Here is a 72,089-nt window from a genome sequence, read left to right on the forward strand (position 1 = left end):
GAGGATGATCCAGACAGGCGGCTGCAATTTAGTGAGATAATGCTTAAAGAAATTGAAGAAAATCCATTAATTTTAGATAACATTATGTGGAGTAATGAAGCTTCTTTCAAATTATCTGGCCATATTAACAGACATAATTGTATTTACTGGTATAATGAGAACATGCATTTAACATTAGAGCAAGAACTAAATAAGCCTGGTGTCAATGTTTGGGGTGGTATTTCACGTTTTGGTGTTTTTGGACCATTTTTTTTATGGAACAGTCACAGGAGATAAGTATCTCGAAATTCTAATAAATCAAGTTGTTCCCCACTTACAGCAACAGCCTAATTCAAATATCCTTTATTTCCAACAAGATGGGGCCCCTCCACATTATTCAAGAGTAGTCCGAGCGTATCTTGATGAAACATTTCCTAATAAATGGATTGGCCGAAGAGGCCCACTTGATTGGCTCACCAGACTTGACCCCAATGGATTTTTTCTTTTGGGGAGTACTCAAGGACAAAGTTTATAGTCGAAAACCAAAAAGTGTCAGTGATTTGAAAAATTACATAAGAGATGCATTTCAAGAAATTAATACCCAAAGAGACTTGTACAAAAATGTTTGTCGAAGCGTAAGAGGCAGACTTCAAAGCTGTGCAAATTGTGATGAAAACAGTTTGAGCACCTGCGTTGATAAAATTTAAAGGCCTTTATATTATTGATCAGAAAAAAATTAATTGTCAATTTTCTGCTTGTGTTAGTAAATATAATTTTATATATAAATCAAAATAAATGTTATTTTTTGTCCACCTATTTTTGGACCACCCTGTATATGCACAAGCCTAGTTGGTCTGTAGTAACAAAGTGTAATTACTTTGAAGTAGGACACTTGTAGAGCCATTGAAATGGTAGACATGTATGTATCTTTAATGGCCTTGTTCCATTGCTCAACTTGTACAGAAATGTTGAGGTCCGATTCGCATTTTTTCATGTATATATTTTTAAAACTAGAAATATCTCTATTGAAATGACTGTAGAGGTTATTTAGACTCCATATATGTTTGGTCTTTACACTACACAGTAATAAAGAAAGATTTTTTAGATTTAATGGTTCGCTAGTCAGTAATTTCTGTATGTGTTCTTTTAGGGTTAAAAAGGATATTAATTCAGATGAGGGTAAGTTAAATTTAGTCTTAATTTCGCTAAAAGTGAGGAAATTAGTCCCGTTATAGATATTTCCAACCTTTTTAATGCCTGATTTGGCCCAAAATTTTGAAAGTGGAAGATTATATATCAATGTCTATAGATGAAGAGGAAAATTAATAATTTGTTCTGATTTATCAAAAAATTTTCTTGGAGGTTTAAGGAGAGTATTCCAAGCTTGTATTATAGCCTTGAAAATGGGATGAGATGATTCCTTATGTGGTTTGTGAAATAAGAAACTGAAAAAAGTATCCTGCGCAAAATTAAGGTTATTAATATCACTATCGATCTGGAACCATGCTGGGTAGTATAGTTTTGTATCAAACCACTGCTGGCTTTGTTTCACATGTCCAGCTTTTTTATAGATAAATTGACGCTATCCGTGTGGCATCATAATGCTGTTCACTTTTCACTGTCAAATAGGTAGAAGTTGGAAAATGTTGATCTTTTTCAATCCTTTCAAACAAAAACCACACTTATGGTAAAAATGTACATCGTGACAAAAAAATGACAAAAATCGTTTAAAAATCATTGACCAAAATGTATCCATATAAGGGGATAGATATGATTTCTCATTGCAGTTCTTGAAGAGAAACACATATGATGAGCCCAGTTTCCTACATGAACCAGACACCTAAATAAACTCTAGAAGAAAAGCAATAATATCTGACGGCATCACAAAATGTGTCAACTGGAGGAAACTAAATTTTAAAACGCACTCCTCTTATTATATGGCAATCATCATATTATACGGCACTGTGTACTTACAATGCTCATTTTTCCCTTCCGCCTTTCATTTTATTTTTCTCTTCTTCCCAGTTAATTATTTTTTTTTCTATGAGGTCTATCACATCACGTGAGTAAAAACAGACTAGCTGAATCCTTCTAAGCTCTGTGTAGAAACAGGAAGCTTCTCTTCCATGCATGAGTCATCATTAGAAAAATTCTACATCACGTGATATAGAGCTAATGGAAAAAAGAAGAATTAGCTGGGCAGAAAAGCAAAATGAGCAATTGCAAGTACACAGTCATATACAATATGATTGCAATATACTGTATTAAGAGGAAAAAAACTTTCAAAAAAGTTTCCCGAATAAATGAGATTCCATGCTGTCAACATAGCATTTTTCGGTGCCATCAGGACACTATGTAGGTCTGTTACTGTTTTATACCAAGGCCACAGTGTACAGAACCATTTGGGCAGCCCGCCATAGGGCGTCATTAATAGGCTGAGAACCAGATGCTCTGCATTTCTTGTGTGAACACGCCACATACAGAGTATGTATCTTAGTGCATTGGTGTACCACACGGCCAATCCCTGATTGAAGGCTGGCTGTTTCATTAGGTATTGCACCTGTGCATTTGCTATTTTGTTTGGGTTCGCTGCACCCTGCTTGTGCATTTGTATTGAGGCCCATTTAGACAGGTAAGCATGTCTGCCTGTTTTTGGTGTGTTTTCTGTTACTGTTTTACAAATTACATTTCTTGCATCAATGAAGTAACTCCGGATGGGTGCTTTATGTACCTGATAAAAATGCATGGAGTAATTAAATTCCTCTGTGTTACACCCTTCCCAATTTGCTGTCCAGGAAGGAGGCGCTGATACCTCTTGCCCACAACCTGCAGTTGCACAGACACAACAGTCAGCAACCACGTCCAGTCCAGTTTTCAGTTGTCCCTTGTCAGCATATATGCCTGTTCACAAATTGTTAGTTAAAGGGAACCTATCACCCCGTTTTTTTCGGTATGAGATAAAAATACTGTTAAATATGGCCTGAGCTGTGCATTACAATAGTGTAGTTTGTGGACCCCGATTCCCCACCTATGCTGCCGAAATACGTTACCAAAGTAGTCATTTTCGCCTGTCAATCAGGCTGGTCAGGTCGGATGGGCGTGGCTTCTTCCCCCAGATATTGCGTAGTTTTCCGTTGGTGGCGTAGTGGTGTGCGCATGTCCAACGTCCCCAATCCTGCACGGGGGGGTGAAAATAGCAGCGATGTCCGTTATTCCATTGATGGTCGGTGGGCGCGGCCATCTTCCTTTGGCCGCGCGTGCGCAGAAGCGGCGCTCTGCTGGCCGCGGCTTCAGGAAAATGGCCGCTGCGATCTCCATCTGCGCACGCGCGGCATCCCGCGGCCATTTTCCTGAAGCCGCGGCCAGCAGAGCGCCGCTTCTGCGCACACGCGGCCAAAGGAAGATGGCCGCGCCCACCGACCACCAATGGAATAACGGACATCGCTGCTATTTTCACCCCCCCGTGCAGGATTGGGGACCTTGGACATGCGCACACCACTACGCCACCAACGGAAAACTACGCAATATCTGGGGGAAGAAGCCACGCCCATCCGACCTGACCAGCCTGATTGACAGGCGAAAATGACTACTTTGGTAACGTATTTCGGCAGCATAGGTGGGGAATCGGGGTCCACAAACTACACTATTGTAATGCACAGCTCAGGCCCTATTTAACAGTATTTTTATCTCATACCGAAAAAAACGGGGTGATAGGTTCCCTTTAAATAGGGCATATATATTTGTTAGCACTTTACATTGTCCGGTGCTGGACAAACACCATTGCAGGCTTTCAGAGGCTCCTAAAGGAGACTTGTGTCTCTTTATTAAACTGTCGCTTCCCTTAAATTTTCTAAATTTTGGGCGAAAAGAAAATGGTGATGGGGTATTGGACAGTTTCTGTACATTTTAAGCAGCTCTAAGTCTGGGTTAGCCACTAGAGGGGGCATTATAGCACACAGATTAGAGATAGGAACTCAGGAACAGTAACAGTTAACTTAGGAGGGGCCAACTGTGGGTAAGACAGGAGGATTTTCTGGTTTTGGGACAGTCAGGCTAGAGAGCCCATGTTGGTCAGCTGGGCCTAGGGACCCCCAGCTAAGCAGTGGGCCACATAACGTTAAGTGTGAAGCCTAGTTGTCCAGGACAGCAGAAGTGAGAGCACCAGAAACAGCGGAAGTTAAAGCAGAGGTGATAACAGAAGTCACCGCAGAACAGAAACGCACGTCGCTCCAAAATGTGGCAGCTTTCTACTTTGGCAGATGCCCTTATGTCCAGCGCAAAACGGACAAAGGAACACCTGAACATTGCAAAGCTGAACAGGGAGGACGCTGCGGTATCGGTCGAGACGGGACAAACCGGGTACAACCTAAAGGACATAGGGAAGAGCACAGGGTAAGCGAATGATGTGAACTGTGCAGAACTCTGTGTTGATGCTGTAACTGATGTGGACGTGCTGCTATTGGAAACAAGCAAAGTTCTATGTTTTAAGTTGGATTTGGCCTCTGTCTCTCTATGTGAAGAAGTCTCCCTGCGTCTAAGGGAGGCCTCTGAGAACCAGGCAAGTGGGACTGTATATATGTGATGCGGGTGGTCAGGGCACGCTAAAGCAGACACCTATGTGGGCCATGACTACGGCCCTGGCTGCCGCTCACAATACAGCGCTTATTCATATCCATGGCTTGTCAGTTACTGCAGGGTATAACAACCGTCCGGAGGCAAGAGCAAGACATGTTCTCTGTAACGACACTGACCACGAGGATCATGGACAAAGGACACACCTATATTCCTTAGTATTCTTCAAGATACCATATCAAAATGTTTTGTTTTCGGGGTGTTTTGTGCACTTTTTTCTTAGCTGGACAATCTCATAATATAGACCACAAATTCTCTCTCATTGGCAGCAGACTTGTCTCTCATCTCCCATCTCACAATCAGTGAAATTACTCTCTAAGGCTATGTTTCTACAATGAGTATTTGGTGAGATTTTGACGCTGTAGATTTCCTGCAGAATTTCTTTCTTCAACTTGCCAGATTGGGTTATTTGTGTTTCTTTGTTGCCTTTTGAGTGTTTTTTACATGTTTTTATTGCATTTTTTTCAGTTTCTCTCTTGCTTCTTTTTGAATATGATTTTTTTAATTAAAATTACTTTGTTTTTGTAAACTTCCTGTTTGCTGTGAGCGTTGATAATGCTTTATTGATAATGTTATGAGTGCATGTGTATTACATCCATTTTTTTGCCCCATATGAATTTTTTATATGCAAATTTTCGGCATCTCATTAAAGTGTATGGGGAAATCCCGCAAATTAAACACATATAATTCGCAAGATTTCAAAAATTCAAAACATCTCAATTTTTGTAGTATTAAAAAAGTAAACAAGTCCAAGAACGGTAAAGGATCCAGCTTCCAGAATATAATTTTTTAAAATTTAATCCATTAAAAAAGTGAAAAAATATACAATTTTGCAAAAGGTTGAAGTGAACACTTTCAATAAGAACCAATGCGTTTCAAACGTTACAATGTTCTTAGTTCTGGTTCGAAATGCGTTGGTTTTTATGAAAGGTATTCAGAAAAGTCAAATCTTTCCCCTGTACTTTACACACTCTCCCCTGCTCCAGGGCTGAATCTCTGGTGCCACCCATGGTATCTGTTATTGTCTGCGGCGCTGACTTCACATCGACAGCGCTGCAGACAATTAGTGAGCTCAGCAGCTTATGATGTCAACTCAAGCAGAGTCACTGAGCTAAGTTACTGACTGCAGCGCCGTCATCGATGTAATGATAAAGTCTGTAAGGATTTACAGCACTTTTACATGGCGATATTTTGCATCAGTATTTGTTAACAGACTCCAGGAGTGGATCCAAAACACAGAAGAGGTGAAAATCATTGTTATTATTTTTCTCAGTGTTTGCTCCTGTCTGTTTTTTTAGCTGACAAATACTGATGTAAAATACTGGCCAAAATACTCACTGTGTGAATGAGGTGAGGAAGCTGCTTGTAATCCTGCTGTAATATAAGTCCTTATTCCAATGATGAGTGCACACTTGCTTGTCTTCTCTGCTCCATGATATTCAGCAAAGCAGGAGCAACACCTGGGGCAAAACTGGAAGGCAAATGGCCGGCCCTATGACACAGTGACATGTGATGGACCCCAACTCCCAAACAAAATGAATCACACAGACGCACACAAAATAAATACACAAAGCATTGTAGTTTGGTGTCAAATGTTCTCAATTTTATTTACATTCACATGACACCAAAAATGGCACAACCCCCGACTCACGAAGAGTCACCCTCCAGCACTCAGGAGAGGAAAAAACCCCTGTGGTGGAAACCTCTAGGAAACCTTGGCTGAAGAATCGCCCTTACCTTGGGCTTAGAGAGTTAGTGCCGATATATAACAGATGTACAAATGTTAAAACTTGTTACATTTTACCAGATTTACAGAGAACGACATAACAAATATAGACTATAAATGTAATAAACCAGATGTGGGAGAGATCTGGCTGCGATATCAGTCACCACATTAGTTGTTGGACCCAATTTAGTTGATCTGATTGCCCAGATGGACGAACCATTTCTTCCTTACAGATCCAGGTCCACCTCTCATAAATTTTGACTTTTGGCTGCAGGGATTATTCATAATGCATAACCCCTAATAGGAGAAATATCCCCTCCCCCTTCTCCCATCCCAATTTATCACCCATTAAAGTCATAAGTGCTTCCATGAACTCCCAAAGGAGAGCAGCTCTTTGTAGATGGTAACAGAAGGGGATCCTGTGCTGGGGACCCCCCTCGGTTACCTTCCCATGCCCTGGGAGTATCTAAAGCAGACAAACCCTTTCCCTGCTAGCACCTCCAAATTTCACCAAGGTCGGCACATTACATGGGGTGGTCAAGCTCAACATCCTCAGGCGCATCAGTAATGGAGCTGAATGTTGCAGCTCGGCCTTCTATTATGGAATCTTCTTTATCACACTTGTTTATGACCTCATAACAGTTGTCATGGTTACTGCAAGGGCTATTACTGATGCAGGACCCAAGTATTAACCCTTTCATCATTGGTAATTCACTTCATTATAGAGGCAAATAACTGCACTTGTTACCAAGCAGGCGCCTATCTTTATGGCTTCCCTTAGGCACCACAAGAAATACAGATTAAGCATGCAAGTGTTTCAGGAGTGTTTTGCACTTTTAAATCCAGAGATTGGATTTATAGCTAGCAATTTACACAGAAAAAAATAAGGGGAAATTACTTGTAAAATTGTAATTGTAATATTATAGGGAATTACATTTCAAGCATCTTCCTAATGTACAGTTCACATAATTACGTAAGGCTGGTTTCACATTTGCGTTTTTTGCCGCTGCATTTTAGCGCAAAAAAAGCATGCGTTTTTTTCCTATATTTAACATTAAAAACGCATGCTTTTTTTGTATGCGTTTTGCCGTGTTTGACAACGCATGCGTCGTTTCTATGCTTGCGTTTGGTTGCAGAAATGCAACATGTAGTAATTTCTAGAGGCGTTTTTTTGCGGCAAAAAAACGCATGCATTTTTTGCGGCAAAAAAAGTATTGCTGTCTATGTAAACGCATGCGTTTTTAAGCACATGCGTTTGGTTGCGTTTTAAACGCATGCGTTTCAATAGAAAAAAACAAGAATACACACTGATAAGCCACCCCCCACCATCAAGGTGATAAGGATCCTAACCCTAACCCTAGGGATCCTAACTAGGGTTGGGCGACTTTTCCTTTTTTGAGGTCGAGTCGGGTTTCGCGAAACCCAACTTTCTCAAAAGTCGAGTTGAGTGAAATCGGCCGATCTTCTTGAAAAGTCGGGGTCGGGGAATCGAAATACGAAACCCAATGCAAGTCATTGGGAAATCTATATATTTTTATATTTACTTCAGCGCGATATAGCAGAAAAGCCGGTAATTCAATTGCCGGCTTTTCATTTCTCCTGCCTAAACCCGACATATGAGACATGGTTTACATACAGTAAACCATGTCATTTCCCCTTTTTTTGCATATTCCACACTACTAATGTTAGTAGTTTGTATGTGCAAAATTCGGCGCTGTAGCTATTAAATTTAAGGGTTAAATCGCGGAAAAAAATTGGCATGGGCTCCCGCGCAATTTTCTCCGCCAGAGTGGTAAAGCCAGTGACTGAGGGCAGATATTAATAGCCTGGAGAGGGTCCACGGTTATTGGCCCCCCTGGCTACAAACATCTGCCCCCAGCCACCCCAGAAAAGGCACATCTGGAAGATGCGCCTATTCTGGCACTTGGCCACTCTCTTCCCACTCCCGTGTAGCAGTGGGATATGGGGTAATGAAGGGTTAATGTCACCTTACTATTGTAAGGTGACATTAAGCCAAATTAATAATGGAGAGGCGTCAATTATGACACCTATCCATTATTAATCCAATTGTATGAAATGGTTAAAAAAAACACACAATATTGCAAAGTATTTTAATGAAATAAACACACAGGTTGTTGTAATATTTTATTGCTCTCTCAATCCACCTGAAGACCCTCGTTCTGTAGCAAATTAAAAATAATAAACCAACAATATACATACCTTCCGTAGATCTGTAACGTCCCACAATGTAAATCCATCTGAAGGGGTTAAAATATTTTACAGGCAGGAGCTCTGCTATAATGCAGCTGTGCTCGTGCCTGTAAAACCCCGGGGAATGAAGGTAATGTAGGTCAATGACCTGTAGTTACCTTCATTCGCGGTGATGCGCCCTCTGCTGGATGTCCTCATGAACTGGAGCCTGGTAAAAGTTCCCAGGCTCGAGGTCATATGAGGACATCCAGCAGAGGGCGCATCACCGCGACTCAAGGTAACTACAGATCAAACTGCTTTCCATTCATTACCCGAGGTTTTACAGGCAGGAGGGAGTGCATTAGCACAGCTCCTGGCTGTAAAATGATTTAACCCCTTCAGATGGATTTACATCGTGGGACGTTACAGATCTACGGAAGGTATGTATATTGTTGGTTTATTATTTTTAATTTGTTACAGAACGAGGGTCTTCAGCTGGATTAAGAGAATAATAAAATATTACAACAACCTGTGTGTTTATTTCATTAAAATACTTTGCAATATTGTGTGTGTGATTTTTTTAACCATTTTATACAATTGGATTAATAATGGATAGGTGTCATAATTGACGCCTCTCCATTATTAATCTGGCTTAATGTCACCTTACAATAGCAAGGTGACATTAACCCTTCATTACCCCATATCCCACCGCTACACGGGAGTGGGAAGAGAGTGGCCAAGTGCCAGAATAGGCGCATCTTCCAGATGTGCCTTTTCTGGGGTGGCTGGGGGCAGATGTTTTTAGCCAGGGGGGCCAATAACCGTGGACCCTCTCCAGGCTATTAAAATCTGCCCTCAGTCACTGGCTTTACCACTCTGGCGGAGAAAATTGCGCGGGAGCCCACGCCAATTTTTTCCGCGATTTAACCCTTAAATTTAATAGCTACAGCGCCGAAATTTTGCACATACACACTACTAACATTAGTAGTGTGGAATATGCAAAAAAAAGGGGGATATGACATGGTTTACTGTATGTAAACCATGTCTCATATCATGTTGGGTTTAGGCAGGAGAAATGAAAAGCCGGCAATTGAATTACCGGCTTTTCTGCTATATCGCGCTGAAGTAAATATAAATATATATATATATATATATATATACACTCACCGGCCACTTTATTAGGTACACCTGTCCAACTTCTTGTTAACACTTAATTTCTAATCAGCCAATCACATGGCGGCAACTCAGTGCATTTAGGCATGTAGACATGGTCAAGACAATCTCCTGCAGTTCAAACCGAGCATCAGTATGGGGAAGAAAGGTGATTTGAGTGCCTTTGAACGTGGCATGGTTGTTGGTGCCAGAAGGGCTGGTCTGAGTATTTCAGAAACTGCTGATCTACTGGGATTTTCACGCACAACCATCTCTAGGGCTTACAGAGAATGGTCCGAAAAAGAAAAAAAATCCAGTGAGTGGCAGTTCTGTGGGCGGAAATGCCTTGTTGATGCCAGAGGTCAGAGGAGAATGGGCAGACTGGTTCGAGCTGATAGAAAGGCAACAGTGACTCAAATCGCCACCCGTTACAACCAAGGTAGGCCTAAGAGCATCTCTGAACGCACAGTGCGTCGAACTTTGAGGCAGATGGGCTACAGCAGCAGAAGACCACACCGGGTACCACTCCTTTCAGCTAAGAACAGGAAACTGAGGCTACAATTTGTACAAGCTCATCGAAATTGGACAGTAGAAGATTGGAAAAACGTTGCTTGGTCTGATGAGTCTCGATTTCTGCTGCGACATTCGGATGGTAGGGTCAGAATTTGGCGTAAACAACATGAAAGCATGGATCCATCCTGCCTTGTATGGAGCATCTTTGGGATGTGCAACCGACAAATCTGCGGCAACTGTGTGATGCCATCATGTCAATATGGACCAAAATCTCTGAGGAATGCTTCCAGCACCTTGTTGAATCTATGCCACGAAGAATTGAGGCAGTTCTGAAGGCAAAAGGGGGTCCAACCCGTTACTAGCATGGTGTACCTAATAAAGTGGCCGGTGAGTGTATATGTGTGTCTCAATGACATATATATATATATATATATATATATATATATATATATAAAACGAAACCCGACTTTGGAGCGAAGATCGCCGACCCGATCCCACATGTTATGATCCTTAGTGGCTGAGGATCACGAATAGACCAGCAAGTGAATAAACTAAGGACAAGCTCTAGGGAGATGGTAACTGGACTGATCGCAAATCTGAACCTATCCAACACAACTAGAGGTAGCCGGTGAACGTGCCTAAAAAATTCCTAGACGTCTCGAGCCAGCCTGAGGAACTAGCTACCCCTAACGAGAAAGAAAGACCCCGCTTGCCTCCAGAGAAATAATCCCCAAAGATCTAGAAGCCCCCAACAAACATTAACGGTGAAGTAAGAAGAAGGCACATACGTAGGGATGAAATCAGATTCAGCAAAAGAGGCCCACTAGTACTAGAAAGCAGAAAATAGAGCAGGGGTCTATGCGATCAATAAAAAACCCTTACAAAATATCCATCCTGAGATTTCAAGAACCCACGCACCAACCAACGGTGTGTGGGGAGAAACCCAGTCCACTAGAGCATCCAGCAAGCGAGGGAATCACATTTTAGCAAGCTGGACAAGAAAACATGATAAACACTGCTGATCAAAAAATGAGCAAACAAAACTTAGCTTGTCCTGGATGGACTGGGGCAAGGTAGTCAGAAGGAATCTGAGTAGCACTGATTACATCGACAGCTGGCAACAAGTGAAAGTAAAACAGAGCTATATAGGAACCTCCCAGAGGATAACGAACCAGCTGATAGCCAGAGACCAGCAGGATAACAAACAAAGCCACCAGGGGGAGCCCAAAGCAAAAGTCACACCATACCACCAGTGACCACAAGAGGGAGCCTGAAAACAGAGTTCACAACACCCACAATGAGATCGGGTCGGGTTTCACGAAACCCGACTTTGCCAAAAGTCGGCGACTTTTGAAATTGGCCGATCTGTTTCGCTCAACCCTAATCCTAACCCTAACCCTAACCCTAACCCTAACCCTAGGGATCCTAACCCTACCCCTAACCCAAACCTTGGTTTTTCTATTTATAGTGGGTTTTCTAGATGATTTTGATGATTGGCAGCTGTCACACACTTCTCAGCATGCGTTTCAAAAACGCAAACGCAGGAAAAAACGCATGTAAAGGCGTCAAAACGCTGCGGTTTTTTTACCGCATGAGAAAACGCATGCGTCTAAAAAACGCAGCGTTTGCACGCGTTTACATGCGTTTTTTTCACCACCTGCGTTTGCGTTTTAAACGCTGCGTTTTTAAACGCAAATGTGAAACTAGCCTAAGTTCAACCTATCTTCAAAGATATATATTTTATATTGCTAGATTATTTATAACTCACAATGTCATGTTTTGGTAAAAAAGCATCCAGACCTTTTTTTAAATGTTGTTATAGTAACTGCCATTTCTAGCTCTTGTGGTCGGCATTCCAGTCTGATTGCTCTTACTGTAAAGAACCCTTTCCTATTTAGCTGCCATAATTGTCTTTCCTCCACGTGTAACACTTGTAGCCACTGCAGTTGAACCTTCGGTGATCACCAAGTTATTACTTACAATATGAATAGCTAATAACTCCCTTTAAATGCTGAAATATTACATCAGAACATAAAACATTATTTTAGGAGAATAAAACAAAGCTCTAAAGTATAAAATCAAATATAAATCATATTATGTAGCATTATACAAGTTTACTTGCTTCAATTCTAATTCACTCCTTTTTCCCAATAACGTAGGAAAAAGGAGAAAGTTAATGTCAATTACCACATCTTGATGGCAACATCTTAACAGCTGAGATTTTTGTGGATCTACAGGTGCTTCTCACAAAATTAGAATATCATCAAAAAGTTAATTTATTTCAGTTGTACAAAAAGTGAAACTCATATATTATATAGAGTCAAACAGAGTGATCTATTTCAAGTGTTTATTTCTGTTAATGTTGATGATTATAACTTACAACCAATGAAAACCCAAAAGTCATTATCTCAGTAAATTAAAATAATTAACAAAAAACACCTGCAAAGGCTTCCTAAGCATTCAAAAATGTTCCTTAGACTGTTTCAGTAGGCTCCTCAATCATGGGGAAAACTGATGACTTGACAGATGTCCAGAAGGCAGTCATTGACAAACTCCACAAGGAGGGTAAGCCACAAAAGTTCATTGCTAAAGAAGCTGCCTGTTCACAGAGTGCTGTATTCAAGAATATTAAAGGAAGGTGGAGTGAAAGGAAAAAGTATGGTGGATAAAGGTGCACAAGTGACTGGTATAACCGCAGCCTTGAAAGGATTTTTGAGAAAAGGCCATTAAAAAATGTGGGGGAGATTCACAAGGAGTGGACTGCTGCTGTAGCCATTGCTTCAAGAGCCACCACACACAGACGTATCCAGGACATGGGCTACAAGTGTCACATTCCTTGTGTCAAGCACGTCATGACCAATAGACAAGCCCAGAAGTGTCTTACCTGGGCCAAGGAGAAAAAGAACTGGACTGTTGCTCAGTGGTCCAAGGTGTTGTTTTCAGATTAAAGTAAATTTTGCATTTCATTTGGAAATCAAGGTCCCAGAGTCTGGAGGAAGAGTGGAGAGGCACACAATCCAAGCTGCTTGAGGTCTAGTGTGAAGTTTTCACAATCAGTGATGGTTTGGTGAGCCATGTCATCTGCTGGTGTTGGTCCCACAGGTTTTATCCAGACCAAAGTCAGCGCAGCCGTCTACCAGGAAATTTTAGAGCGCTTTATGCTTCCCTCTGCCTACAAGCTTTTTGGAGATGGAAATTTCATTCTCCATCAGGGCTTGGCACCTGTCCACTTTGTCAAAAGTACCAATACCTGGTTTAAAAACAACAGTGTTACTGTGCTTGATTGGCCAGAAAACTCGCATGAGCTTAGAGAATCTTTGGGGTATTGTCAAGAAGAAGATGAGAGACACCAGAATCAACAATGCAGATGAGCTGCTATCAAAGCAACCTGGGCTTCCATAACACCTCAGCAGTGCCAAAGGCTGTTTGCCTTCATGCCACACTGCATTGATGCAGTAATTGATGCAAAAGGAGCCCCGACCAAGCATTGAGAGCATTTACTGAACGTACATTTCAGTAGACTAACATTTCGAATTTTAAAATCATTTTTCAAGCTGGTGTTATAAAGTACGGTATTCTAATTTACTGAGATAATGACTTTTGGGTTTTCATTGGCTGTAAGCCATAACCATCAACATTAACAGAAATAAACACTTGAAGTAGATCACTCTGTTTGTAATGACTCTATATAATATATGACTTTCACTTTTTGTATTGAAGAAGTGAAATAAATTAACTTTTTGATGATATTCTAACTTTGTGAGAAGGTCTTGTATGCTGACTTTTTAAATGGAACATTGCTGGGATATGCACTTGTCAATCAAGCTAATTGTATTATCATTAGACATAATGTATTTTTCTTTGTTTTTCAAGAGAAAGGGACAAAATATATTGTATATGAAGATCTTATTATTATCTTTATGTCCCACCTCCTACTGCATATTAAAAAATCCGCTCTCTTATTTTAGGTGTTCTTGAATGTATACAATGGGGTATAAAATAGAAGATAGGAGGAGAGTAAGGCTATGTTTACACATTGTGTTTTTGCAGCATTTTTGTAATGTAAATTATAAGCTGCTTCTTACAGTAGAAGCAAAAGCTATGAGACTTCAGAAATTTGAATGTACAACATTGCTTTTTTTCCTAACTGAATTGGTAAACTGCTGCTTATTTGAAAACTGCAGCATGTCACTTCTTTCAGCTTTTTTTCACCATAAAAAACAAATGGGAAAGTGCAAAAATACTGCAAAAAACAGCTATGTGGGGTTTTAGGCTGCTTTTTTTTTTGTGAATGAAGATAACTTTCCTAAACATGTACTGTTACTCGACACATATAAACTGCACCAAAACACAGTAAAAAATACAAACAGCAAAAAAGCAGTAAAACCTGCCTTTTGTAAAGCAGGTTATTTACTACCAAGACAGCAGGTTTTGGCGGCAGAAAGAGAACACCACAATAAAGCAAATTGTGAACATAGCCTAAGGCTGGGCACGTGCATTATATTAATGGACACTTTAGGGTCAACTCTCCTAAGCTGTCTATATGAACATGCAAGTCATAGGAAACTGATTAAAATCATACATTGATATCTGAGATCCAATGTCATATTTCAGAGAAATACACATTTTCATTATATGAAAATAAGCTGTTAGGATCTATGGGCCAGTCCCAAATCTCCCTGAGATTCTCCCTGCCAGCGGCTTATCACCAGGAGAAGAAGTGATAGGTGATCCAAAATCTGACATGACCAATCTACACATCTCTTGTAAATTAGTTGGCTGGCTTAAAATTGTTGGGGCAAAGGATAAAAGCAACACTGCTAGCCTTACAGCCAGTTATATATCTCGTATGCAGGAGGATATACAACAAATCAGGTATTGTCATTTGGAGCAATCAAATAGAACAAGACACATGTGAATAAAAAGCCAACACTAGAATCTATAACATATCACTTGCTTCTTGGCCTACTGTGGAGAGCCGGATTCCTTGGTCTCTTTCATGTATCTCCCAGGATCCAGATTCTGGAGACCGTTTTGTGCAGGGTGTGATGCTATGTAGGAAGGCTCTGCGAAAGTTACGGGATGTCAAGTTGTACAACAGTGGGGTAAGACAAGCACTGAGGTAGTAGAAACTATTAGTAATGGGCTGTAAGGTGATATAAGAGCGGTAATAAGTCTCTGTCCATTGATCTTTATTCCTCAGTACCGTCATTAGTCTCCGTGATTGGAATGGTAGCCAACACACAGCCAGCACACCTACAATACAGCCTGGAATTAGAGAGAGTGTGTTACAATAGATGTGTCCAGAAATATTCATTATATTTGGTACCTATATATGAAAACATACACATAAAAAAATAACAAAATGCAGGATAAAAATATAAAAATCTGGCTTTTTGAGACAATTTTTCACAAAAGAAACAAATGTCCACATCTATAGGATGGCAGCGTGGTCCTCTTGGTCAGGGACAGATTATAGTTCAAGCCATGGGAAATGAGTAGTCTGTAGTTATAAGGATATATGGTAGCTTCATGCTGTGAGCACATACTACACCTAGTGGCTTTACCAAAAAGCAGAATAAGATGCAAAGAATAAAATGAGTGGGTGACCTATATTGTGAAAAAAATGTGAGAATAGAGAATAAGGGGTATTTCAAATGTATCTGGTGGTGACGTATCTCACTGCTTATTAATCTTCCTTACTCATGGATAAAATTGTAATACCTATGTAATCCGAAAAATATTACAGTACCATTACAGAGTTATGTAAAAGTTATGTCCTGTGGAAAGGTGGCTGACAACCTCTATGGCTATTATGTGGGATACAGTTAGTGGTTGTCACAATAACTTAAAGGGGTACTATCATCTTATACATTTATGGCACATCCAAAAGATATGCTATAAATGGACAATAGATGTGAGTCCTATTAATGGGAACTGTACATATCTCATAAAGAGTAGGGAGGGGTTGATATACTTATACAAAATAATGGGAATTCTGACCATCACTCCACTGGTGCGGCACAGGCGAAGAGCCCATTTATGTAGGTGCTAACTAGTACAGCCCGCAATTGCTATACAATTACGGCATAGTCTGTGGATATGCCATATATGTACCAGATAGGAATACTCATTTAAGCATACCTCCCAACTTTCAAAGAAGATTACAGCGAGATCGTAATACTCCACAAAATAACAGCTCAATAGAGTATCAAATGTTTCACACCAGAACAAATTTACTGCCTACCACAAATTAGCCTTGTTAATAATAAATTATTTGCATAAATTATGTATAGGTCCAATAAAAAAAATCATGTAAAGGGTAAGGTTAAGGAAGGTTTAACTTATAGCAAAGAGTGAAACACACTGACATTTCCTAAGTAGCAGCATCCCGAGACCTCCACAAATCGCTAAAATGAAGGTCAGAAGTCCTCAGCTAAGTGCCACGATCCAATACTGACAATGAGCTCAATAGTAAGTCTTTGGTCTTCAGAACTGACTGCAAATTTGCTGATGAAATAGGTCTATTAATACATTTAGTGAGGGAAAGAAAACTTTGCATAGAGAACACGAAACTTAATATTTCTCCTGTTCTCCCATGAGCCCTCATTGTATAGCTGTGCCTGCCCTGGGATGGAATTTTTAGTAAACTAGCACAAGAAAAAAATGCAGCAGATGGCCATAGGAACCCACATTTTACTAGGTCAGAACTTACCTAGCAGTCTGGCATTTTGTCTGCGGACAGCCACATTTCCACCGCTGAACCTGCCCAATTGCTGTATAGATCCATTAGGTCCTCTAATTGCCAAACTGTTGTTCCTGTTCCCTTGTAGAGTTCTCCTGATGTTCCAGCAGGTTATGGCCACCACTAATAATACACCTAGGTATGTGAGGAAGGACGCCCAGACACTTGCCTTAAATAGCTCTACCCATGGGCTCAATGGGGTACACACTGACACTTGCTTTTCTTCAACTGCTTTAACATTGATGTTTTCCACTCCTATTGAAAAAAGTATAGGCAGACCAGCAATCAAAGAAACTATCCATAGAAAGCAAATGCGTAAGCGTACCCTCGATGACTGACGTATGTGAAGGCTTAAAGGTTGACAGGTTGCACGGTGCCTATCATAACTCAAAGACAATACATTAAATATAGCCGCATAGCAAAGCACTTCCCATAAGTAATAGAAGCCAGAGCATCCAACGGATCCCAGCGGCCAAGGAAAAGGACTCCAGATACTGCCATACAACTCAGCTGGGATGCCCAATACTAGCTGCAAAATGTCACAGCACGCAAGGCTACATATGTGGTGACTAAGTGAGGCTTGAACACTTCGTCCATCACGGATGCTCCTCAGTACCCTTATGACCAAAGTGTTCCCCAAAATTCCAGCCAAAAGTAGAAGGACGTATGCCAAAGACACTAAGGATTTGGCACAAACCCCAAGCTTGATTGGGGCCTCAGGGGTGGCAGTTGGGGAAGACATTGATAAACCAAGGTCAGGTCTGTCAAAAGATAAATTAAATGCAGGCAGTTCTTTATAATGGGAGCGCATATAGGATTCCAAAAATGGTATGTCCCTTAGATCGTGATTGGGTTTGGTCTATACATATGTGAAAGTCAATATGTGCAGATCCTCATATTCTCTTCACATTTCCTTGTACTAACCCTTTTCCAACTCCTTTCACTCTTTTCCAGGAATTTTACATACTTCAGCCTTGGTGTGTGTAGCAAGCTGTAGAAAATGACAGATTATCTTTTCTATATGTTGTTCTTGTTCTCCAAGGTTCCTCTTGATATGAGATCTTCCTTGAAGTCTTGATCTTGAAAGCTTCCTCAATGATCGTTGGGTTGAAGACGCTCTTTCTGAAATCTCCAGTGTCTCTTAATAGTGTCTTATAATGAAGAATCAGATTTCATCAGAGCCTATAATATAGCTTGTTTCTTCAGTGTCCTCCTGTCCAGTCTTTTCTATTCAGTGCTGCTTGACGTTTCGTCTCGTTCAGCTGCTCTTTAGTTTTCCTGTATTTTTGCTTTTTGTTATTTACTCACTGTAATGTCAGATATGTCTTTCTTTTTTTTTCCATTCTGGCACCCTACACCCCTCTATCTTATAACTTCAGAGAGGAAATGACAGGATGTTAGTTTTAGGAGTGTCAAATTATGAAGATGCTCGCTAGGTCATGGATTTGAGCGAGCGGTCTGCTGGTGTTGCCGATGTTGCCCCTGGATTCAATGAAGTATTTGGTGAAAACTTCACAGCAACAATATGGGTTCTGTAATCAAGAACTTGCTTATCTGTGCAATGCTCTGCATAACAGAGGAAGAAATGGTAAGAGGTCAAAGATGAGAGTTGCTGCATCTCAACTGTACAGTTATTAAGTAGTCTACATTTGTGTTTTGAATTCTGTTATTCTGTTCTATAATAACAAAAATCTCATATTTATATTTTATTTGTATAATATTTAGTGAATAAGAATCAAATGTTATGACATGCAGATATCTGTAAAGCGTTGTGGAACTAATGGCGTGATATATAAATAAAGAATAAATGTCGATATCTGCATGTTACATCCACGTAATCACTCTCTGCTTGTGACATGAGGTGGTGCCACACTGTCATTATGGGCAATGCTCAGTTCTGGAGACAGTGCTGCAGTTCGGCTTAATATTCTTGGGGACTTGACAGGGAATTTTGGGGGTTAATTCCTGAATATGGGTTTTGGGTTTCTAATTACACCCTTCTCTGAGATTTGCATTGGGCCTCACACTATGTACGGTAATCCCCTTGCTCCCTACCTTGAGTACCAGTTATAAATTTACCTTACTCTGGTTCACTCCCGTTTATCTTCTCCAGTCTTGATAGCTTGATTTCTGTTTCTAACTGTTTTGCTGCCTGATGATTCTGTTCTTATTCCTTACCTTCTGGTACTGGACTTGGCTTCCTGACCATCTTGTGCCAACCCACTCCAACAGCCAGCAGTCACTTTATGAACCCAACTATGGAGCCTCTTGGTAAATTAAGTTCCTTGTACAGGAATAAAAATGGTGAAGGCCAGTGGCTAATGGTACGCCAGTCCATGGAGGTCCAATGAAAAGCACCCAAGCTACCATGTGCATAACTTTTTGACAATTCATTACTCCACCATTGTGACTATTGCATCAATCTTACATTAGGTACAGGTATTACATATAAAGAGAACAACCCATTGAGAAAATAAAAATTCCCACCTTTTCCTGTATCGCATATTTTTCGATAATGTGCAGAATCCTTTGCAAACGCTAGGTCTAATTCCACATATCTTGTTTACTGATAATGAGATGGCCATGTAGGGTAGAGCACTGATCAGGCTTAAAATGCCTATATGAAACAGGTATACGACCACCAGGAGCGAAGCTATAATATGCAGGGGTTGCAATCACACCCAGGCCCTGCAACCTAGGGGATCCAAAAAGGTTCCTATGACCCATATGAAATGACAATTACTATTAAAGGGAACCTGTCACCAGTTTTGTCATATATCAACTAAGACTACCACCTTATTCAGCGCTTGTGCTGCATACACATAAATGCTTATATAACCCACTGACTCCCCCCAAAAACTTCTCTCCCTTTCTGTATGGTAATCAAGTCGGTTGTGGCATGGTTTCGGGCATCTCCATCCCTCTCCCTGGCTGCTGCTCATTGTCCTCCTTCTTTAATTGACGTGGATGACACCTTGCGTCATCCACATTGCTGGGCAAAATCTGCCAAGCGTGATTTCTGTGCACAGGCACAAGATTTCGCCCAGCAATATGGATGGGGAGGCGTCGTCCATGTCGATTAAAGAAGGAGGACAACGAGCAGCAGCTGGATGGAGGGATGGAGATGCTCAAAACCATGCCTATCGGACTGACCAGATTACCATACAGAGCAGGAAAACTTAAAAAGGTTTTTGGGGTGGTATACAAGGGGAGTCAGGTTGATATAAGCATTTATGGAATGCAGCACAGGCGCTGAATAAGGTGATAGTTTTACTTGTTATATGAGAAAACTGGTGACAGTTTCCCATTAAAGACTTATGGTAGTTTTGGGCCCTCAAGCTTCAAGTTACCAAGTTACACCACTGAAGGCCATCATAAATTAACTTATCCTTCTACCTATATGGACAAAAGGATTGGGATGTTTACACATTACATCTAAAGAGCTTTTATGATATCCCTTTCTAAATCCATAAGTACTAATATGAAGTTGCTCCCCCGTCCCTGCTCCTTGCAGCTATAAGAGCTTGCATTCTCCTAGGAAGGCTTTCTACAAGATTTTAGTGTGCATGTGTGGGAATTCTTTCCCATACATCAAGACGAGTTCAAACACTGATGTTGGAAAATAGGGCCTGGGTGACAATCTCAGTTCTAGTTCTATGGGGTGGACGAGGATATACACACAGACAAATCTCCATGCTACAGTCTTGTGAACAACACTCCAAATACCTCCTGAAACAACCAACACCTCCAACTACAGAACTAGGCAGTATGCAAACTAACACTGGCAATCCCCAATTGCCAGAGGGGAGTATGGATAGCACAGGGGAGAGGCCAACACTGAATGTCTCAGACCATCAAAGCAGGGAAGCTCCAGGAGCTCTCAACTGAACAGATTTACACCTGCACTTGTAGCAGAAACCTGCTCTGTTTAATATGATGGTAAAGTGCTTCAAATCAGTACAGGAGTATGTGAAATCAGACACTATTGTCTTATGGCTCTAATCTGTCACAGTAAACCCATGACAGTACCTCCCCTTCTAAGAGGGACCTCCAGAATCTCAGAGCCGGGTCTATCAGGGTGTGCCTCGTGAAAAGACTGGATCAATGTGACCACATGGACATCAGATGCTTGTGACCACATTCTCTCTTCAGGACCGTAACCTTTCCAGTGTGCCAGACACTGAAGAGACTGACGAACCAAGCGAGAATCAATAATCTTAGCTATCTGAAATTCCAAATTCCCATCAACAATGACTGGGCATGGAGGTGGTTGTGATGGTTCAGAGAACACAACGTATTTTTTGAGTAGAGACCGATGAAACACATTATGAATCCTAAAAGTGGGTACCAAAGCAAGGTGTAATGCTATAGGATTGACAACAGCCACAATCTTATAAGGACCGATGAACCTGGGTCCCAGTTTCCAAGAAAGAACCTTTAACTTTATGTTCCTTGAGCACAACTACACAAAATCACCAACAAACAGGTCCGGACCCACCAAATGTCTCCGATCAGCCATACACTTACTGTATATTTGAACCCCATCCTCTTAAAATTATTCAGAACCTGTTGCCACACAGATGTAATAAATGATGAAAATTGTTTCTCTTCAGGTATTCCTATTAAAAGAGTAGAGCTGAGGATGAAACCCGTAGGCTCCGAAGAACGGAGATTACCAGTAGACTCATGACAATGGTTATTCACCATAAATTCTGCTAGAGGTAAGAAAGTTACCCAGTCCTCCTAATTTTTAGAAACAAAACACCTACGATAAGTCTCAACATTCTGGTTAACATGTTCAGTTTGCCCATTAGACTGTGTACGTAAAGCTTAACAAAAACAGCAGATGGATCCCCAAATGAGCACAAAATGCTTTCCAAAATTTGGAAACAAATTGCACCTCCCCAGCCAGAAACAATATCGGTAGGAATCCTATGTAATTTTATGATCGCTATGATAAAAATTTGCGCCAAGGTTTTGGCATTTGGTAAAGCAGGTAGTACAATGAAATGAGACATCTTGCTGAATCTGTGCACCACCACCAAAATAGCTATATTACCTGTAGATATGGGCATATCAGTGATGAAATCTACCTATAAATGAGTCCAATGTCTACTGGGAATCGCCAATCATTGGAGAGACCCAGACGGACGAGTGTGAGGGGTATTAGAACGCGCACAAACACTGCAGGCGGCTACACACTCCCAAACATCCTGGTGTACCCCTGATCACCAAAAACACAGAGTAAGGAGATCTGTGGTGGCTTTACTACAAGGATATCTGGCCAAGACCGAATCACGATTTTCACTTAGAACTTTAAGACAGAGATACACTGGTACAAACATTTTACCTAATGGATAGGCAGCAGGGGCATCCCTCTGAGCCTCTACGAACTCTTTCTCAAGTTCAAAACATATAGATGTAATAACTACTTCTTTCTGTAGTATAGGAACCGGTTCACCATTATCTTCACCCCCAGGAAAACATCGAGATAAGACATCCGCCATAATGTTCTTATTTCCCGGTCTACATGTCACAAAAAAAGTTGAATCTGGTGAAGAACGACGACCATCTTGACTGTCTAGCTGTCAGACGCTAAGCAGATTCGTACTATAAAAGATTTTAATGATCAGTGATTATCGTGATAGCAAATGTGGTGCCAATATTCAAAAAGGGCTCTAAAAGTGAACCTGGAAATTATAGGCCAGTAAGTCTAACCTCTACTGTTGGTAAAATATTTGAAGGGTTTCTGACGGATGTTATTCTGGATTATCTCAATGAGAATAACTGTTTAACTCCATATCAGCATGGGTTTATGAGAAATCGCTCATGTCAAACCAATCTAATCAGTTTTTATGAAGAGGTAAGCTATAGGCTAGACCACGGTGAGTCATTGGACGTGGTATATCTCGATTTTTCCAAAGCGTTTGATACCGTGCCGCACAAGAGGTTGGTACACAAAATGAGAATGCTTGGTCTGGGGGAAAATGTGTGTAAATGGGTTAGTAACTGGCTTAGTGATAGAAAGCAGAGGGTGGTTATAAATGGTATAGTCTCTAACTGGGTCGCTGTGACCAGTGGGGTACCGCAGGGGTCGGTATTGGGACCTGTTCTCTTCAACATATTCATTAATGATCTGGTAGAAGGTTTACACAGTAAAATATTGATATTTGCAGATGATACAAAACTATGTAAAGCAGTTAATACAAGACAAGATAGTATTCTGCTACAGATGGATCTGGATAAGTTGGAAACTTGGGCTGAAAGGTGGCAGATGAGGTTTAACAATGATAAATGTAAGGTTATACACATGGGAAGAAGGAATCAATATCACCATTACACACTGAACGGGAAACCACTGGGTAAATCTGACAGGGAGAAGGACTTGGGGATCCTAGTTAATGATAAACTTACCTGGAGCAGCCAGTGCCAGGCAGCAGCTGCCAAGGCAAACAGGATCATGGGGTGCATTAAAAGAGGTCTGGATACACATGATGAGAGCATTATACTGCCTCTGTACAAATCCCTAGTTAGACCGCACATGGAGTACTGTGTCCAGTTTTGGGCCCCGGTGCTCAGGAAGGATATAATGGAACTAGAGAGAGTACAAAGGAGGGCAACAAAGTTAATAAAGGGGATGGGAGAACTACAATACCCAGATAGATTAGCGAAATTAGGATTATTTAGTCTAGAAAAAGACGACTGAGGGGCGATCTAATAACCATGTATAAGTATATAAGGGGACAATACAAATATCTCGCTGAGGATCTGTTTATACCAAGGAAGGTGACGGGCACAAGGGGGCATTCTTTGCGTCTGGAGGAGAGAAGGTTTTTCCACCAACATAGAAGAGGATTCTTTACTGTTAGGGCAGTGAGAATCTGGAATTGCTTGCCTGAGGAGGTGGTGATGGCGAACTCAGTCGAGGGGTTCAAGAGAGGCCTGGATGTCTTCCTGGAGCAGAACAATATTGTATCATACAATTATTAGGTTCTGTAGAAGGATGTAGATCTGGGGATTTATTATGATGGAATATAGGAATATAGGCTGAACTGGATGGACAAATGTCTTTTTTCGGCCTTACTAACTATGTTACTATGTTACTATGTTACTATGTGACCAGATGAACTGCCCCCTCTAGAAAATGTTGCCACTCTTCAAAAGCCCGCTTAAATGCCAAGAATTCCCTATTATCAATATCATAGTTTTGCTTGGCAGATGACAACAAAAAATCCACATGGACACCATTTACCAGGAGATGCACCCTGCAACAATACAGCCCCACCCCTACCTCAGATGCGTCTACTTCTACAATAAATGGCTGAGTGACATCAAGCTGTATAAGAATTGCCGCAGATGCAAAACATTTTTTCAAGGTATGAAATGCCTCTGGCCAAATTGGACGATTTAGAAAATTCCGTCCTTTTCCTGATCATATCCATCATAGGTTTGGCCACTACCAAAAAGTTTTTGATGAACTTACGGTAGTAGTTGGTGAAACTCAAAAACCTTTGTAACACCTTTAAGTCTTCAGGAGGATCCCAATCCAATATCGCCAAGACTTTTTGCCGGATCCATGCGAAAAATGGTGGATGATAAGTAATAACCCAAAAAAGGGATCTCTTGAACCGAGAACATACATTTCTCTGATTTGACAAATAATTTATTGTCTCTGAGTTTCTGTAAGACTTGCTTGACGTACCTGGTGTGACTCAAGGTCAGATAAACAAATAAAATGTAATCAGAAGAAATCTACCTGCCAGGTGACTAAAAATGTAATTTACCAAGTGTTGAAAGAGGGCTGGAGCATTAGTCAACCCAAATGGCATCACAAGGTTTTCATAGTGTCCCTCAGGTGTATTGAAGGCTGTCTTCCACTCATAACCCTCATTAATTGGAATGAGATTATACACCCCTGAGATCCAGTTTTCAAAACCACTTTGCTCCTACAATCTGATTAAAGAGGTCCGGGATGAGATGGAGAGGATATGGATCCCAGACTGTGATCTAATTAAGCTTGTGAAAATCTAGGCAAGTGTGTAACCCCCCAGCTTTTTCCTTGATAAAGAAAAACCCTGCTGCCACGGGAGATGAAGAAGATCTGATATGGCCCTTTGCCAGCCTTTCCGCGATATAGTCCTGCCTCTATGGACCAGAGATATTATATAACCTGCTCTTAGGCTACTTTCACATTTGCGGTTAAGTCCGCAGCGTATCATCCGCAACCGCAAACGCATGCAAACGTCTGATAACGCAGCGTTTTTTATCCGTATCAGCTTACACATGATGGTAAAAAAACGCAGCGTTTGCATGCGTTTTTACATGTGTTTGCGCTTTTTATGCGCATGCGTTTGATATTTCCAGGAGGGTGTGTCTTTAATGGGCATGTCTAAATCAGTTCCTGGACATGCGCAGTCCGAAGTACGCAAGCGCATCAAGCGCATGCGTACGCAAAGACATGTGTACGCATGCGTTCCCATAGATAGTAATGCGCTTTTTTGCCGCATTTGTAGCACTAACAATCACATACGTTTCTAGGCGGCAAATTGACGCCTCTAAAATTACTACATGTTGCGTTTACCGCACCAAACCGCAGACGACGAAACGACGCATGCGTCGTCAAACGCGGCAAAACGCAACCGATCGCAGACACATGCGTCCCTAATGTTAAATATAGAAAAACACAACGCATGCGGATTATTACGGAAGAAACACTGCGGACACAACCGCAAATGTGAAACCGGCCTTAGACAGTTGGCCCCAGGTATAAAATTAACGGCAGAATCATAAGGACATTGGGGAGGAAGTTCTTGACACTCCTGTTCTGAAAATGCATTCCCGAAGTTAGGCAGATATTCAGGCAGAGATTGGGTACTCACCCTGGCTAGTCGGGTGCCCAAGCAGTGTCCATGGCAATGCTCACTCCACTTTACCACCTCCCGAGTCAGCCAGTCTATCACAGAATTATGCAGCTTATGCCAAGGTAGTCCAAGAATCACAAGAGAGGGCAAGCCTTTTAACATATAACAGTCAATGAATTCTGAGCACATGGCTCCTACCTTTAATTCTCGAATGATCTGAGTAATATACCTCTGGTTCAAGGGTATCCTAATCACCACAGAAACGCAGTCAATAGATCCCATAAAATATAACTTTATTAACTATATAATAAAAACCAATACATAGAAGCAGGTACAGCGGCAAAGATGGGGACAGTGGAGCACTATATGGCAGTACAAAAACCCAAAAAGGGCCAGTGGTATCACCCGCTACATAAACATACCGTAGAACAGTATACTCAAGGTACCGTCACACTCAGCAACTTTGCAAAGAGAACGACAACAATCTGTGAAGTTGCAGCGTCCTGGATAGCGATCTCGTTGTGTTTGACACGCAGCAGCGATCTGGATCCCACTGTGCCATCACTGGTCGGAGCTAGAAGTCCAGAACTTTATTTCGTCGCCAGGTCGGCGTGTATCATCATGTTTGACATCAAAAGCAACGACGCTAACAATGGATGTAATGGAGCTAACAACCAGCGAGAACGAGAAGTGAGTCGCCGTTACGTCACTGGATCGCTCCTGCATCGTTCTGGAGTTGCTGTGTTTGACATCTCTACAGCGACCTAAACAGCGACGCTCCAGCGATCTAGTTTAGGCCGGCTCGTTGTCTATATCGCCGCAGCATCGCTGAGTGTGACGGTACCTTTAGACTAGCAAACCATAAATATGGAGGAATAAATATGTACATATAAGATAAATCACTAAAGACTAGTCATTATCGAGACAATACAGCTGAAATAACCGAATAATACCTAGTGTGTGTAGCGGTGGGGGATTCGTGACGAGATTTCGCAATGTATTACTAGGAACGCTAGCTACCGGGAGTGTCACTGCGCGGGACGCCGGTAGGTGAGAATACTGCGATTTTTTATTTTTTTAACCTGGTTTGAGTTGTGTATGCGTTTTTGCAGCGGAAAACCGCTTGAAAGACGCATACACAACAGGTGCACATAGCCTCGACGGGTCCGTCAGAAAGACGAGCCCAGTGCACACATTTTCCACAATCTGCGCAGGATCCGTCATTTCAACGTCTTGATGGATCCTGTGCAGTTTTGGAAGACGGAAGTGTGAAAGAAGCCTAAGATACAATATTGTTACACTCCAGGAAGACATCCAAGCCTCTCTTGAACCCCTCAACTGAGTTCGCCATCACCACCTCCTCAGGCAAGGAATTCCAGATTCTCACTGCCCTAACAGTAAAGAATCCTCTTCTATGTTGGTAGAAAAACCTTCTCTCCTCCAGACGCAGAGAATGCCCCTTGTGACCGTCACATTCCTTGGTATAAACAGATCCTCGGAGAGATATTTGTATTGTCCCCTTATACACTTATATATGGTAATTAGAGCGCCCCTCAGTCGTCTTTTTTCTAGACTGAATAATCTTAATTTTGCTAATCTCTCTGGGTATTGTAGTTCCCCCATGGAACATGAGAGACATGGCCATTGGCCACCTCAAGGGAAACCGGAGTCTGATACAGAGCAAAGGCATCCTTTTCCCTTAGAGATAGCCCTTACCTGGCTACAGAGCGCGAGGTCATTCCATTTAGTATCTGTGGACCACCTCTGAAACTCCTCCGCTGGCTGGTATCCCTGCTGAAGCTGACGTAACATAGATTTGGCCAGGAAGACACAGACAGAAATGTTGTATATATGACCCGGTGCCTGAAAAAATTCCTCAACCATCCAAAGCGACTGTGTGTCTGCCGTGAGAGAAAATGCCTAGGATTGGGGGTCAGGAAAGCAGCTAAGGCTTGTAATGAAACTTGCCGTATATAAAATTGGGGATTGGGGGTCACCCTACAAGAGAGAAATCGAAAAATTATGATCCCCATCCTTTGCTCCTCCATTCCTGTGGATTGAGAATATAATTTAAAGTAAAGTTTACAGACCTCCCTGAAAACAACAAACTTGTCTCGTTCCCCAGAGAACCTGTCAGGGAAAGTGATCTTGGGCTCCACCAGGGGTTGCCTGGGAGTCGTGGTCCTTAAACCAAATGTGTTTGGGTGTTACAAAACAAACATGTACAGGTCGGCCACCTCCAGGCTGAGTTGCTGCAGTTGCCCTGTCAGCGCAGTAACTGGATCCATGATGGATAAAAAAATGGTTTTGGCAAGTGTTAATGTCACGGCACTGTTGCCGGATATCCCGGGCTCCTTCCCTAACCCTAAAACTAGGGGCGATGCAGCTATCCCTGCTCCCCGGATTACTTCTGATGGTGTAGACGTCGGGTCCATGTCCCTTCACACACCCAGGGAAGTGGGGAGTTGTAGTGTATACGAATACACAAAACAAACTCACAAGGGAATACATACAGGGATAAATGAAAATACCAATCATACAAATAAGCACTCACAAGCAACAGAGTGGAACAATGGGAAGTAAAGGAAGGATAAACCAAATAGGAGAGTATGAGGATATGCACACAGACAAATCACCAAGCTACAGTCTTCTGAAGAACACTCCAAATGCCTCCTCAAACATCCTACACCTACAACTCCAGAACCAGGCAGTATGAAACTAGCACTGCCAATCCCTGATTGCCAGAGGCAACCAGAGGCAAGAACATATATAAAAGCCAAAACAAGAAAAACATCTCCGCACTGCCGCAATTCGTTAGACCCTAATGTCTCTAACCCTTCTTAGCTGCTTTAGCCGTAATAATATAACCCCATATACACCTTGGGTGCTGCATCCAAAAAGTAGATTCACAGTGCAAAATAATAGCAAAAAAGTGTGGAGCGCACTCACCGGAGTAGAATTGTCAAACTTTTATTCGGACATACAAAAAGTCAGCAGGGAGGGGTGTGGAAACAAACGGACGACGGCCGTTTCGTGCAGACGGCACTTCAACGGGTCCTGACGTTGACAGGAAGCAGGGAGGATTCTTTTACCTGTGCAATTCTTATAGCTCCTCCCACTCCCAGACGTCACAGTGGTTAAAACACCACTTATCAGAATATAAGTGAGAAAAACAAATAACACATATATTAAAACCATTACAAATAAGCACCGCAACATATAAGAACTATAAAATACTGATATTTTTTTCAAAGAAACACAGTCATATCTATCTTCTCATTGAGACCAAGAGGTCCCAATGCGCCTGCGCGTAATATCCACCTCGCCTCTCTTTGCAATAGAAGACGATGCAAATCTCCCCCTTGTTGCGGTAAGGAGATTTTTTCTAATCCAGCAAAACGCAGAACTTGAACATTGCCTTCATGTTGTTCTCTCACATGATTTATTAATCTGGGAACCCCCTTACCTGTGCGGATGGAATTGAAATGTTTCCTCACTCTTACGAATAGGGGCCGAATCGTCTTACCAATATAGAAAAAGCCACACGGGCAAAGAATTACATATACAATATGTGTGGTTCTACAGGAAATAAAATCGTGTACTATGTGATGAATTGGGCCAATTTTTATCTTATTGCCTGTAAGATGGTATATACAAAAACTGCAATGGCCGCACTTGAAATTCCCTTTGGGGACACTGTCACTCAACCAATTCTCACGATTAGAGGCAAAACGGTTGCGTACCAGGCAATCTCTGATATTTTTGCTCCGTCGTCTTCTATTGCAAAGAGAGGCGAGGTGGATATTACGCGCAGGCGCATTGGGACCTCTTGGTCTCAATGAGAAGATAGATATGTCTGCGTTTCTTTGAAAAAAATATCAGTATTTTATAGTTCTTATATGTTGCGGTGCTTATTTGTAATGGTTTTAATGTATGTGTTATTTGTTTTTCTCACTTATATTCTGATAAGTGGTGTTTTATCCACTGTGACGTCTGCGAGTTGGAGGAGCTATAAGAATTGCACAGGTAAAAGAATCCTCCCTGCTTCCTGTCAACGTCAGGACCCTTTGAAGTGCCGTCTGCACGAAACGGCCGTCGTCCGTTTGTTTCCACATCCCTCCCTGCTGACTTTTTGTATGTCCGAATAAAAGTTTGACAATTCTACTCCGGTGAGTGCGCTCCACACTTTTTTTGCTTTTTTTTTTTTGCTATTAAGAACATATATAGTAGAGGGGAATGGCCAACAATGAACAACTGAGACCATCAAAGCAAGAAAGCTCCAGGAGCTCTCAACTGAACAGATTAACCGGTGCCCTGCTAGCAGAATCCTGCACTGTTTAATATAATGGTGAAGTTCTTCTAATCAGTGCATGAGTACATGAAATCAGACACAGCGGTGTTCTGGCCTCTCTCTGTCGAAGTAAATCCGCGACAATCAGAGGCTCCATTGAAATCCAGGTAGCAGTTTAGTTATGCCCTTCCAGGGTAAACCTGGCTTGAGGCGCGGTGGGTCCTTAATCCACCAGCATGACAGTGGAATATTTAGGAGATAAGAAATATCACAATCTGACTTCAGCCATTCTGTCTGTTAGTAAAGGCAGACTACATAGCCAAGGGACAGATGTTATACACCTTATATAGAATTGTAGCACTGGGACTGAATGGAAAACCTGAATTCAATGTGATTAAGGGGAATGCCCCAATACTTTTGTCCATATACTGTAGTCCCTTACCAGCTCTGTGGCATGTTTGCCTTCAGATATCACCTTATGACTTATTGACTGAACCTCTGGTACAATGGACAATGCTGTTAGACATGTCTTGCCACATGACCCCCCATCAATGGCCATTTTCCGGATGGGAGCAGTGCTGCTGTTACAAGATTTTGTTACAAGAGGACGTGGTTGGCTAAACTGACAAAACACTAGCAAACTTCAAAAGACCGATTATTAGTACATTTCCCATACATAAGTAAATATTTGACATCACGAGGACACCCCCTGTAAGTTTAGGAAATGTTACTACACGGCTGCTTGATACATTTTTTATAGTCACACATTTGACTATGATACAGGGTGATTGCCCTTTGTGGCTACTGCTGGGAGGGTTAACAGGGGCGACTCTGGGTTACATCTAACTAGAAGTCTCTTTAAACATTTGATGTCACATTTGTGGAATGTGGGATCATGAACCCTGTGTTTTCTCTGGTTATCATCTAGTCTATGTCAACCTTTATCAAAATATGCACTTAACTAAATAATGAGATAACAGCGCTTGGGATCCATAAGAAGTGCACATACCAGAAAAAACGAATGAGCAAATACATGGAAGCAGACATTTAAAGGGTTTTCCAAGGTTGAAAAACATGTCTGATTTTGTTACGAAATGGGGCCACCCCTGACCATGGGTTGTGTCTGGTATTGAAGCTTTGTCCCATTGATGTGAATGGAGACAACCTGCAGTATCACACACAACTGTAGTCAGGGGTGGTGCTGTTTCTGCAAAAGAACAGTAATTTTTTTTAATCACAGATAAAGCTATATATTCAGGCAGATAATCTGCCCATAACGAGCGCGTAAAGATTGTAAAGTAAGTCAGTTGGCACATGTTGGCTTGAGGAAGACTCAAACAGTTTGAAGACTGGAAATGTCGCACATACACGGGTGAATAAAGACCACACTTTTTTTCACTCTTTCACATCTGGAGAGCTGCCATGTTTTACTGTGTGTACATGGAGGATACCGGATCAATACCATGAGGCTGGCATCTTTCTGCTATGTTAGTTTTGTATAGTGTATCTGTCTCGTATCTATCTATCTATCTATCTATCTATCTATCTATCTATCTATCTATCTATCTCATATCTATCTATCTATCTATCTATCTATCTATCTATCTCATATCTATCTATCTATCTATCTATCTATCTCATATCTATCTATCTATCTATCTATCTATCTATCTATCTATCTATCTATCTATCTATCTATCCCATATCTATCTATCTATCTATCTCATATCTATCTATCTATCTATCTATCTATCTATCTATCTATCTATCTATCTATCTATCCCATATCTATCTATCTATAAGAAAAAAGGAGGGAGCACTCCAATAAATGATGAAAAAAAAGTGGACTTTATTAGCCCATATAAATTCATTAGTGAAATTTTACATATAAAATACATGACTCATATCAGTATACCGTATATACTCGAGTATAAGCCGAGATTTTCAGCCCAAATTTTTGGGCTGAAAGTGCCCCTCTCGGCTTATACTCGAGTCACGGTCGGCGGTGGGGTCGGCGGGTGAGGGGGAGAGGGCGCTGAGGCATACCTAGTCCCGGCGATCCTGACGCTCCCCCTGCCCGTCACACTGTCTTCGGGTGCCGCAGCCTCTTCCTCTGTCAGCGGTCACGTGGGACCGCTCATTAGAGAAATGATTGTGGACTCCACTCCCATAGGGGCGGAGCCGCCTATTCATTTCTCTAATCAGCGGTGCCGGTGACCGCTGACAGAGGAAGAGGCTGCGGCACCCGAAGACAGTGTGACAGGCAGGGGGAGCGTCAGGATCGCCGGGACTAGATGAGTATTTTATATTCACCTGTCCACGTTCCACACGCCGGGCACCGCTCTGTCTTCGCGTCCTCTTGTTCTGACTGTTCAGGTCAGAGGGCACGATGACGCATATAGTGTGCACGCCGCCCTCTGCCTGATCAGTCAGTGCGGAGAGACGCCGGGACGGGACGCTGAGGAGCTGCAAGCAAGAGAGGTGAGTATGTGTTTTTTTTTTTTTATTGCAGCAGCAGCGTTATATATGGCACAGATTTATGTGGAGTACCTATGGGGCAACGGTGCAGAGCACTATATATGGCACAGATTTATATGGCACATCTATGGGGCAACGGTGCAGAGCATTATATATGGCACAGATTTATATGGCACATCTATGGGGCAACGGTGCAGAGCATTATATATGGCACAGATTTATATGGCACATCTATGGGGCAACGGTGCAGAGCATTATATATGGCACAGATTTATATGGCACATCTATGGGGCAACAATGAACAGTGCAGAGCATATAAGGCACAGCTTTATAAGGAGCATCTATGGGGCAACGGTGCAGAGCACTATATATGGCACAAATTTATATGGCACATCTATGGGGCAACGGTGCAGAGCATTATATATGGCACAGATTTATATGGCACATCTATGGGGCAACAATGAACAGTGCAGAGCATATATGGCACAGCTTAATAAGGAGCATCTATGGGGCAATAATGAACAGTGCAGAGCATATAAGGCACAGCTTAATAAGGAGCATCTATGGGGCAATAATGAACAGTGCAGAGCATATAAGGCACAGCTTAATAAGGAGCATCTATGGGGCAATAATGAACAGTGCAGAGCATATATGGCACTGCTTTATATGGAGCATCTATGGGGCCATAATGAACAGTGCAGAGCATATATGGCACTGCTTTATATGGAGCATCTATGGGGCCATAATGAACGGTGCAGAGCATTGTATATGGGGCATCTATGGGGCCATAATGAACGGTGCAGAGCATTCTATATGGCACAGCTATATATGGAGCATCTATGGGGCAATAATCAACGGTATGGAGCATTATATATGGCACAGCTTTATATGGAACCTCCTTTGGGGCAATAATGAACGGTATGGAGCATCTTATTTTATTTTTGAAATTCACCGGTAGCTGCTGTATTTTCCACCCTAGGCTTATACTCGAGTCAATAAGTTTTCCCAGTTTTTTGTGGCAAAATTAGGGGGGTCGGCTTATACTCGGGTCGGCTTATACTCGAGTATATACGGTATGTGCATATTATTACAACATGATCTTTACTGCAATTCATTTAGTCCATTAGGACATGTGCATAGTGCTATATTGGTTTATGATTAGTTAAACACAAGTTGGTGAGTCAATATCTCAATTTTAAACACATCAAATCATAATTATTACACCTATAAACCGCACCTAAATCATTATTACGCCAGGCAAGTAGTCATAAATACACCAAAGAAAAAGCACTAAGCGAAAAATAATAAAATATATAAATTTTATTATAACATCAATAAAATCAATCAAGTAAATACCATATATAACCAAGGGGAACCAAAAAATACAGAAAACCACAAGGTATGGCTGGAAAAAGTGGTAACAGTCAATATGGAGTAACCTTCACAATATCAACATCATCATAATGACAGCAAAGTAATCACATATTCAAAGAACTTATATATAAAACATTAGTAATACACCGATACCACAGCCGTCAATGACAATGAACCCAAAGCCAGTGCATATATATGAAAAAATAATAGTTTATATAGAGATAAAGTGCAAAGTACCAGCTAAAAATAAATATAAGTATCAACAAATGGAAACGTTTTTAAGGGTTCAGAATCATTGTAAGCCGAAGCATCAGAGGATATAATAGCAGCATTAGAAAAAAGCAAGTAAAGGGAACATATTTACCCAGTATAGACCACCAGCCTGGGACCCACGACACCCGACGCACGTTTCGCTCAGGAAAGCTTCGTCCAAGGTTACTCCATATTGACTGTTACCACTTTTTCCAGCCATACCTTGTGGTTTTCTGTATTTTTTTGTTCCCCTTGGTTATATATGGTATTTACTTGATTGATTTTATTGATGTTATAATAAAATGTATATATTTTATTATTTTTCGCTTAGTGCTTTTTCTTTGGTGTATTTACATCAAATCATAAACCAATATAGCACTATGCACTTTATGAACATGCCCTAATGGACTAAATGAAAGGCTGGTCACAGCTGAAACGTTGCCACACCATATGGGCTAATAAAGTCCACTTTTTTCATAATTTATTGGAACCCTGCCTCCTTTTTTCTTCTATATTATTTATACAAATGGATATTTGTTTGGAGGGCCCAGCACCCTAAATTCATTTATAAGGTGCTGTTCCATTTTTTCATCTATCTATCTATTGTGAGGCAGTGACCGTTGTTATATGCGAGGGTCCCTATGTGTCCCCCAGGATGCGCACAGAAGCGTATTGAGGCAGCGGGAGTGCATTGCAGTCACAGGCATAGCTGCGATTGCAGTGCAAAATAAAAGTAAGAGTTGGTCTTGAGGAAGCTATTTTCCCAAGGTAGATTTAAGAAAACTCGCCATTGGCTTTTATTTTTTAAATGGACTACAGTTAGGCAGTGGGGCAGTCCGCTTCCAGGTCTTACAAGTGGCCTATGGCCACAGGTTCTTTGTAAAAGCCTTGCAGCAAAGGGTGGGGTGTCATGGTTCCCAATGGCAAGGGAACGTAAGAAATATATAAATAACGAACGAGCTCTCGGGTGATGGAAACTCGAGTTGACCGTGAGCTAAATCTACCACACAACTAATAGTAGCCAGGGAGCATACCTACGGCTTCCTAAATGCCACGCGCCAGCCGGAGGACTAACTAAGCCTGGTAGAGGAAGAAACAGACCTGGCTTACCTCTAGGGAAATACCCCAAAAGATGATAGCAGCCCCCCACATGTAATAACGGTGAAATAAGAGGAAAAGACATACACAGTATGAAAGTAGATTTAGCAAAGAGAGGTCCACTTACTAGATAGCAGAAGGATACAAAAGAGGACTTCACGGTCAACTGAAAACCCTTTCAAAAAACCATCCTGAAATTACTTTAAGACTCCTGTGTCAACTCATGACACAGGAGTGGCAATTTCAGCCCGCAAGAGCTTCCAGCTACAGAGAATTACAAAAACTGCAAACTGGACTAAAGATACAAAACAAAAGGACAAAGTCCACTTAGCTGATCAGCAGACTAGTAGCAGGAACATGCAACCGAAGGCTCTGGTTACAATGATGACCGGCAAGGAAATGACTGGAGAGCAAGGCTAAATAGGAAACTCCCAAACGCTGATGGAAGCAGGTGAACAGAAGCAGCAAAGTGCAAACAAGTCACCAGTACCACCAGCAACCACCAGGGGAGCCCAAAAAGCGGATACACAACAGTACCCTCCCCTTAAGGAGGGGGCACCGAACCCTCACAAGAACCGCCAGGGCGATCTGGATGAGCCCTATGAAAGGCACGAACCAAATCCGAGGCATGAACATCAGAGGCAGTTACCCAAGAATTATCTTCCTGACCATAGCCCTTCCATTTAACCAGATATTGAAGTCTCCGTCTGGAAATACGGGAGTCCAAGATCTTTTCTACCACGTACTCCAATTCACCCTCCACCAGCACAGGAGCAGGAGGTTCAGTAGAAGGAACCACCGGTACCTCATATCTCCGCAACAGCGACCGATGGAACACATTATGGATAGCGAAAGATGCCGGGAGGTCCAAACGAAAGGAGACAGGGTTAAGAATCTCCAAAATCCTATAAGGACCGATGAACCGAGGCTTAAATTTAGGAGAAGAAACCCTCATAGGGACAAAACGGGAAGACAACCACACCAAGTCCCCAACACGAAGGTGGGGGCCAACACGACGACGGCGGTTAGCAAACTGCTGAGTCCTCTCCTGGGACAATTCGGAAAAATAGCACCAGAACAAAAGATTGGACCAATAAGAAAGTGACAGAGAATAATTATCACAAAATTATTTTTATTTATTTATAGCAATAGTGACAAGCATAAAAAAATATATATATAAAAAAATGTATTAATCATATATAGTACAATACAAGAATGTGCACAAATAAAGCCGCATATAGTAGGGCAAGCCAGTTAATATAATAAATAATAGTAAAAAGCAATCTATAGCTTGTATTATCCTGACACAATGGACAAAAATATATATATGTGCAGGGTAGCAGCCAGGTAAAAAAATGTGATAAAATAGTGTAAACCAAAATATATATAACTATATGAAAAAAGTGCTATGTGCAATAACTAATTCCCACCAGAAGGTGGTGCTATAGACCGAATCAGGACAAAGTGATAGAAGAAAAAAAGTGCTATGTGCAATGACTAATTACCATCACAAGGGGCATCTCAATCCAAGGGCCAAATAAGGAGACAAGTAAGGTGCTATGTGCAATGACTGGTTACCATCACAAGGTGCATCCTAATATAAGGGCCAAGTAAGGTGCTCAGTGCTGCATTAGAAAATACGCCAGATTACTTACAATTTATCAGGGAAAATTCCAAGGCTGCCAACGGCTGATTATGTGCACCCCGACGCGCGTTTCGGACGCACAGTCCTTCGTCAGGGGGTATTGAAAATACATGATCGAGGGGCTTTAAATACTATATAGGGACGCCGATGTCAGCGCCCACCGTATGAACGGCGCATGCGCCACCCAGACAACCCGGAAGTCCGGGGCGCAGCGCCACGTGACCGGACGCACATGATGGTACAAGGCGTTGCCTAGGACACAGAGACGCCGCGACCCAGGCACCCGAGCGCCGGACGCGCATGCGCACAGCGGCAGGAGCGACATGGGTAACTGCGGACGAAAATAAGGAAGAATTTGTTTAAGTAAGACAACGAAAACTAGTGCTATATGGAAGGTGAACTAAAGGGGGAGTATACTACATAATAATATATCAGTTTTATGTGCGCACCCTATTCTTACTTGGATATAATATGTGATATAATGTGAATGCCAAATAAGAGAATATTTATGAACAATGAACGGAATATCAATTAAAAAAAGTGATAACTGTGCTACAGTACTAGAAAAGAAACACCAAAATATGTTGAATAATTAAAAAATGATAATATGTACCAGTGCCAGGACAACAATGAAATATAACATAAGACCATGTACATATTAAAATGATCAAATATTATAACACATATATGTACAATTTTTCTTATATACTAACAGTCCAATGTATATAATCCTCTAGGATCAGATAAAGGTGCAGAAGACAGCCACATGAGATCTGAAAAGGACAAGTCTCCGAATAGAAGCGATCCTGATCCATACACAGAGGCTCAACATTTGGAATACGTCCGCAAGAGGTGTGTAAAAATTTTTTTGCCTGAGATGATAAAAGCAATATAATTAATATGAAAAAAAGACAACAGAATTAAAAAGCTAAAAATATGTCGATCATGGTATTAAAAAATTATATATATATATTTTCCATATACATAACCATACCAATAATATATCAAAAGATAAAAAATAGATTAAAAAGGTTAAAAAGGTAAAAGGTATACAATAAATGGAGAATGTATAAAACCAATAGAAAAATTAATAGAAAAATTACAGAAACGGAGCAAAACTTATATTTTCATTAAGGCCATTAGGTGATACTGTGTCAAGCAGCCAAGTCCATTTAGTTTCTAATTGGGCCAAGGGTATGCTGATCTTCCCATTTCTCTCATTTTGTTCAATCATGTCTATCCCAACCACTTTTAAAAGAGAGGCATCACAGTTGTGATGTGTCTTGAAGTGTTTTGGTAAAGTCTTCAACATTGTGATGTCCTCTATTTCCCTAGCTGCTTGTATACCCAGTACATGTTCTCTTGTACGTACTTTTAATTGTTGGGTTGTCATCCCTATGTAGATGAGTGGGCAGGGGCATACCGCATAATATATTACAGCACGTGATGTGCATGTAATAGTATGTTTAATTTCATATGTTGTAGTACCCTTACTGTCTTTAAACAGTTGTGACCTAATGATGTTAGGACAGGCCACGCATTTTCCACAAGGTTTGCATCCAAGCTGGGGTCTAATCTTGTTTAGAAATGTGGAACAGGATGATGGATTACCGACATAGTGACTCTTAACAAGAGAGTCACCCAAATTCTGTGATCGCCTAAAAGTGATATCCGGATATTTGCCAATATACTTTGATAATACCGGATCACTCAATAAAATTGGCCATGATTTTGCCAGATAGTGGCGCATTAGATCCACCTGGCCATGAAATTGGGTAATGTATCTAGTGGGCTGTTCTTTACTCCGAGGTTTCACAGTATATAATGCCTCATGTCTTGTAGTGTGTTTAGCCCGATTATAGGCCTTTTTAACTGATCTACGGCTGTATCCACGCTCTAAAAATCTTTCCTTCAGGGTATTAGCCTGTCTCACAAAATCCTCCTCACTTGAGCATACTCTCCGAAGGCGTAAAAATTGGCCTATGGGTATAGAATTTATCATCGTCTTCGGATGTGATGAAGACGCATGTAAGTATGAGTTAACTGCCGTCGGTTTACGATATAAATCAGTCTGGAGAACATTGTCCACACCCCTCTTTACTTCGACGTCAAGAAATTCGATTTTATTCGGATCACATTTATAAGTTAAATGTATATTTAATAGATTTTGATTTAGCTGAAGCATAAAAGATTCCAGGGATGTAACGGATCCTTGCCAAAGAATAAAAATATCATCAATGAAGCGTACCCATAAGAGGATGCGCTCCATTGCTGGCATCAAATCAGACATCAAGAGGTCCCTCTCCCACAGCCCCAGGAATAAATTTGCATACGCAGGTGCGAATGAAGCACCCATTGCGGTGCCCTGGAGCTGCAGGTAGAAGGACCCCTTGAACAAAAAGAAATTATGAGACAAGGAAAATTGTAGAAGTTCCAAAACCAATTCATTCATGTTTCTAGATGTTGAGGAGGATTCTAAAAAGTAGCGGACTGCTCTTAGGCCATCACTATGGCGTATGTTTGTGTAGAGAGATTCTACGTCACATGACACCAATAAAGTGTCATTATCAATGTGTAGGCCATCAATTTTCTTTAGGAAGTCGTTTGTGTCTTTAATAAATGATGGCAATTCCTCAACTAAGGGTTGTAATCTAAAATCTATATATTTGTTAATATTTTCCATAAAGTTTTCACACCCTGAGATTATCGGCCTACCTGGTGGTACAGTCTGGTCCTTATGGACTTTAGGCAATAGATAGAATGTGGATATTGTTGGTTCTACCACTTGTAGAGCCGAAAATAAGTCCTTAGTTATCACCCCATTATCCCTAGCCTCTCTAAGGATAACCAATAATTCCTTTGAGAATTTATCCAAAGGATTGAATGTTAGTTTTTTATAGCACAGCTCAACCCTCAGTTGTTTGAATGCCTCTGCTTCATAAAGTGATTTAGGCCAAATTACTATGTTTCCACCTTTGTCGGCGGGTTTAATAAGAATATCCTGCATTCCCCGGAGTTTAGTCAAACTATTTCTCTCTTCCTTACTCAAATTAGCAGTATTAGGGTAGCGTGGAATCTTATTGAATTCTTTACTCACAGTCTGTACAAAAATATCCAAGGTCGAGCATGAAGAAAGAGGTGGGAACCTACGTGAACGGGGTTTTATAGAGTCCGGAATCTTACCTCCCTCAGTCTCGTTATGTTCACGTGCTAGTTCTTCCAAGGTGTTTAGTGCCTCCTGTTCCGCCTCTGTGGGGAATAGTAAATTAGTATCCTCGTTATGGAAATGGCGTTTAAATAATAATTTTCTTGCAAAAAGATGCAAGTCTTTGATAGCATTAAATTTATTAAAATTCCCCGTGGGACAAAACATTAACCCCTTATTCAATACATCTAATTCACTTTCTGAAAAAATGTGGGGACTCAAATTAATTACCTTGCTATTATTTCCATTTCTTTCGGGGGAATATCTAAAATTCCGTTTAGTTGACACATAACGAGGTTCCCTTTTCCGTTTGGGAGTAGAGATGACAGACATTGAAGTGGAGGCGGAAGAGGAGGCACAAGAGACATCACCATTGGCTATACTTGAAGTAGTAGACATAATACGTTCCCGAGTCATGTCCTTTGTTGTATTTCTGCGCCATCTGTAGATCTTCCCATTAGCAAGGTCTCTTTGGTCTCTCATTAGTTTATTGGCTTGTTTATCCTGGATGTCCTTTACCCATTGGTCCACCAATTTTTCCAGTTGGGGATTGATTGTATCAAATTGTTCAGGGGTGAGATTACCTTTGGCCTTCACAAGGCTTTCATCCAGGGACTTATCAATTTCAGTCAGGGTTTTCAAATTGAATTGTATAAGGAGCTCCATCAATTTTTTTGATGTATCATTACATATCGTTTCCCATTTATTGATGAAATCCTCATCATCAATGGGGAACGAAGGTGTAATTTGAATCCTTAGGCCTCTAGGAATGAGTTGCCTTTGGACATAGTTCTCCAGAAACGCTCTATTCCACCAAGAACGTGTTCTTTTATATGTTAAATTTTTTATGATATGAAAACAGTCATCATATTGTATACCACCATTAGAGGTTATGAGATTACCACTATTGCCAAACACAGCATTAATTTGTCCCTGCCAAGTCTGTTCCCTGGTCCTGGGACAATTCCAAATTATCCACCACTTGTCCCAAAATCTGATGCAACCGATCCACTACCGCATCCACTCCAGGACAATCCGAAGATTCAACCTGACCAGATGAAAAACACGGATGAAACCCTGAATTGCAAAAGAAAGGAGAAACCAAAGTGGCAGAACTAGCCCGATTATTAAGAGCAAACTCCGCCAACGGCAGAAAGGCAACCCAATCATCCTGATCCGCAGACACAAAACACCTCAAATAAGTCTCCAAAGTTTGATTAGTTCGTTCCGTCTGGCCATTGGTCTGAGGATGGAATGCAGACGAAAAAGACAAATCAATGCCCAACCTGGCACAGACTGCCCGCCAAAATCTAGACACGAACTGGGTACCCCTGTCAGAAACGATGTTTTCCGGAATACCATGCAGGCAAACCACATTTTGAAAAAACAGAGGGACCAACTCAGATGAGGAAGGCAACTTAGGCAATGGCACCAAATGAACCATTTTAGAAAAACGGTCACACACCACCCAGATGACAGACATCCTCTGAGAAACAGGGAGGTCCGAGATAAAGTCCATAGAGATGTGCATCCAAGGCCTCTTCGGAATAGGCAAGGGCAACAACAACCCACTAGCCCTAGAACAACAAGGCTTGGCCCGAGCACACACACCGCAAGACTGCACAAAAACACGCACATCTCGAGACAGGGAAGGCCACCAGAAGGATCTAGCCACCAAATCTCTGGTGCCAAAAATTCCCGGATGACCTGCCAGAGTAGAAGAATGAACTTCCGAGATGACTCTAGTGGTCCACTCGTCAGGAACAAACAGTCTACCAGACGGACAACGATCAGGTCTATCCGCCTGAAATTCTTGCAAAGCACGTCGCAAATCAGGAGAGACAGCAGACAAAACCACTCCATCCTTAAGGACACCAGCAGGTTCCCAGGAGAGTCAGGCTCAAAACTCCTAGAAAGAGCATCTGCCTTCACATTCCTAGAACCCGGTAAGTACGAGACCACAAAATTAAACCGGGAAAAGAACAACGACCAACGTGCCTGTCTAGGATTCAGGCGCCTGGCAGACTCCAAATAAATTAAATTCTTGTGATCAGTCAAAACTACCACCTGATGTTTGGCACCCTCAAGCCAATGACGCCACTCCTCAAATGCCCACTTCATGGCCAAAAGCTCCCGATTACCAACATCATAGTTTCGCTCGGCGGCCGAAAATTTTCGCGAAAAGAACGCACAAGGTCTCATCACTGAGCAGTCGGGACTTTTCTGCGACAAAACCGCCCCCGCTCCAATCTCGGAAGCATCGACCTCAACCTGAAAGGGAAGAGAAACATCAGGCTGGCGCAACACAGGGGCAGACAAAAAGCGGCGCTTAAGCTCCCGAAAGGCCTCCACGGCAGCAGGGGACCAATTGGCAACATCAGCACCCTTTTTAGTCAAATCCGTCAGAGGTTTAGCAACGCCAGAAAAACCAGCTATAAATCGACGATAAAAATTAGCAAAGCCCAAGAATTTCTGGAGACTCTTCAGAGAAGTAGGCTGCGTCCAGTCGTAAATAGCCCGAACCTTGACAGGGTCCATCTCAATAGAAGAAGGGGAAAAAATGTACCCCAAAAAGGAAATTTTTTGAACCCCAAAAACGCACTTTGAACCCTTTACACACAAAGAATTCTCTCGCAAAACCTGAAAAACCCTCCTGACCTGCTGAACATGAGACTCCCAGTCATCAGAAAAAATCAAAATATCATCCAAGTACACTATCATAAATTTATCCAAATATTCACGGAAAATATCATGCATTAAGGACTGAAAGACAGAAGGTGCATTAGAAAGGCCGAAAGGCATTACCAAATACTCAAAATGGCCCTCAGGCGTATTAAATGCGGTTTTCCACTCATCCCCCTGCTTAATTCGCACCAAATTATACGCCCCACGAAGATCAATCTTAGAGAACCACTTAGCCCCCCTTATGCGAGCAAACAAATCAGTCAGCAAAGGCAACGGATACTGATATTTGACTGTAATTTTATTCAGGAGTCGATAATCAATACAAGGCCTCAGAGAGCCATCCTTTTTAGAGACAAAGAAAAAACCGGCTCCTAAAGGTGATGAAGAAGGACGAATATGTCCCTTTTCCAGGGACTCCTTAATATACTCGCGCATAGCAGCATGTTCAGGTACAGATAGGTTAAACAAACGACCCTTTGGAAATTTACTGCCAGGAATCAGATCTATGGCGCAATCACAATCCCTGTGAGGAGGGAGTGAACCAATCTTAGGCTCTTCAAAAATATCACGATAATCAGACAAAAATGCCGGAATCTCAGATGGAATAGATGACGAATTGGGCACCATAGGAGTGTCCCCATGAGCCCCCCGACATCCCCAGCTTAACACAGACATAGCTTTCCAGTCAAGGACTGGGTTATGAGACTGTAACCATGGTAATCCAAGCACCAAAACATCATGTAAATTGTACAACACAAGGAAGCGAATCACCTCCTGATGGTCTGGAGTCATACGCATAGTCACTTGCGTCCAGAACTGTGGTTTATTACAAGCCAAAGGTGTAGAATCAATACCCTTCAGAGGTATAGGGACTTCCAGAGGCTCTAAATCAAACCCACAGCGCCTGGCAAAGGACCAGTCCATAAGACTCCAGAGTCCACATAGGCATCCACGGTAATAACTGATAATGAACAAATCAAGGTTACAGACAAAATAAATTTGGACTGTAAAGTGCCAATTGAAATAGACTTGTCAACCTTCCTAGTACGTTTAGAGCATGCCGATATAACATGAGCAGAATCACCACAATAGAAGCATAACCCATTTTTACGCCTATAATTCTGCCGCTCGCTTCTGGACATAATTCTGTCACATTGCATTTTCTCTGGCGTCTCTTCAGAAGATACCGCCAAATGGTGCACGGGTTTGCACTCCCGCAAACGCCGATCAATCTGAATTGCCATTGTCATGGACTCATTCAGACCTGTAGGCGCCGGGAACCCGACCATAACATCTTTAACGGCATCAGAAAGGCCCTCTCTGAAATTTGCCGCTAAGGCGCACTCATTCCACTGAGTAAGCACAGACCATTTACGAAATTTTTGGCAGTATATCTCAGCTTCATCTTGCCCTTGAGATAGGGCTATCAAAGCTTTTTCAGCTTGAATCTCCAAATTAGGTTCCTCATAAAGCAACCCTAAAGCCAGGAAAAACGCATCCACATTGAGCAACGCAGGATCCCCTGGTGCCAATGAAAATGCCCAATTTTGAGGGTCACCTCGCAGCAAAGAAATTACAATCTTAACCTGCTGGACAGGATCTCCTGAGGAGTGAGGTCTGAGAGAAAGGAATAATTTACAATTATATTTGAAATTCAGAAACCGAGATCTATCTCCGGAAAACACCTCTGGTGTAGGGATTTTAGGTTCAGAAATAGGAGTATGTATAACAAAATCTTGTAAATTTTGAACCTTCGTAGCAAGATTATTTAAACCTGCAGCCAAACTCTGAGGATCCATCTTTAAACAGGTGAGCTCAGAGCCATTCAAGGATTATAAGGAGAGAAAGGCAAAGGCAGTAATTAGAGCTGATATACAACTGATCCAACTATGGAGCAAGCATAGGGAAAAAGAAAAAAAAAAAAAAAAATTTACAGACTTCCTTTTTCTCTCCTTTCTTCTGCCAATAAGTTTAACACATGGCCGGTCATACTGTCATGGTTCCCAATGGCAAGGGAACGTAAGAAACATATAAATAACGAACGAGCTCTCGGGTGATGGAAACTCGAGTTGACCGTGAGCTAAATCTACCACACAACTAATAGTAGCCAGGGAGCATACCTACGGCTTCCTAAATGCCACGCGCCAGCCGGAGGACTAACTAAGCCTGGTAGAGGAAGAAACAGACCTGGCTTACCTCTAGGGAAATACCCCAAAAGATGATAGCAGCCCCCCACATGTAATAACGGTGAAATAAGAGGAAAAGACATACACAGTATGAAAGTAGATTTAGCAAAGAGAGGTCCACTTACTAGATAGCAGAAGGATACAAAAGAGGACTTCACGGTCAACTGAAAACCCTTTCAAAAAACCATCCTGAAATTACTTTAAGACTCCTGTGTCAATTCATGACACAGGAGTGGCAATTTCAGCCCGCAAGAGCTTCCAGCTACAGAGAATTACAAAAACTGCAAACTGGACTAAAGATACAAAACAAAAGGACAAAGTCCACTTAGGCTACGTTCACATTAGCATTGTGCGCCGTTGCGTCGGTGACGCAACGCACAACGCACGCAAAAACGCGTCAAAACGCACGCAAAAACGCTGCGTTTTGCGACGCATGCGTCGGTTTTTGCCGAAAATCGGACGCAAGAAAAATGCAACTTGTTGCGTTTTCTTGGTCTGACGCTTGCGGCAAAAAAGACGCATGTGTCGCACAACGCAACAAAAAAAACGCATGCGTCCCCCATGTTAAGTATAGGGGCGCATGACGCATGCGTCGCCGCTGCAAACCCGACGCACATTAGCTTAACGCTAATGTGAACGTAGCCTTAGCTGATCAGCAGACTAGTAGCAGGAACATGCAACCGAAGGCTCTGGTTACAATGATGACCGGCAAGGAAATGACTGGAGAGCAAGGCTAAATAGGAAACTCCCAAACGCTGATGGAAGCAGGTGAACAGAAGCAGCAAAGTGCAAACAAGTCACCAGTACCACCAGCAACCACCAGGGGAGCCCAAAAAGCGGATACACAACAGTGGGGTGTATCAGTTTTGGAGTTTGCAACGTGCAGAGCAGATGGCTCTGCAAAAGCTCAGCCTGTGTGAGTTAACACAGATCCAGCAGAGCGAACTCCTAGCACCCCGCAGCATGATATGATGGTGCAGTCGCCCTCGGCAACCAGACTCATACAGACTCTCTTGTTTCCCAGCTGCGATCCGGAGGATACTATTTGTTGTTTTGTTTGTGAGTACGCAGAACATTAAACTACATTTACTTTTGAACTTTCCTGGGTCACTGCCTCATCACTGCACAGTGTAGACACCGCTGCACTACATTTGGTTGGAGAATGCGGACAGTGTGAACTGAGGCATACCGCAAAGCATGCTGCATGTCGGTTATTAGGCCTGCAACACTGCAGCCCAAGCCTGCTGACAAGATGGAGGAAATACTAAGACAGTTGGCCCTCTCTCAAGCGCAACAGCAGAAGTTGCAGGAGTTTCATCAGCAGCAGCTACAGCAGCAAACCAAAAATTTGATTCTGCAACAGATTGCGGCTCTGCGAGAGACGTCCCCACCAGTGACCTCGATTCGTTCGGTATAAAGTCTGGTCAGCGCTGAGGAAGATGAGTCCTGAGGACGATATGGAGCTGTTCCTCACCGTGTTCGAGCGCACAGCCGAGCGGGAGAGCTTGCTGTTGTCCCAGTGTGTCCCATTTCCGGTGACTACCTCTTGAAGCTCATCAAGAGAATGCCAAGAGTGTGCAAAGCAGTCATCAAAGCAAAAGGTGGCTACTTTGAAGAACCTAGAATATAAGACATATTTTCAGTTGTTCCACACTTTTTTGTTAAGTATATAATTCCACATGTGTTAATTCATAGTTTTGATGCCTTCAGTGTGAATTTATAATTTTCATAGTCATGAAAATACAGAAAAGTCTTTAAATGAGAAGGTGTGTCCAAACTTTTGGTCTGTACTGTACATACGATAACATACCTAGTAGACAATGAGGAATGTGCCACGCCATCTCCCACCCTCCCCGACGCTCATTTCGGATAAACCTTTCTCAAGGGGGCGTGCCAAGGCTAAAATATCCCATCCATTTATAGTTAGCATGTCCGCAGAGATACCAATCAATGACCGCTAACAAGTCACGCCCACTAGCACTGATGCACACGGGCCCATGTGACCAAGCGTCAGGAGGCGGACGTAAGCTGAAGAGATCAAGTAAAACACAGTGGTCGGCGCATGCGCAAAAGTTGTAACGCGGCCATCTTGGTTCAGGGAAAGAATGCCAACAGGTATTAAAAAGTAAATAGCCATGGTAATCAAATGAATAAATAAGTATTAATGGCATATATATCGGCATTAACTCATCACCTCAATGGCCATATTGAAATGAATAATAATGAAAAATAATACATAAATACATGGACCGCAGGATCTATGAGTCCATATAGAAACCCACAGTTGCTTAAAGCAGGGATATACGTCAACAAACCATATACATACTCATGCACATGTTCTCATTGAGATATAGAGATATACATGACATTTAAATGTAGTGCAACATGAATACATATATTATATATATAACAAACCCAAATCATATAACAGTATTTACATATTAGATCCCATGTATCAGTGTGGACACTGCTGCACTACACTATCAATTTTCTACAGTATGTCTGTAAAGTCATGGTGCACTTTTGACCAGTCACAGGATATATTTACAGTTTACATTTTGGCGCCCTTTCTCTGGCCCAATCATATCAGACCTGTTCATGAGGAGAGATAACAAGAACCAATCAAACAACACAAACTCATTTAAGCTGTAGCTGAGCCTCCAGTGAGATTAACCCCTGATAAACTGAACTCTGATTATTACACTGCCAGGTCTGTGACATCTTGCAACCACAAGCTTATGCCAGCTGTGTTGGTTTCCATGCCAGTCAAGATGTGGACGGTACAGAGGAAAGTTCAGTGTATTCTGTGGCTCGCTAAATTAAAATCCGTGACCAAAGTGTGAATATCGGCATGTTTATAACGAAGCGTCACCACATAGGAATAACATTACTCGGTGGGATAAGCAGTTGAAGGAAATCGGCAGTTTGGTGGAGAAACCCCGTTCTGGTAGGCCATCAGTCAGTGACGAGTCTGTAGAGGCTATACGGGATAGCTACCCAAGGAGCCCTAAAAAATCTGTGCGTGCGTGTGCTCGACAATTACACCTAAGCAAGACTACAGTTCATAAGGTGTTAAAGAAACGTCTGTTTTACAGGGTACAAATTGCGGCTGTTGCGATGCGCGTTTGATACAAATATGTTTCATGAGATCGACAATGATGCAAGATTTTTGCAGAAGATTGTGTTTAGTGAACGTGAGGTGTGGCTCGAGGCATGATAAGGTGATAAGCCCATTTTTGTTCGCGGATCGGTCTGTGACGGCAAACACGTTGGAATTGTATACAGTGCCACAATTTCCAGGTGTCATCTTTCAACAGGACGGCACTTCTCCACACTACGCAACCATTGTTCGTGAGTTTCTGGATAGAACATTCCCCCGGCGGTGGATAGGCAGGGGTTCTGTCAAGCCATGCCCACCACGATCCCCAGATCTGATGCCTTTTACTTTTGGGGTTATGTGAAGCAATATGTGTACATTGAACGCATCAACAATATTAATCACTTAAAACAGAGAATCACAGACATTCTTCACTCTGTTACACCAGATGTCCTTACCCGTGTGTGACAAGAACTTCACTATCGTTTGGATGTGTGTAGGGCAACAAATGGAGTCCACATCGAACTGCACTGAATAGGTATGAAAATGGGAGAGGTTTTCTTTTATTTGCAGCACATTTCAAATTTCTATCGTTTTTTGTTGCTTTCCAGTGACTGGTCAAAAGTGCACCATGACTTTAGGGACACACTGTATATTTATCTAATATCTATCTATCCCTTTACTATTATCTAATATCTATCTCATATCTATATATCTATTTATCCTCTATCTATCTATTAATCTATCAATCCTATATCTATTATCTATCCCATATCTATCTATATCATATCTATCTATCCTATATCTATCTCTTATCTATCCATCCTATACAGTGCCGTAACTATAAACTTCGGGGCCCCGGGGCAAAACTTCATAGTGGGGCCCCTCAACATTTCAGTCACTAGAGGTTGTGCGGAACGTGGTGAAGCCTGCTACGCATGATAGTCTCTCCTCTCCCCTGGGTAACATTGTCTGACAGGAATATAGGAGCTGGGTATTTTATGAGAAATTAAAGTATTAAAATACAATTTTTTACATCAGTTTGGGGCCCCTTGGGTGGTTGGGGCCCCGGGGCAGTGCCCCGGCTGCCCCGGTTGTGGTTACGGCCCTGATCCTATAGCTATCCCATATCTATTATTATTATTATTATTTATTGTTATAGCGCCATTTCTTCCATGGCGCTTTACATGTGAGGAGGGGTATACATAATAAAAACAAGTACAATAATCTTAAACAATACAGGTCATAACTGGTACAGGAAGAGAGAGGACCCTGCCCGCGAAGGCTCACAATCTACAAGGGATGGGTGAGGATACAGTAGGTGAGGGTAGAGCTGGTCATGCAGCGGTTTGGTCGATCGGTGGTTACTGCAGGTTGTAGGCTTGTCGGAAGAGTTGGGTCTTCAGGTTCTTTTTGAAGGTTTCGATGGTAGGTTAGAGTCTGATGTGTTGTGGTAAAGGGTTCCAGAGTAGGGGTGATACGTGAGAGAAATCTTGTATGCGATTGTGGGAAGAGGAGATAAGAGGGGAGTAGAGAAGGAGATCTTGTGAGGATCGGAGGTTGCGTGTAGGTAAGTACCGGGAGACGAGGTCACAGATGTATGGAGGAGACAGGTTGTGGATGGCTTTGTACGTCACGGTTAGGGTTTTGTACTGGAGTCTGGGCAATGGGGAGCCAGTGAAGGGATTGACAGAGGGGAGAGGCCGGGGAATAGCGGGGGGACAGGCGGATTAGTCGGGCAGCAGAGTTTAGACTAGATTGGAGGGGTGCGAGAGTGTTTGAGGGGAGGCCACAGAGCAGGAGGTTGCAGTAGTCAAGGCGAGAGATGATGAGGGCATGGACTAGGGTTTTTGCAGATTCTTGGTTGAGGAATGAACGGATTTGTGAAATATTTTTGAGTTGAAGTCGGCAGGAAGTGGAAAGGGCTTGGATATGTGGTTTGAAGGAGAGTTCAGTGTCAAGGATAACCCCGAGGCAGCGAGCTTGTGGGACTGGGGAGAGTGGGAAGCCGTTTACTGTAATGGATAGGTTCGTTGGGGGGGGGTCACGTGAGATGGGGGAAAGATGATGAATTCTGTTTTGTCCATGTTAAGTTTCAGAAATCTAGCAGAGCAGAAGGATGAAATAGTGGACAGACATTGAGGGATTCTGGTTAGTAGGGAGGTGATATCTGGTCCAGAGATGTAGATCTGTGTGTCATCAGCATAGAGGTGATACTGAAAGCCATGAGATTCTATGAGCTGTCCCAGGCCAAAAGTGTAAATGGAGAAGAGCAGGGGCCCAAGGACTGAACCCTGTGGGACTCCGACAGATAGGGGGATAGATATCTATTATCTATCCATCCTTCCTCTATCTATCTATCTATCTATCTATCTATCTATCTATCTGTCTATCTATCTATCTATCCCATATCTATCTATCTATCTATCTATCCCATATCTATCTATCTATCTATCTATCTATCTATCTATCTATCTATCTATCTATCTATCCCATATCTATCTATCTATCTATCTATCTATCTATCTATCTATCCCATATCTATCTATCTATCTATCTATCTATCTATCTATCTATCTATCTATCCCATATCTATCTTTCTATTATCTATATATCCGCCATATCTATAGCTCATCTTTCTTGTTGCATAGATGCCGACATTCACTCTCCAGCTGTGTTGCTATTGGTCGGCTTTAAGCCCCGCCCACACTGCGGCTCTCAGCGACAGCTCTGGTCATGTGACCGTGCAGCTTCCCCCAGCGTTCCGTGCGAGCACAACATGGCGGCCTCCATGAGGGTGGTTAGGGCGCTGGGAGAAGCCGTAAGTTCCGTCTGAGAGGTCACATTTACAATGTGTTCCGTCCGGAGAATTGTTACAGGATCATGGCAGCTGCGGGTGGGGACCGTGTCCTGGCCATTGTCACATGAGAATCCCAGGCTTATCTTCTGTCATGGAACTTTAGGACTCGGAACACCTGGACATCGAGAACGTACTGCTGGATCTTGTAGTTCTTTCAGAGCAGTATGGCTGCCCATCGGTTAGGCAGCTACAACCCCTAGTATGCCCTGACAGGCTGGGAGTAGTAGGTGCCGAGCGGAGGCTGGAGACGGCCGCTATAGTGTAGCAATCCTCTGCAGTGTGCCCAGGGCATGTAACACTGCAGACTGGTCTGTAAGGGTCTCACCCAGGGGAGCCCCCTATATGGGACTCAATAAAGGCCCTCGTTCTGTCAAACCCGCGCCGGAGGTGGACAATCACATTCAAATGACCTCCATGTAATAATACAGTTCCCCCTCATGATGCACAATGTGTGGCCTGAAGGAGCTGATCCTACAGCAGTCCTCAGACCCTGATTTCAGCATAAGGAAGGGATCACTCCATAATTCCAGTTTTATTCTAGTTTACAGAGCATATAGATTGGACAATTTGCTAACTTGACTTCAGTGTCCTCCTTTTTATCTTGTAGGGATTTGCTGCCATGCTCAGTCCTTCCCGGTTGATTTCACCTCTTACCATTATACCTATAAGGACCAAGAAGAGAATGTATAAGCCCCCATATTTGGCAAATAAGCTTTCTGTAGATGAGATGATGAAGAAAGCTAGGGCTGCAGGAATTATAATGCCTCAAGAAGATTTGGAACGACCAATTAATGTCTCCTGCACAGGTAAAGACCCTCAGTGTCGTTTACTTAAAAAGATTTTCCACTTTTAGAAAAGTCAACCTCAAACAATTCCTGTGATGTAAAATAACAAGGATGGATAGTACTCACCCTCCCCCACCCCATTTCCGACTTACTGTTGCTTCTGCGGTCTCTTGCTATGTGCACACGTTGCGGATTCGTGTGCGGATTTTCCGCACCGTTTTTGCAAAATCCGCAGGTGGACAGCTCTCGTAGCAAGTGAGTAATTCTGCCACATACAGGTGATCTGAGCATCGCTCCTATGTATCAGATGCGATCGGGTTATGGCAGCTTCTTGTCTCCCATGGACACTATTGAAGCATGCCAAAAGTAAAAAAAAAAAAAATATATATATAAAAGTTTAAATCACCCCCCTTTTGCCCCATTCAAAATAAAACAATAAAAAAAAATCAAACCTACACATATTTGGTATCGCTGCGTTCAGAATCGCCCGATCTATCAAAAAAAAAAAAAAAGGATTAACCTGATCGCTAAACGGCGTAGCGAGAAAAAAAGGTAAAAACGCCAGAATTAAGTTTTCTTTCTCGCCTCATTGGGGGACACAGGAACCATGGGTGTATGCTGCTGTCACTAGGAGGCTGACACTATGCAAATAAAGAAGAAGTAACTCCTCCCCGGCAGTATACACCCTCCGACAGGCACCAGGCAACTCAGTTTTTGCTTAGTGTCTCTAGGAGGCGGACCTGGATCTAACACCAGATCCGCATTTCTTTTACAGGGATTTGTTGTTTTATTAATCTTTTCCCCTTTCTTTTTCAGACTCTTTCTTCAGGGTAACAGGGTGCAGTTCTTCTCACCCTGTTTTCCCCACTTTGAGTGACCGAGAGAGCAGTGTTGCTATCACCCACATCGCACCCTCTCGGACTCGCTGGGCAGGACTTTGTCGCCTGTCACCCATTCGGGTGTTCAGGGTGACTTTCTTCTTCGGTGGCCAGTCCTGCCCGTTTCCCCTCCTCATCCCTCTCCTCGGAGAGGACTGAGAGGAAGAAAGCGGTCACTTCCAGTGACCCTCTTCCCCTGGTTACGGGTCGACGCCGTCTTCTGCGCCGGAGCTCGTGGCGCGGGAAGGAGGACTTCTTCCAGGACCCTCTACTCTTCCAGGGATCCTGATGCGTTCCTCATCTCCAGGTAGGGAGTCTTCAAGCAACAGTACGCCCCCCTCCCCCCCCCCCCCCCCCTGTCCGGCAAGCGATCTCCTAGATCTTACCAGGGCTTCTTTTTGATAGGGGAGTGGGCTGCAGTTTTTCGGGGAGTCGGGATGCGCTATCGCCGCGGGGGAACACACGCTGGCACTTCCTTTGTTCTCCCTCCCTTTTATTCAAACCTGTGGGCGCACGCGCCCGCCATTTTTTTCTTTCTCCCGGCTTTTTTCTCCGTTTGGCGCTTCCGCGCCCTCTTGTGGCGGCCTGCATTACTGCGGCCGGGAGTTCAGCACTCTTGGGGGCGTTTCTTATGCTTCCCCCCTTCGGCGCTTGTGCACGCCCACAGCGTCGCTCTGTCTCCGCGCTCTTTCTGCGTCTTCCTGCTCCCTGTCAGCGTCTGCTCACCGCGTGGGACACAGGATTCTCGGGGAAACACAGGCACAGACTCCTGCGGCTACCGCTGTCGCTGTCCTTCAGCAGGCTCAGCGCTACTGCTCTCTCGGGCTCTACTCCTCCCGGCAGTATTTCTCCGCTCCTGGACAAGGTAATATCCACCTATGTCCGACCCCACTCCGGCCTTTGCCACTACGGCCATCCATTACGCCTGCGCTCACTGCAAGAAAAAGTGGGCCTCAGGTCAGCCTTCTCCGTTTTGCCCGTCCCGCGTTCCTCCCACCATGTCAGCCCCTCAGGAAGGTCCTAGGTCCCGGGATGAGTGCACCCCCCCCTCCCCCGGAGTGGGCTGTTGCAATGTCTCAATCAGTGTCTGACCTGACTAAGGTGTCTCAGTCCCTGTTCCAGCCGCTTCTCTCTAATGCCACCAGTGCCACGAACGCCTCACACGGCGATTCGCTCGCACCTGTCCTAGATCCTCACAGAGGCAGACCGGACAAAAGAGACAGAAAAAGGGCCTTATCTAGATCCTCTTCCAGTTCCCTGGACCACACCTGGATTCCCCTATCTGCCCATTCCCCCTCCTCGCAGGCGGACGTCGGGTCTGACGTAACCTCTGTCGGAATCTGACTCGGATGCAGATCAGACTTCCGGAACACAGGATATGGTCGATAGCCTTATTTCAGCTATCATTCATTTCAGCTATTATTCAGAAGCTTGATCTTAAGGAGGATGAGGCAAGCTCTCAGGACGTCTCCATTGCGTTTAAATGGATTAAACGTCCCTCTAGGGTTTTTCCTAATCACAAGGAGTTTGACAACACTACCTCCACTCACTGGGAAAACCCTGTTAAGCGTTTCCCAGGCAGGAAACGGCTAGACGTGTTATACCCTTTTCACTCCCACCTGGTCTCTAAATGGTCCGAGTCTCCTAAGGTCGACCCGCCCGTGTCCAGGCTATCCCGGACGCGACTTCCCTTAAGGACCCCACGGACAGACAGATCGAGGCGCTAGCAAAATCGGCATTTGAAGCTTCCGGAGCCTCCCTTTGCCCTAGTTTCGCCTCGTCATGGGTAGCCAAGGCTGTGTCAGCCTGGGCCAAGACCCTGCGCAGGGGCATTTTGGCCTCTGCTCCTGCTGAGGAACTGTCTGATTTGGCGGATCACATTTCTCTTGCAGGAAAATACCTCATGAATGCCTCCCTTGATGCAGCGGCCTGCTCCACCAGGGCTAACAGCAACATTGTGGCCATTCGCCGGATTCTCTGGCTAAAGGCGGGGAATGCTGACCCCGCTTCTAAGAAATCTCTCACTGGTCTGCCCTTCCAGGGTTCCAGACTCTTCGGCACGCAGCTGGATCAAATGATCTCGGACGCTACGGGTGGTAAGAGTACCTCCTTACCCCAGTCCAAGCCGAAACGTCCCTTCAACAGGAGGAGCCCCCAGTCCTTTCGTCCCTTTCGGTCTTTCGCCCCCTCAGGAAACCCCAACCAGGACCGTTCCTCCTCGCAAGGGGACCGAAGAAAACCTTCTTTCAGACCTCCACCGCGCTGGAGAGCTAAGAGCCACCCCGCAAAACCATCTGGATCTCGGGGCCACAGGTTTTCTAATAAATGACGGGTCGCCCCCACCTGGAAATCCCTCCAGGGTGGAAGGCCGGCTTCTTCTGTTCTCAGAGGTTTGGCTATCAGTAGTCGACGACGCCTGGGTCAGGGAGATCGTCACGTCAGACTACAAAATAGAATTTTCTTCGCCCCCAGGAAGTCGTTTCCTGCTCTCTCGTCCTCCCAAACAGCCCTCTCATCTCACAGGGCTTCTCCAGGCCGTCGATTCGCTCCTCGCCTCAGGAGTCATAGTGACGGTGCCTTATCGCGAGCGGTTTTTGGGTTTTTACTCAAACCTGTTCATGGTTCCAAAAAAGGATGGCTCTCTCCATCCAATTTTGGATCTCAAGTGGTTGAACCGCCATTTACGTATTCGGCACTTCAGAATGGAATCTCTGCGCTCGGTGGTCGCGTCCATGGAACCGGGAGAGTTTCTGTGCTCAGTGGACATTCGGGATGCGTACCTTCACATTCCGATTTGCGTACAGCATCAGAGGTTCCTCCGGTTCGCGATCCAAGAGCATCATTACCAGTTCACGGCCCTCGCTTTCGGGCTGGCGTCTGCTCCCAGGGTCTTTATGAAGGTCATGGCAGCTGTCATGGCCATTCTGCGTTCAAAAGGGATTCTGGTAATCCCATACCTCGATGACCTCTTGATCAAGGGCTCATCCCGTCGGGATTGCAGCCAGAGCCTCCAGCTTACTCTGAACACGCTGGTTCGCCTCGGCTGGATAATCAACTACCAGAAGTCTTCCTTGATTCCAACCCAGCATCTGGAGTTCCTGGGCATGGAATTCGACACCTTTCGGGCTCAGGTCTTCCTCCCCAAGGAGAAGTTCCTTTCTCTTCATCGGGGTGTCAGAGCGCTAAAGGGCCCGAACCCTCTGTCCCTCCGCCTCGCCATGAGAGTTCTGGGGAAAATGGTCACTTCTATGGAAGCGGTCTCCTATGCCCAGTTCCACTCTCGTCCCCTCCAGCTGGCCCTTCTGTCGGCCTGGGACAGGAACCCGCTTTCCCTGGACCGTCCATTTCGCCTCTCTTCCAAGGTGAAGCAGTCTCTCTCTTGGTGGACGCTGTCCACCTCCATTCTGCACGGGAGGTCATTTCTCCCTCCCGTTGGCAGGTGATCACCACCGACGCCAGTCTCCAGGGTTGGGGAGCGGTCTTTCTCCACCTCACGGCCCAGGGCCGCTGGACTGCTCAGGAGGTGTGCCTCCCTATCAACCTCTTGGAAATCAGAGCCATCTTCCTAGCCCTCATCCGCTGGGAGTCCCTCCTCTCGGGAAAGCCGGTCCGCATTCAGTCGTACAACGCCACAGCCGTGGCATACATAAACCATCAGGGAGGGACTCGCAGCAGTCAAGTCATGACGGAAGTGGCAAAAATTCTCCGTTGGGCGGAGGGTCACGTTCCCTCTCTGTCAGCCGTCCACATCCCAGGGGTGGACAATTGGGAAGCCGACTTTCTAAGTCGCCAGGGCATCGTGGCGGGCGAGTGGTCTCTTCTTCCCGCAATCTTCAGCCAGATTTGCCAGCGGTGGGGCGTTCCAGACGTCGACTTGATGGCCTCCCGGGCAAACCACAAGATCCCCCAGTACGTTTCCAGATCTCGGGATCCGATGGCCGTCGGATACGACGCTCTCGTGATCTCGAGGGCCCAGTTCCAGATGCCATATCTGTTCCCGCCCCTCCCCTTGATCCCAAGGGTCGTAAAAAAGATCAAGACAGAAAAGGTCCCCGTACTCTTGGTAGCTCCAGATTGGCCTCGCAGGGCCTGGTATGCGGAACTGGTGAACATGCTATCGGACGTTCCGTGGAGGCTTCCGGATCTTCCGGACCTTCTTTCGCAGGGGCCCCTCTTCCACCTGAATTCTCGGTCTCTGAATTTAACGGTATGGCCGTTGAGGCCGCGGTCCTGAAGAATGCGGGTTTTTCTCATAGCGTCATCCAGACTATGATAAGAGCGAGAAAACCGGCTTCCTCGCGTATTTACCACAGATGTTGGAAGGCCTTTTTCCCTTCCCCATGACAGCACCGGTACATGAGAGATGGTCCCGCCCCCAAGAACAGGAAACCTGCATAGGAGATAAAAGATGGGGGCGGCACCTCTCTCCTCAGTTTGGTTTCCTGTTCTTGCGGGGAACCTGCGGTGCTGCATGGGGAGAGGTCTCCCTTGCTTTGCCGGTCTCTGACCGAGGTCCGCGGTGGGAGCAGCGGTGGCGGCGTGTGCGCGTCGCCTCCATACCTGGAGCTGCAGATGCGTCTTTCCCACTGGGGACTCCCCGGCGTCCGCTCCTGGCCGGAGGCTGGGCCGAGGGAGAAAAGTGAGCGTACCCATCACGACGCTGGCGCCGACTGAATGGGGGAACTTCCGGGATTGAACCGGAAGTGACGCTATACGCTGAAGAAGCGGTGTGCTGACACTCCCCGGGGGGGAGAAAGTTCAGAGACGCACACACCGCTTCCTGCCCGCCATATTTAAAAGTGCAAGGCGGCAAGCAGGCGCTGGGAACAGTCTCCTGCAGGATGGCAGATCTGAAGGAATCGACGATCCCAGCTGAAATCCCACAGCCTGTCGTGGTACTAAGGGTCCGGTGGGTGAGTGCCTTTGTAAGGCAAAAAACATGTCAGTGACACTGTGTTTTTTGTATATATGCAGGGGAAAAAAGTCACCTCTAAACAAAAGCATAAAGTATGTGCACTCTGTGATAGAAGCCTCCCCAAAACGTATGAAAAGCGTATGTGCCGCTCATGCATAGAAAAAACGGTGTCTGAAGAGTCTTCATCTTTGCTTCAGAATATAAAAGATATTGTTAGAAGCGAAGTACAAAGCACTGTAAAGGAGCAGTTAAAACATCATGGATTGCAGAGCTCCGTAAACCCATTCCCTACGTCTGCCCAGGCATCTGACGTAGAATCCGAGGGTGAACTGGGTGAGCTTCCGCCCGACGAGGGTTCGGACCTGGACTCTTCAGATGAAGAGTGTGGCCGGCCTTATGTCTTATCAGAAGATGTGGGGAAGTTGCTAAAACTGGTCAGGTCCACCCTGGGGGTTGAGACGCCAAAAGAGAAGCAAACAGTTCAGGACTCTATGTTCAGTAATTTGGAGGATAAGAAACGAAAAGTTTTCCCGTTTCATGATAACATTCTAAATCTCATTAAAAAAGAATGGAAAAAACCGAATAAAAAGATTTCAGTTCCCCAGGCCTTAAAACGTAAATATCCCTTTAGTGAGGAAATTTGCGAGAAATGGGAAAAGGCGCCTAAGTTGGACGCGGCTATCGCAAGTACCTCCAGGGGCATAGCACTTCCCTTCGAGGACATGGGGGCCCTAAAAGACCCCCTAGATAAAAAGGCGGATGCCTTTCTAAAATCAACCTGGGAGGCCTCAACTTGGGCGTTTAAACCTGGAGTAGCGGCTACTTGTACTGCCCGTGCCATGGTTAAATGGCTGGAGGAACTTAGCGACCAAATAAAAAACAAATGTCCAAGAGACAGACTTCTAGAAGTCATCCCTCCACTTCAAAATGCAGCGGGATTCCTGGCGGACGCTGCCATTGATTCTGTGCGGTTTGCTGCCCGGGCTAGTGCCCTTTCAAATTCAGGAAGAAGGGCGTTATGGTTAAAGAACTGGAATGCTGATTTCCAATCCAAAGTGAAGCTCTGTGCAGTCCCCTGTGAGGGTCAATATCTATTCGGCAGCGCTTTAGATGAGATTTTAGAAAAAGCGGCGGACAAGAAAAAACACTTCCCTCCACCTCCCTTCTTTAGACGACGTTGGTATGACAATCGTCGGTCCTTTCGAGGATCAGGTAGGGGCCGAGGCCGCCCAACGGATAGAACCACACGGGGGAAACCCTGGGGTGAGAAAAGAGAAAGAGGTTTTCTTTTCAATAAACCCCCAAAACCAGATCCTAAACAATGACGCCATATTCCAGGTGGGAGGAAGGTTACGGTTTTTTGTCCATCAGTGGGTAACCTTACAGCCGTCCCAATGGATAATCAACTTGTTATCAGACGGTCTACGGTTAAATTTCATCTCCCTTCCTCCCCACCGAATAAAAGTTACTCGTGTGGCCAAAAAGAACCAGTTAGTTCTCGAAAAAGAAGTTCGTCTTCTTCTAGACAAGAAAGTCCTGGTAAGAGTACCTTCACAGGAAATAGGAAGGGGATTTTACAGCACCCTTTTCCTCACTCCAAAACCGGATGGATCTTTAAGAACTATTTTCAATCTAAAAGAATTAAACAAATTCATCCGAGTAGAAAAATTCAAAATGGAGACTCTGAGAACGGCGGTAAAACTGCTGTATCCAGGATGTTATATGGCAGTGATAGACCTTACCGATGCCTATTATCATGTGCCAATCAGCAGAGAGCATCAACAATTCCTGAGGTTGGTTGTGCAGCTGGGGCAGGTCTACACCCATCTACAATACCAATGTCTCCCCTTTGGGGTATCGGTAGCTCCTCGTATTTTTACTAAAATAATTTCGGAAGTAGCATCCTTCGTAAGGAGAGAAAACATTCTGCTAGTGCCCTATTTAGACGATTTCCTCTTGATAGCAGACAATCAAGAAGATTGCATAAAAGCAGTTACAACAGTACGAGAGCTACTAACCAAACTAGGGTGGATAATAAACTTAAAAAAATCAAGATTGATTCCAGCCCAGATACAGGAGTTCCTGGGGATCCAATTAAATTCAATCAAACAGGTCTGTATCCTTCCAGACAGGAAAATCGAGGTCATAAAACAAAGAATAACACAAATACAGGTGGCCCAATACGTCTCGGTGAGGGAAGCCATGTCTCTCCTAGGCATGCTTACTGCAACAATTCCGGCGGTCCAATGGGCACAACTTCATTCAAGAGACCTACAGTGGGAGATCCTGTCAGAACAAACAAGAATACCCTACAATCTAAACCGAAAAATCGTATTGTCACAACATGTCCGGGACTCTCTAAGCTGGTGGCTAGATTCCGGGAATCTAAAAAAAGGGGTCCCATGGTCAATCCAGAATCCGGTGGTACTGACCACGGATGCGAGCCCGTTAGGTTGGGGAGCACACCTATCAGATCGGATCCTACAGGGTCTATGGGATCCACAGATGCAATCAGCCTCCTCAAACCTGAGGGAATTGACAGCAGTAAGGCAAGCAATTCTTCAATCAGAAGAAGACCTCAAAGGAAAACATTTAGTAGTATTGTCCGACAACAGCACAACGGTGTCGTATATAAATCGACAGGGAGGAACCAGATCAAGTTCTCTAATGGAAGAAGCAGGAAGATTATTTCTTTGGGCCGAAAACCACCTTTTATCCCTCACAAGTACACACTTAAAGGGGTCGGAAAACTTTGTCGCAGATTTTCTGAGTCATCACGTCCTGCACCAGGGCGAGTGGTCGCTAAATCAAAGAATATTTGGAGAAATCTGTGCAGTCTGGGGGCTTCCTCAAGTGGATCTTTTTTCCACAAGGCATAATCGAAAAGTAAAAAGGTTCTACTCTCTAAACCCGAAAGAGAACCCGGAAGGAGTAGATGCGTTACTACACCAATGGAAATTCCAACTAGCCTATGCGTTTCCCCCGATCCCATTGATCCCTACAGTCCTGAAGAAGATCCGAGAAGAGAAATCACGCATAATCTTAATCGCACCCTTCTGGCCAAAGAGAGCTTGGTTCACTTGGCTCAGACGTATGTCCTTCTCGGACCCGTGGATACTTCCAGAGGTCCCAGACCTTCTGCACCAGGGTCCGGTGACACATCCTCAGGTTCACAGCCTACACCTCACTGCTTGGAACTTGAGAGGGGACTTCTGCTAGCAAAGGGGTTCTCGGATCCGTTAATTACTACTCTACTGTCCAGTAGAAAAAAAGTCACAACTGATAAATACCAAAAGGTATGGGGAAAATTTTTAGAATTCTCAGGCCGAGGGATAACTGATACCGTTCAGAAGGTCCCTATATCTGAAATCCTAGAGTTTCTCCAAAAGGGTCTGGAGAGGGGATTATCTACCAGCACTCTAAAAGTGCAAGTTTCGGCGCTTAGCGCCTTGTTTGACCAAAAATTGGCTGATCACCCCTGGGTGTGTAGGTTCATTCGGGCCTCCTTTACAGCCAGACCATTCAAACCTCGTCCAAAGGTCGCTCCCTGGGATTTAAATTTAGTTTTAAACGCCTTGACCTCCTCTCCCTTCGAGCCTCTTTCCTCCATATCGGAAAAAGCGCTAACTCTAAAAACAGTTCTCCTGATTGCCCTTACCTCAGCCAGACGCATTAGTGAGCTTCAGGCTATATCTATTGACCCTCCGTATACTGAAATTCTGGAGGATAGGGTAATTATAAAATCTGATCTGGCCTTCTTACCTAAGGTCAACTCGAAATTTCACAGGGACCAGGAGATAATCTTGCCTTCATTCTGTGCCAATCCAAAATCCCAGGGAGAAGAAACCTTCCATTGCTTGGACGTCAGACGTTGCCTTCTTCAATATATAGAAGTGACAAAACCATGGCGACAGTCTACAGCCCTTTTTGTCTCCTTTCAGGGGGCAAACGGGAAAAAAGGCCACAAAATCGACTATTGCACGTTGGCTCCGTATGGCTATATCACTTTCCTATTCCTCTTCGGGACAGGTCCCTCCACCTGGTGTTACGGCCCACTCTACGAGGGCTATTTCCACATCTTGGGCAGAGAGGGCAAATGCATCGATAGAGCAAATCTGTAATGCAGCAGTATGGTCTTCTCCCTCTACTTTCTTCCGCCATTATAGATTGAATCTGGGGCTATCAGATCTTGCCTTTGGTAGGAAAGTACTATCTGCTGTTGTCCCACCCTAGAGGTTCTTTCTATTTCTTCCTCTCATGTACCGGTGCTGTCATGGGGAAGGGAAAAAATGATAATTACTTACGGGTAATTTGATTTTCCAGATCCATGACAGCACCGCTCTAGTTCCCGCCCTATCTTGGTGATGGTGTGTGATTCACAAAAAATAAAAAATAAAATCTTTAAAAAAAAAAAAAATCTCAAAAAAAAAAAAAAAAAAAAAAAAGACACAAATGAAAGATGGGGTAATAACCACTTAACATAACAATAGATAAATAGTCTTAGAGTTAAATATAATTTTTTATATGCCTAAAACTAACATAGCGGTTACCTTACATTCTCTGTAAACAAACTGAGGAGAGAGGTGCCGCCCCCATCTTTTATCTCCTATGCAGGTTTCCTGTTCTTGGGGGCGGGACCATCTCTCATGTACCGGTGCTGTCATGGATCTGGAAAATCAAATTACCCGTAAGTAATTATCATTTTTTCCGGTGGTGTCAGGACAACAATCTGTTTCCTATGACCTTTTCCCTTCCTTCCCTTCTCAGCTTCCTTCAAACGGGTCTAGATTCGGGTCTTTCCCTTAGCACCTTGAAGGGTCAGATCTCCGCTCTATCCATTCTTTTTCAAAGAGACCTGGCCTCCCTGCCTCAGGTGAGGACCTTCATCCAGGGGGTCGCTCATATAGCTCCCCCTTATCGTTCTGTCGAGCCTTGGGATCTCAACCTCGTCTTAGACGCCCTCCAGCGTGCGCCCTTTGAACCGCTTCAGGACATTTCCTTCTCTCTTCTATCCTGGAAGGTAGCCTTTTTGGTCGCCATCACCTCCATTAGAAGGGTGTCGGAGCTGGCGGCATTATCCTGTCGTTCTCCCTTTCTAGTCCTGCATCAGGACAAAGTGGTTCTTCGTCCGGTTCCTTCTTTCCTACCAAAGGTAGTTTCGGCTTTTCACATCAATGAGGACATTGTCCTCCCCTCCTTTTGCCCTTCCCCGGTTCATCCCTTGGAGAAATCTCTTCACAAGTTGGATGTGGTCAGGGCTATCCGGATTTACCTCGCCAGAACTGCCTCTTTTCACCAGGCCGATCCTCTGTTCGTCGTCTCGGAAGGGCGTCGAAAGGGGCTCCCCGCCTCCAAGTCCACAATTGCTCTTTGGATTCGTTCGGCGGTTCTGGAGGCATACCGTGTCCAAGACAAACAGCCTCCTTCGGGGGTGAAGGCTCACTCTACCCGGGCTGTGGGAGCTTCCTGGGCAGTTGGTCACCAATCTTCGGCCTCGCAGGTTTGCAAGGCCGCAACGTGGTCATCCATTCACACCTTTTGTCAAATTCTACAAGGTGCATACTCAGGCTTCCGCGGACGCGAGCCAGGGTAGGAGGATACTGCAGGCGGCGGTCTCTCACCGGCCGACCTAACTCTTTTTCTGCAGAATATCCCGCCCTAGGGACTGCTTTTGGACGTCCCATGGTTACCTGTGTCCCCCAATGAGGCGAGAAAGAAAGAGGGATTTTTGGTTCTTACCGTAAAATCTCTTTCTTGGAGCCTTCATTGGGGGACACAGCACCCTCCCTTGAAGTTGTACCGTGTTGGCCAACGGGCCGTTGTTGTGGGTTGGTACATAGGTTGAGTTTTATATTACCTTTTCCTACTACTGCTTTTGCACCAACTGAGTTGCCTGGTGCCTGTCAGAGGGTGTATACTGCCGGGGAGGAGTTACTTCTTTATTTGCATAGTGTCAGCCTCCTAGTGACAGCAGCATACACCCATGGTTACCTGTGTCCCCCAATGAAGGCTCCAAGAAAGAGATTTTACGGTAAGAACCAAAAATCCCTCATTTTTGGTCACCACGACATTGCATTAAAATGCAATAACGGGCGTTCATAAGAACGTACCTGGACCAATATGGTATCATTAAAAACGTCAGCTTGGAACGCAAAAAATAAGCTCTCAACCGACCCCAGATCACGAAAAATGGAGATACTACGGGTATTGGAAAATGGCACAACTTTTTTTTCTATTTAACAAACTTTGGATTTTTTTTCACCATTTAGATAAAAAGAACCTAGACATGTTTAGTGTCTATGAACTCGTAATGACCTGGAGAATCATAATGGCAGGCCAGTTTTAGCATTTAGTGAACATGGTAAAAAAAAAATCCAAAAAAAACGTTGTGAAATTGCACTTTTTTTGCAATTTCACCGCACTTGCAATTTTGTTCTTGTTTTTGAGTACACGATATGGTAAAACCAATGGTGTCGTTCAAAAGTACAACTTGTCCCTCAAAAACAAGCCCTCACATGGCCGAATTTACAGAAAAATAAAAAAGTTATGGCTGTGGGGAAAAAAGAGAGCGAAAAGCATAAATGCAAAAACGAAAATGGGCTCCAGCGCGAAGGGGTTAAAATACAAGTCACGTGAGTGAACCAAAGCTCCAAACTTGGTGGTCACAGCATTAGGAAAATTATTGACATTAGCTTATTACATCTGCAGGATATGCCATCACTTTTATGATCGATGAGTACCCGACCTCACGGACCTCTATCTATCCTGACAAGGATGAAACTGCTGCATTGATTCAGCGTTCATCCAGCTTCTCGGTTTTACCTGCGCATTTCCACTCTAGGTGATTTGAATGGACCACACTGCAGTTCCCCACACAGCGTATGGCACGGTTTAGAATAAAATAAATTGGTGCAAGTGACTCCATTAATTCAGTGCGCCGGCTTTTACTCGTTTTCAATTGTATGTTGGTGCTTCAAGCCACCCAGGAGTGCAGGAGCATTTATGAAGGATCACAGTTTTAGGTTAATCCTTAAGGCTAGGTTCACATTGCGTTAGGGCAATCCGCTAAGCGCATAGCGCTAGCGGATTGCGCTAACGCAATGTTATCTATAGGGATCGCGTTTGCCGATCCCGCTAGCGCAGATCCCCGATCTGCACTAGCGAGGAACGGACCTCGGGCGCACCTCGGACGCTGCAAGCAGCGTCCGAGGTCCGTCAGAAAATAACGGCACATCGCTAGCGCGTACCGAAAATGGCATGCGCTAGCGATGCGTTGGCAACCCGTTAGCACATTGCTGTCAATGGGTGCGCTAACGGACCCGTTACATGGCGTTAATTGCGACAATTTCGCCATGTAACGGAGTCTGCCAGCGGACACCCATTAACGCAATGTGAACCTAAAAACACCAAAAAGGAAAAATTCAAGAAAAAAACACCAAAAACAGGCAGAGATGCTTACCTGTCTGAATGGGCCTCAAATACAAATGCACAAGCAGGGTGCAGCGGACCCAAATAAAATAGCAAATGCACAGGTGCAATACCCAATGAAACAGCCAGCCTTAAATAAGGGTTTGGCCGTGTGGTACACCAGTGCACTAAGATACTCCGTATGTGGCATGTTCACACAGGAAATGCAGAGCATCTGGTTATCAGCCTATTAATGACGCCCTAAAGCGGGCTGCCCAGTGCTAAAATGCATCCTGTGCGAACAGAGGCCACAGTGTACAGAACCATTTGGGTCAAACTGAACCCTGCAAAAAATATATACGTGCAAAACAAAACATATAAATATATGTAAGGTCTTAGTTGATATTCTGGCCACAATATGGAAGCTGGCAACCCTCGCCAAGGGTCCTTACGTCTTGCCAGTCCTACTCTAACATGAAAAACACCAAAAAAAATCCTGTGGGACCTTGATTTTAAGAAATTGGAAGTCACATCTGTGTCTTGGAAATATGAGAACACCCGCTTTAGAAAAATAGCTTTCTTTCATTGTGCTCTTCTTTTGTTCCTAGCTGGAATACTTGATGCATATGTGCCCCCAGAAGGTGATGCCCGCCTGTCCACTCTTTCCAAGGATGGCTTGAAGCAGAGAACAGAGCAACTGAAACAGACAGCAGCCTCTCAGTTGGCGTATGTTTTGACCATATAATTATGGCATAGTTTTTTTTTATTCTCTGCCAATCACTAGAATGAAAAGTCCCCATTTTACAATACTTGCCTCTCTTCTTCTGTCCTTTCTCTTGTAATTCTGTTGCATCATTTTATGTGTTGATATTACAACTACTTGTATGTGAAATGTAGAGCCCAGTTCATACCTCTTGTGCTGTATTGTTCTAGAAAACCTAGCTTTTAGAAGAGATGCTGGGTTTTCCTTACATGTTCTATTCATCGTTGCCACAAATTGGTCACAATTATACGTAGCTATCAAACATAATATCCCCTTTCTGACATATGACTTGCTCTTACATCATGTCAGGTCCTTGTCTTTGATACAAGCTCTGGAGTTGAGCCTGCACATTGTCAGCAGATAATGGATGCGATACACTGGTGGGCTGAAAAAAACCTTTACTTACATGCACAAATTTGTAAAGCTCGTTTTGAGTTTGCCAAAAGGCATGTGGGCGACTTCCCAAATGTATGAAGTAAGGTGGTGTGGTCAGATGAGACCAAAATTTAACTTTTTGCCCACCAAGATAAACGCTATGTCTGGCATCAAATCAACACAGCTCATCATCCCAAGAACACCATGCCCACAGTGAAACATAGTGGTGGCAACATCATGCTGTGGGGATGTTTTTTAGCAGCAGAGACAGGGAAAATGCTTTCAGTTGAGGGGAAGATGGATGGTGCAAAATACAGGGATATTCTTGAGTAAAACCTGTTTCAGTCTGTCAGTGCTTTGAGGCTGGGACAGAGGTTCACCTTCCAACAAGACAATGACACAAAGCAGACTGCAAAAGCAACGCTCAAGTAGTTTAAGGGGAAACATGTAAATGTTTTGGAGTGAAATACAGTAAAAAAAAAAAAAAAAAAATTAAACTCCACAAAGTTGTGTTTTTTGGTTGTTTTTCCAGGTCACCACCTGACAGCACACTGGAGGACGTCCTTCTTAGCCATGATGGGACAGGAAACACGAGAGGTTAAAAGGACCCTCCCCCTACCACCCTTCAGTGTTTTTCCTGTCCCATTATGGATAGGAACGGCGAGAGGAAGCTACCGTTCTGTGCGGGGGGATGTGGATCGGGGGGGCTTTGCCTCACCCTTCCCTCCATGAGGCACCCGCTGGCTGACACCCGCCCGAGGGTCCCTCTGCCTACCAGTGTAGCGCTGCTCCTGGTATGAGGATCGCTTCCCCCTGCCGGGGGCTCTCGATCCTTCCGTCACGCCCCCTGGTGCATGCGATCCTGCCGGTGGCCTCTGCAGATGTCGGCGTCTCCATGCGGCCGGCATGGGGGAAGGAAATTCCCGCTGCACCATCCTCTCTTTCCGGCCGCGCGTCACTTCCGGTTTGCGGCTGAGGGGGGCGGGCGGCGTCTCCGAAACAGGAAGCGGTAGTGAGCGCAGGAGCGCGGTACAGATGAGAGATGAGCAGAAATATAAGGTATGTGCAGTAAGCGTTCTCCGGTGCATCATGGAGGACGCAGCTAGAGAAGGGCAGGAGTCCACAGCGCCAGTAAGTAGAGCAGGGCCGGTATTATGGATACTTAAAAAAAAAAAAAAAAAAACCCGGAGCATGTGCTAGAGTTTGTTATTTTTCTATAGGCGGCCCCTTTACCAGAAAAATCGTTAAAGAAGCTGGGCAAAAGCAGGAAATGTCCTATTTGTGCAGCCAAGCTGAAAGATACCTGGCAGAAACCCCTATGTGAAGCATGCACCTGCAAAATCATAGGAGAGGAGCAGGCTTCTCTTATGTCAAATATGAGAGCCATGATAAGAGAGGAGGTCCAGGCTTCTGTATCAGGTCTGGTACTACCTCAAGCCTCACCTTCAGAGAGACCGAGCAAAAGGCAGAGGATTGATTACTCTTCGGAAGACTCGTTATCTGTTGTATCGGATATAGAGGAAGAAGAGGAGAGCAGAGACCCTCCAGAGAGAGGGAGAAAATACTTATTCTCAGCAGCAGACACAGGAGAACTGTTGGAGGCTGTGCGGCATACTATGCAGATAGAGGATCCACAACCATCTCGTTCGGTTCAAGATGAAATGTTTGGTGGCCTGCGCTCACAGACTGCGAAGGTGTTTCCAGTAAATTCCCATATCAGATCCATGATTCTGGATGAATGGGAAGAGGCGGAGAAGAGATTGACTATCCCTAAAGATTTCCGACTCCGCTTGCCGTTTGACCCGGAGGAAGTTAAGGAATGGGTCGATATTCCTAAAATAGACATTCCATTGGCTAAAGTGTCTAAAAGAACCTCAATCCCCTTTGAGGACTCTTCCAATTTAAAAGAGCCCATGGACAGAAAGGCAGATGGACTTTTGAAACGGGCCTGGGAGACTTCTTCGGCGGTTATCGGAGCTAATATCGCAGCAACATCAGTGGCTCGCTCCATGGACCTGTGGCTAAATGATCTTCAGGATCAATTAATAGCCAAAACTAGAGATACTATCCTAAAATCTCTGCCTCTGTTAAAATTGGCAACCGCCTTTTTGGCAGACGCATCTGCGGAAACGGTTAGATTTGCGGCTAGAGGTCAATCCCTCTCTAATGCGGCCCGAAGAGCTATTTGGCTCAAAAGCTGGTCGGGTGATATGCACTCCAAAAATAAATTATGTTCCATACCCTTCTCTGGGGGCAGGGTCTTCGGACCGGTCCTCGACGATATCTTAGAGAAAGCCTCAGATGTAAAAAAGGGGTTCCCCGAAGAAAAGCCTAAAAAATTCCAGCCCTTTCGGAGACCCCGCTATAATCAGAAACAGGATTACAGGGGTAAAGGGAAGCAAGGTAGATGGAGCTACCAAAAAGGGGGAGACAGTAGACCCAAAACCAAAGACTCGAGTTACTCAGGTCAGAGGTCTAGCTACCATAGAAAATGACGCCATCAGAGTAGGGGGTCGGCTAGCCGGATTCCTAGAAGGTTGGAGGGAAATAACAACGAGTCCTTGGGTGTTACAGGTGGTGTCCCAAGGGTACAAAATCGAATTTTCCTCCCTTCCGCCCGAAAGATTTCTAGTGTCCAGCACACATCTAAAATCGTCATCCCCCATGTGGTCGGATATACAGGACCTCTTAAAAATGGCGGCAATTGTTCCGGTCCCCTCCCAAGAAGAGTACAGAGGTCATTACTCAAATCTCTTCTCAATAACAAAACCATCGGGAGAGTCGAGAACGATAATAAATCTGAAGCACCTAAACAACTGGGTGGTATACAAAAGATTCAAAATGGAGTCAATTCGATCTACCATTCCTCTGTTGGGAAGGGGTATGGTGATGTGCACTCTAGACCTAAAGAGTGCATATTACCATGTTCCCATTTACTTAAACCATCAAAAGTTCCTGAGGTTCGCGGTAAACATGGAGGGGAAGATCTATCATTTTCAATTTCGCTGTCTCCCCTTCGGCCTGGCGTCGGCTCCCAGGGTTTTTACGAAACTTATGGTAGAGGTAGTCGCATATCTGAGAAATCAGGATTTGATGGTAATCCCTTATCTGGACGACTTTTTGGTAGCGGCAGAGTCAGTAAGCCAGCTCAGAATCAACTGTCAGTTCCTCATCTCCACTCTAGAGAGTCTCGGTTGGATCATAAATTGGAAGAAGTCAGATTTAATACCGAAATCCAGAATAAAATTCCTAGGAGTCATGCTCGACTCAGAAACAAGGATGTCCTACCTTCCGGAAGACAGGCTAAAGGGAATAGTGAAAAAGGTCCATCATTTCTCCCGAGGCCGAAATACGATCAGAGACGGGATGATAATCCTGGGATTAATGACGGCCTGCATCCCTTGCGTGAGATGGAGCCAGTTTCATTCCCGGCAGCTTCAGCAGGGAGTGCTGAGGAGCTGGAACAGAAGGCAAAATTCTTTAAATCAAAGACTGAATCTTTCTTTTCAGATCAAGAGGTCTCTGGTGTGGTGGACTCTCTCCAAAAATCTCCGGCTGGGAGTACCATGGCTTCAAACCCCGAGTGTGTCAGTCACGACAGACGCAAGTCAGGAAGGTTGGGGAGGTCATGTCCTGGGAAGATATTTCCAAGGTCGTTGGGAAAGAAAGGACAGCAAGAAATCATCAAACCACAGAGAGTTGCATGCGGTTTGGAAGGTCTTAACGGCGGCACAACATTTGCTGAAGAACAAGCATGTAAAAATCTTCTCGGACAATACGACGACCGTAGCCTTCCTTCAACATCAGGGGGGCCCAAGACATCTGGCATTACAAGATCTAGCGGAACAGATCTTCAAGTGGGCAGAAAAGTCGGTGCGGTCAATCTCGGCTGTACATCTGGAGGGATCCAAGAACCAGTTGGCGGATTTCCTGAGCAGGAAAAGTGTATCCCCTACAGAGTGGGAACTAAACGCCGAAGTATTCAGGGATCTTTGTCATCGTTGGGGGAAGCCGACTGTGGATCTATTTGCTACAAAGCAAAACGCAAAAGTCAAAACCTTTTACTCCCTAAACCCCTGGGAGAGCCCAGCGGCGGTCGATGCCCTGTCACAACCCTGGAACGTCGGTCTCCTGTATGCGTTTCCACCTCTGGCCTTGATTCCAAGAACACTCAGGAAAATCTGCGAGGATGGGGCCAAAGTCATCCTCATAGCTCCTCACTGGCCGAAACGAAGTTGGTTTCCAATGTTAAGAAGATTATCAGTGGAAGAACCCCTCCGGCTACCAGAGAAAGGATCTTCTTCTACAAGGTCCAGTTCTACACCAGAACCCAGGAGCGCTTCAGTTGGCAGCTTGGATCCTGAACGGAAGGTCTTGAGGGCAAAAGGTCTTTCAGATGACGTCATTTCTACCCTTCAAGCCAGCAGAAAGCCGGTGACATCTGCCATCTACACAAAAATATGGAAGACATTCTGTGGATTCTGTGGGAAGATGACAGTTGATACTGACCATCCAGATATCCCAAAAATTCTTGACTTCTTGCAGTCAGGATTTCAAAAAGGCCTTAGACCAAGTACATTAAGAGTACAGATAGCGGCCCTAAGTGTATTTTTTGATTTTTCGTTATCTACCCACCCCTGGATTAGTCGATTCTCTAGAGCAGTCCAGAGGCTAAGGCCATTCATTAGGAAATCAGTCCCGCCGTGGGATCTTAATCTGGTCCTGAATTTTCTGTGTGATCAGTCCTGGGATATAACGGGAGACATAGACATTAACAAACTCTCTCTTAAAACCGCGTTTTTAGTTGCGATCACATCGGCAAAAAGATTGGGGGAACTACAGGCTCTTTCGGTACAGAACCCGTATTTACAGATCTTTGATGATAAAATAGTACTAAGACTTGATCCGGCCTTTCTCCCTAAGGTCGTTTCTGATACTAATATGAATCAGGAGATTGTTTTACCGTCTTTTTGCCAATTCCCTAAAAATCAAAAAGAAAGATTTTTTCATAACCTTGATGTAAGAGAATCAGTACTCAGGTACCTTGATCTATCTAGACCCTGGAGACAGGACAATAACTTGTTCATTCAGTTCAGGGGTTCAAATAAGGGGAAAAAAGCGTCTAAAGCGACTATCGCACGGTGGATAAAGTCCACAATTGATTTAGCCTACAAAGCTAAAGGTCTAAATTCCCCGGTTAATCTTAAAGCCCACTCATCTAGGGCCATGGCCACATCATGGGCGGAGAAAGGGGGGGCTACGGCAGACCAGATCTGTAGAGCTGCATCATGGTCTAATCTTAGTACCTTTTCTAAACACTATAAACTAGATGTAGTTTCTCCTCAGTTGGCCTTTGGTAGAAAGGTACTTCAAGCAGTGGTCCCACCCTAAATACCATTCTCCTTTGGTATTTCTCCAGTGTGCTGTCAGGTGGTGACCTGGAAAACAGTAATTAGACTTACTGGTAATTGTATTTCCAGGAATCCATCCTGACAGCACTGTTAGTTCCCTCCCTATTGTTTGATCTTTATACTTATGTGATGTAACATTTGTATGATTGATTATTTTGTTGTAATAAAACTTGTGTTTGCATCCATCCAGATGTGTTACTTTGGAAAAACACTGAAGGGTGGTAGGGGGAGGGTCCTTTTAACCTCTCGTGTTTCCTGTCCCATCATGGCTAAGAAGGACGTCCTCCAGTGTGCTGTCAGGATGGATTCCTGGAAATACAATTACCAGTAAGTCTAATTACTGTTTTTTCATTGCTTCATCTGTGCAAAAAATTCAATAAGAAGTGGTCAAAACATTGTATTTACCCAAAACTAATATGACTAAAAATGTCAGGTCATCATGACAAAAAATACTAAGTTCTCACACTGCTTGATTGACCAAAAAATGAAATCGTTACATGTTGCGGAAATAGGCGTTGAATTTCAAAATTCTTTTTCGCCATTTAAATCCTCAAACTAGACAAGTTTTTGTATCACTGACCTGGGT

At 43.9% G+C, this 72,089-nt stretch overlaps 2 protein-coding genes across 2 annotated transcripts in view; one reads left to right on the forward strand and one right to left on the reverse strand.

Moving 5' to 3' along the window:
• Positions 1 to 13,989: 13,989 nt before the first annotated feature.
• LOC143768103 (G-protein coupled receptor 39-like) lies at positions 13,990 to 40,807 on the reverse strand. Its single transcript, XM_077256791.1, has 3 exons — positions 40,373 to 40,807; positions 16,908 to 17,796; positions 13,990 to 15,460 (listed from the first exon to the last, which is right to left on the reverse strand). Exons 1-3 carry the CDS (start codon positions 40,805 to 40,807, stop codon positions 15,132 to 15,134), a joined length of 1,653 nt encoding a protein of 550 aa, XP_077112906.1. The 3' UTR covers positions 13,990 to 15,131.
• Positions 40,808 to 50,781: 9,974 nt separating this feature from the next.
• Positions 50,782 to 72,089, forward strand: part of MRPL45 (mitochondrial ribosomal protein L45) — a 31,089-nt gene continuing 9,781 nt past the window's right edge. Inside the window, exons 1-3 of the mRNA XM_077252273.1 lie at positions 50,782 to 50,930; positions 51,577 to 51,775; positions 65,563 to 65,680. Coding sequence (XP_077108388.1) covers positions 50,889 to 50,930; positions 51,577 to 51,775; positions 65,563 to 65,680 — 359 coding nt within the window. The 5' untranslated portion in view covers positions 50,782 to 50,888. The remainder of the gene's footprint in view (positions 50,931 to 51,576; positions 51,776 to 65,562; positions 65,681 to 72,089) is intronic.

Source organism: Ranitomeya variabilis, chromosome 4 (genome assembly GCF_051348905.1).
Source record: "Ranitomeya variabilis isolate aRanVar5 chromosome 4, aRanVar5.hap1, whole genome shotgun sequence".
Taxonomy (NCBI): Eukaryota; Metazoa; Chordata; class Amphibia; order Anura; family Dendrobatidae; genus Ranitomeya; species Ranitomeya variabilis.

Excerpts from the sequence above, each read along its gene's own strand:
- LOC143768103 (XM_077256791.1), bottom strand. The coding sequence starts at position 40,807 with ATGGAGCTCCTTATACAATTCAATTTGAAAACCCTGACTGAAATTGAT. Across the intron at positions 17,797-40,372 it reads GAAATGGAAATAATAGCAAG|ACCAAACCCAATCACGATCT; the intron begins GTAATTAATTTG and ends ACATATGTATAG. Across the intron at positions 15,461-16,907 it reads ACAAAATGCCAGACTGCTAG|GCTGTATTGTAGGTGTGCTG; the intron begins GTAAGTTCTGAC and ends CTCTAATTCCAG.